Source organism: Lontra canadensis, unplaced genomic scaffold, assembly GCF_010015895.1.
Source record: "Lontra canadensis isolate GAN:19392208 unplaced genomic scaffold, GSC_riverotter_1.0 scaffold168, whole genome shotgun sequence".
NCBI lineage: Eukaryota > Metazoa > Chordata > Mammalia > Carnivora > Mustelidae > Lontra > Lontra canadensis.
In genome coordinates, this window is record NW_022631162.1 from 1,223,678 (window position 1) to 1,284,625 (window position 60,948).

Below are 60,948 nucleotides of genomic sequence, written 5' to 3' on the forward strand. Positions count from 1 at the left end.
TGAGTTCATCACTTGTCATCCTTTCAGTTTTAAAGACTGTATATAAAGGTTTTATAATATGAAGTTTAGGTTAGGATATGATGAAATGGGACTCATTAACAGCATATAAATTATGGTCGTAGGTTGGAGAATGACTTGGTAATATTGTCACAATATATGACAATATGTTGGGTCATAAATAGATGACCCAATAAAATCATTTCTGATTGCATACATGTATTTACATAAACATGAATGTATACATTACATGTATATGTACATGAATGTATACATTACATGTATATGTACATGAATTATACATGTACATGAATGTATAATTGCAAATATGCAGTGTGTCTCTAGAAAACACCCCTGTGATTCAAAAGTAAATATATGAACACTTTTTGACAGTTTTTGATCCTCATAAACACATAAAAAATATAAAAAAGAGTCAAAGTACTCAGAAGATTTGACTTGTGAAGTTACTTCTTTGAAAAGAACAGCTACTCTTTTCACCTCATACTTAATAAAAGACTTTTCCTCGAGATCTTGCCATTTCCTGGGGTCTGGGAATCTAGTGAGACTGGGTTGACTGACTGCTTTGGAGTGGTCTTGCCATCAGAATATGGCTGTGCCCTCAGGGGCCCGAGGGATAGGTCATACACTCTCCGAGATCATTATTAGCCATTCTTTTCTTTGCCTGAACCATCTACCTCTCTTCACCTGGAACATCTGCCCAGGCTGCCACCTCAGTCCATTTAGTGTTCAAGGCCCTTGTCCCATACTAAGCTCAATCTCCCAAAAGTGAAAAGGAGTTTGGCTCAGGATATATCAGTAACTGAGACCATCCCATGTGGCAGGAAGTCATGGTGATTTAAACCAAGAGTTTACACAGGATGGAGAACTCATGGTCAGGTGGAAATCGGGGCCAGGCTTCAAGCCATCTGACCTTCCATGGAACGACCTTACTTAGCGCAGGTGTATGAGAATCCAGGCTGTGGGCGAGGGGGTTGGAGTGTAGGACTTGCCAAGCAAGTTAAGCATCAGAGAATCTCACTCTCAGGAGGATGAAATGTCCATCAGAAAACAGAGGCAGCAGTCTGTGCTACAAACCCAAGCAATTCAGTGACAAGAGGTATAGGGAGGGAGCAGAAAATGTCCAGTTACATGTGTCTTACTGGCTCTGTGGCAGCAAGACAAATTTTAGGCTCCTCTGCAAGCTTGATTCTTCATGTCATAGGCCATGACGGGCTTAGAGATTCAGTGGGTTTTAGCATCTGAAGCAAATGACAATAACACAGGCTGGAATTTGCAAGTGAATGTCAGGCTTCCTTCGGTGATGGAGCTAAAAAATATTCTCTCCAACTTTGAAGTCCGGCTTTTATTACTGACACATCACTCAAGACATTCAATCATTGCCTGTTTCTGCAAGCTTCAAAGAGAGCTCATTTCTCCATCTTTTCTTTTTTCTTTTTTTTAATTCAACAAATATTTAACAAATACCATATCTATGATATTGTTTGGGGCACCGTGAATAAGTAAATAAGCAAAGGGACAAAAGAGAATCTCTGCTTACAGTCTCTTTGCTGGAAGAGTAACTGAAAATAAACACATGAACTAGGATATAAAAATACCTTGGGTGGAAATGTGCAAGTTAAAACACTCCTCTTGGAGGAAGCAAAATGGAAGAGGAGTAGGACTCTGAAATAGCATTAGGTCCCAGAAGTTCAGCTAGATAGTCATCAAACCATTCTGAACACCTACAAACTCAATAGGAGATAGAAGAGAAGAAGAGCAGCAATTCCAGGAACAGGAAATCAACCACTTTCTGGAAGGTAGGATGTGAGAAGTGAATGTGAAGTGAGGGGAAGATAGACTGCGGTGGGGGGTGGGGGAGGGGCTGTCTTCTGGCAAGTGGTGGAGCAGTGGAGCACAAAATCAGAACTTTTAGAAGTCTGCTCCACTGAGGGAGCTCAGCAGGGTGTGGAGCCCTCATGGGGACAGTGTGGGCTCAGGACCAGCGCGGTCACAGAAAGACCAGGGATGTCTGAGTGTGGCAGAACTGCCAGGTATCAGAGCAGGGAACCCAGTGGCAGAGATGGAGCCAAGGAGGAGCTGTCAGCTCAGGATTACCTTAAACCGTGATCCAAGGCACAGCCAGGTGACTGGTCTTCAAGCAGGGATTCCACAAGTGGCAGATCTGGGGAGACCTCCTTCTTCCACCAGGAATGCACTGCAGATATCTGCTGGGTTTGGAGACTCCAAATGGGACTGTGCACTAGAGATAGAAACACTAGGGTCACAGGCCGGGTGAGCTCGGAGCACAGCCAGAGACCAGGGAGACAGGAGGGATTAAATGCTTTTCTCTGAGGGTGCACTGAGAGTGGGGCCCTGAGTTCTCAGCTCTTACGGGCTGGAGACTGGAAGGCTGCCATCTTCATTTCTGTCCTCCAAAGCTGTATGGAAAGTGTTCAGGGAACAAAAGATACTGAGACCAAAACTGTGCAGATTACTTAGCCTGGAGCCTGGCAAGGGCGGTGCAATTCCTCTTCAGGCAAAGACATTTGAGAATCAGGACAACAGGGCCTGCCCCCAGAAGATCAGCAAGAACATCCAGCCAAGACCAAGTTCACTGATAGGCGGGAACTGTGGAACTCCAGAGCTAGGGGAAAGCAACACATAGAATTCTTGGTTTTTTTTCCATGATCCTATAGTCTTGCAAAGTTAATGTTTTTTTTAATTTTATTATTTTCTTATTCTATTTTTTAACTTTTCCTCTTTCCTCTTTTAATGTTATTTAAGTATTTTACCTTATCAATACCTTTTAAAAAAATCTTTTTAAATTTTCATTGTTATAGTCACATTTTATCCCTTCATTGTATTTAACCTTATTTTTTGTATACATATAGGGTTTTTTTCCCTTAAAATTTTGGGTTATAATACCTTCTAATAGATCAAAATACACCCTAAATCTAGCTCCAGCCTGATCACATTCTCTCCTCTTTATTTTTTCTTTTCCAACCAACTTACCGTATCAATTCCTTTTTTAGAATTTTTAAAAATTTTTATCTTTACAGTCATATCATCCCTTTATCATGTTTACCTTTATTTTTGTGAATATATATAAGTTTTTCTTTCTTTAAAATTTTTGTGAGGTAGTTCCTTCTAAGAGACCAGAATACACCCAAAATCAAGTGGGTAGCTCTGTTCTATTCACCAGTCTAATATATGTGTGTGTGTGTGTGTGTGTGTATACATATATATATAATTTTTTACTTTTTTCCCCCTTTCTTTTCCCCCCATTGTCGGTTCTCTTCTGATTCAGTTAGCATATAGTTTTCTGGGGTCTTTGCCAACCTTTTAGTATTTTACTCTCTCATTCATATATTCTTATCTGGATAAAATGACAAGGTGGAAAAACTCACACACAAAAAAAAAAAAGAACAAGAGGCAGTTCTGACTGCTAGGACCTAATCAATACAGACATCAATACAAACATTGGTAATATGTCAGAACGAGAGTTCAGAATGATGGTTATCAAGGTGCTAGCTGGGCTTGAAAAGGCATGGAAGATATTAGAGAATCCATTTCTGGATAAATAAAATTCTTTTCTGGAGAAATAAAAGAACTAAAATCTAACCAAGTTGGAATCAAAAAAGCTATTAATGAGGTACAATTAAAAATGGAGGCTATTACTGCTGGGATAATGAGGCAGAAAAGAGAATTAGTGATATAGAAGATCAAATGATGCAAGTTGGTGCAGCCTCTTTGGAGAGTGGGTGAGTGTGGTGATAACTCAAGTGTGGAGATAACTCAAGAAATTAAAAATAGAACTTCCCTATGACCCTACAATTGCACTACTGGGTATTTACCCCAAAGATATAGATGTAGTGAAAAGAAGGTCCATCTGTACCCCAATGTTTATAGCAGCAGCAATGGCCACAGTTGCCAAACTGTGGAAAGAACCAAGATGCCCTTCAACGGACGAATGGATAAGGAAGATGTGGTCCATATACACTACGGAGTATTATGCCTCCATCAGAAAGGATGAATCCCCAACTTTTGTAGCAACATGGACGGGACTGGAAGAGATTTTGCTGAATGAAATAAGTCAAGCAGAGAGAGTCAATTATCATATGGTTTCACTTATTTGTGGAGCATAGCAAATAGCATGGAGGACAAGGGGAGTTAGAGAGGAGAAGGGAGTTGGGGGAAATTGGAAGGGGAGTTGAACAATGAGAGACTAACTATGGACTCTGAAAAACAATCTGAAGGGTTTGAAGAGGCGCAGGGGTGGGAGGTTGGGGGAACCAGGTGGTGGGTATTAGAGAGGGCATGGATTGCATGGAGCACTGGGTGTGGTACAAAAACAATGAATACTGTTATGCTGAAAATAAATTTAAAAATGATTAATAAAAAAATTAAAAATGTAAAAAAAAAAAAAGAAGATCAAATGATGGAGAGTAAAGAAGCTGAGCGAAAGAGAGACAAACAACTACTGGACCACAAGGGGAGAATTTGAGAGATAAGTGATACCATCAGATGAAACAATATTAGAATAATTGGGATCCCAGAAGAAGAAGAAAGAAAGAGAAGGGCAGAAGTTACATTGGAGCAAATTATAATAGAGAATTGCTCTAATATGGCAAAGTGAACAAGCATCAAAATCCAGGAGGCACAGAGAACCCCCCTCAAAATCAATAAAAATAGGTCCACACTCCATCATCTAATAGTAAAACTTGCAAGTTTTAATGACAAAGAGAAAATCCTGAAAACAGCTTGGGACAAAAGGTCTATAACATACAATGGTAGAAATATTACATTGACAGCAGACTTATCTGCAGAGAAAGCTGGGGTGGCAATCCTTATATAAGATAAATTAGATTTTAAGCCAAAGAATATAATAAGAGATGAAGAAGGACTATATCATACTTAAGGGGTCTGTCCAACAGGAAGATCTAACAATTTCAAATATCTATGTCCCTAACATGGGAGCAGCCAATTATATAAACCAACTAATAACAAAATCAAACAAACCCATTGGCAATAATACAATAATAGTAGGGACACTATTTAACACCCCTCTCACTGAAATGGAATAAATCATCTAAGCAAAAGATTAACAAGGAAACAAATGCTTTAAATGACACCCTGGACCAGATGGACATCACAGATATATTTAGAACATTCCATCCCAAAGCAACAGAATACACATTCTTCTCTAGTGCACATAGAACATTCTCCAGATTAGATCACATCCTGGGTCACAAATCAGGTCTCAACCAGTACCAAAAGATTGGGATCATACCCTGCATATTTTCAGAACACAATGCTCTGAAGCTAGAACTCAGTCACAAGAGGAAATTTGGAAAGAACTCAAATACATGGAGGCTAAAGAGCATCCTACTAAAGAATGAATGGGCCAACCAGGAAGTTAAAGAAGAGTTGAAAAAATTCATGGAAATACATGAAAGTGAAAATACAACTGTTCAAAATCTTTGGGACACAGCAAAGGTGGTTCTGAGAGGAAAGTATATAGTGATACAAGCCTTTCTCAAGAAACAAGAAAGGTCTCAAGTACACAACCGAACCCTACACCTAAAGGAGCTGGAGAAAGAACAACAAAGAAAGCCTAACCCAGCAGGAGAAGAAAAATCATAAAGATCAGAACAGAAATCAATGAAATAGAAACCAAAAGAACAGTAGAACAAATCAATGAAACTAGGAGCTGGTTCTTTGAAAGCATTAAAAAGATTCATAAACCCCTGGCCAGACTTATCAAAAAGAAAAGAGCAAGGACCTAAATTAAAAAAAAAAAAATCATGAATGGAAGAGGAGAGATCACAATGAATACCAAAGAAATACAAACAATTATAAGAACATATTATGAGCAACTATACGCCAGCAAATTTGACAATATGGAAGGAATGAATGCATTCCTAGAGACATAGAAACTACCAAAACTGAACCAGGAAGAAACAGAAAACCTAAACAGACCCATAACCAGTAAAGAGATTGAAGCAGTCATCAAAAATCTCCCAAAAAACAAGAGCCTAGGGCCAGATGGCTTCCCAGGAGAATTCTACCAAACATTTAAAGAAGAATTAATACCTATTCTCCTGAAACTGTTCCAAAAAATAAAAATGGAAAGAAAACTTCCAAACTCATTTTGTGAGGCCAGCATTACCTTGATCCCAGACAAAGACCAGACAAAGACCCCATCAAAAAGGAGGATAACAGACCAATATCCTTGATGAACATGGATGCAAAAATTCTCATCAAAATACTAGCCAATAGGATCCAACAGTACATTAAAAGGATTATTCACCATGACCAAGTGGGATTTAGTCCTGGGCTGCAAGGACAGTTCAACATCCGCAAATCAATCAATGTGATACAACACATTAATAAAAGAAAGAATAAGAACCATATCATACTCTCAATAGATGCTGAAAAAGAACTTGACAAAGTACAGCATCCTTTTGATCAAAACTCTTCAAAGTGTAGGTATTTAAGGTATATACCTCAATACCATCAAAGCCATCTATGAAAAGCCCACAGCGAATATCATTCTCAATGCGGAAAAACTGAGAGCTTTTTGCCTAAGTTCAGGAACATGGCAGGGCTGTCCTCTATCACCACTGCTACTCAACATAGTACTAGAAGTCCTAGTCTCAGCAATCAGACAACAAAAAGAAATAAGACATCCAAATCAGCAAAGAAGTCAAACTCTCGCTCTTTGCAGTTGATATGATACTTTATGTGGAAAACCCAAAAGACTCTACTCCAAAACTGCTAGAACTCATACAGGAATTCAGTAAAGTGTCAGGATATAAAATCAATGCACAGAAATCAGTTGCATTCCTAATCACCAACAACAAGACAGAAGAAAGAGAAATTAAGGAGTCAATCCATTTACAATTGCCCCCAAAACCTAGGAATAAACCTAATCAAAGAGGCAAAGAATCTGTACTCAGAAAATTATAAAGTACTCATGAAAGATATTGAGGAAGACACAAAGAAATGGAAAAATGTTCCATGCTCATGGATTAGAGGAACAAATATTGCTAAAATGTCTATGCTACCTAGAGCAATCTACACATTTAATGCAATCCCTATTAAAATACCATCATTTTTTTCCAAAGAAATGGAACAAATAATCCTAAAATTCATATGGAACCAGAAAAGATCCTGAATAGCCAGAAGAATGTTGAAAAAGAAAGCCAAAGTTGGTGGCATCACAATTCCAGACTTCAAGCTCTATTACAAAGCTGTCATCATCAAGACAGTATGGTACTGGCACAAAAACAGATATGTAGATCAATGGAACAGAATAGAGAGCCTAGAAATAGACCCTCAACTCTATGGTCCACTAATCCTAGACAAAGCAGGAAAGAATGTCCAATGGAAAAGACAGTTTCTTCAACAACTGGTTTTGGGAAAATTGGACAGCCACATGCAGAAAAATGAAACTGGACTATTTCCTTACACCACACACAAAAATAGACTCAAAATGGATGAAATACCTCAATGTGAGACAGGAATCCATCAAAATCCTTGAGGAGAACACAGGCAGCAACCTCTTCAACGTCAGCCACTGCAACTTCTTCCTAGAAATATCTAGGAAGGGCAAAAGTGAACTGTTGGGACTTCATCAAGATCAAAAGCTTTTGCGAAGCAAAGGAAACACTCAACAAAACCAAAAGACAATTGACAGAATGGGAGAAGATATTCGCAAATGACATATCAGATAAAAGGCTAGTATCCAAAATCTATAAAAAACTTACCAAACTCAACACCTAAAGAACAAATAATCTAATCAAGAAATGGGCAGAAGACATGAACAGACATTTCTGCAAAGAAGACATCCAGACGGCCAACAGACACATGAAAAAGTGCTCCACATCACTCGGCATCAGGGAAATACAAATCAAAACCACAATAAGATACCACCTCACACGACTCAGAATGGATAAAATTAACAAGTCAGGAAATGTTGGAGAGGATGCGGAGAAAGGGAAACCCTCCTACACTGTTGGTGGGAATGCAAGCTGGTGCAACCACTCTGGAAAACAGCATGGAGGTTCCTCAAAAAGTTGAAAATAGAGCTACCCTATGACCCAGCAATTGCACTACTGGGTATTTACCCTAAAGAAGAAAATGTAGTGATCCAAAGGGACACATGCACCCGAATGTTTATAGCAGCAATGTACACAAAAGCCAAACTATGGACAGAACCTAGATGTCCATCAACAGATGAATGGATAAAGAAGAAGTGGTATATATAAGCAATGTAATGTTATGCAACCATCAAAAAATGAAATCTTGCCATTTGCCATGACATGGATGGAACTAGAGGGAATTATGTTGAGTAAAATAAGTCAATCAGAGAAAGACAATTATCATATGATCTCTCTGATATGAGGATTTTAAGAGGCAGGGCAGGGGGTTGTAGAGGGTAAGGAAGGATAAAATGAAATTAGATGGAATCGAGAGGGAGACAAACCATAAGAGACTCTTACGCTCATGAAACAAACTGAGGGTTGCTGGGGGTGAGGGGATAGGGAGAGGGTGGTTGGGTGATGGACACTGGGGAGGGTATGTGCTATGGTGATTGCTATGAAATGTGTCAGCCTGATGATTCACAGACCTGTACCCCTGGGGCAAATAATACATTATATGTTAATAAAAATAATTTTAAAAAATACCTTGGATGGTGCTAAGTCCATGGCGGGGTGGTGGAGTGAAAGGGGGTGGCAGAGGGTGCAGGAACAGGGTGCGGTTGATAACATTGGTACAGAGCTCATTAAAGGTGGGGACCAGAGAGTGAAACAGCAAAAGGTAAGCAGAGGACTGGGGAGAGGAGGGCAAGACGCAGCTTCCCAGGGACCAGGGCTCCGGAACAGAAACCAGAAAGTGCAGGGACCTGGGACAAGAGTGTCTCTAGAACATTCCGGGGATGTTCAATCAGCATGGGCAGGAGGGACAAGGGGAAGCACAGATGGAGATGAAGGCAGAGAGGTAGGTTAGACCAGATCATGTAAAGCTCTGTGAGCAACTTAGTCTCTGAGTGAAATTAGACGTTTCTGAGCAGAGAAGTGGAACATATGATATGCATCTTCTGTTCACCCGTCCCGCTGCCTGCCAGAGGATGTGCTGGGGGGCAGCAGGGATGGATGGGAGCAGCCAGTTCCAGGCTGTCGTGATGCTGGTGAGAGACGAAGGTGTGCTGGTCTAGGAGAGGGGCAGTGGAGATACAAGGAGCAATGGGTTTTATATGTTTTATATGTATTTGATTTGTTCCCCATGGGGTTTGCTGATAGGTTGGATATGGAGCATCAAAGAGGACTTAAGAAAAACATTCAGATTTCAGGACTGAGCACCAGAGGAATCAAGTCAGACTTGATGCTAAGAAGGATGTTAGAGGAGCAGGTCTGGAGTGCTCTGGGGGTTGTTCAGGAACTTGGAAAGGTGAAATGTGAGATGCCTACTCGAGCTTTGGGACTGTGTTGCAGGGATGGAGGCAGGGTTCCCAGAGAATGCTAGCCTGGAGATAGCAGTCTGGGAGTCAGGGGGAGCAGTCAGTAGAGCCCAGCCCTGGACCACTCTGGTGTTTAATGCATGAGGAGTGAAGGGTGACCTGCCCCAGGGACGGTAAGCGAGCAGCAGCTCAGGATGGAGAATGAACGTCAGCACCCAAGTGTTAAGATAGTTCTTTTTTTTTTTTTAAGATCTTATTTATTTATTTGACAGAGATCACAAGTACACAGAGAGGCAGGCAGAAAGAGAGAGAGAGAGAGAGAGAAGCAGACTCTCCACTGAGCAGAGAGCCCGATGCGGGGCTCGATCCCAGGACCCCGAGATCATGACCCGAGCCAAAGGCAGAGGCTTAACCCACTGAGCCACCCAGGTGCCCCCAGATAGTTCTTAAGAAGATAAAGGGATCAACTGGGTCATGTGTTTCTGATGCACCAGGCAAGATAATGGCTGCAGAAATGCCCCCTTGGCCGCCCGGCCTCCCTGGTGCCATTAGTGAGGGCAGATTTGAGGAGAGAGAAGGGAGACAAGAGAGACTTGTAAGCAAAGTCAGTCCTGTGGCTGCAAGGGGCTGGAGCCGGAGGGAGGTGCAGGCGCAGGAAGGTCCTCTGAGTGTCTGCTGGCTCTTCCAACCCAGGAGAAACACGACAGATTGCTTTCATGCTGATGGGAATGACCAGGCAGGGGAAAATCGGTGACGCATAGGAACAAATGAAAATTGCTTCAGAGGTGCTGCCTTAGAGGGATTTCTGTTGGAGACCCTCCCTGCCTGTGGAAGAAGGCCCACCCAGCGTTTCCATGTGGCACCCGCCATGGAGGATGAGCCCGCCTTCCTCCCACCTGGATTTCTGAATCCCTGAGAGTTTCAGGATGATGACCTGCTCCCAAAGGCAGACAGACACAGACCCAAACCCTGGCTCTGCCTTTTACATACATGTGTGACATCTGGAAAATCACAACCTCCCTAAAAGTGTCTATATCCTCAACCATGAAAGGGGGAAAATGTTATCAATCCGTACTGAAAGACACCGTTAGAACAAGGTGAGTCCACGCACGTAAGTCAAAAACGTATAATCCAGCCTTGCAAAGAACACCGGTCCAAGTTAGCGGTCAGTGCACAACGTGCCCGAGGTAGTATACAGTCACGATACTTTGTGGCAAGTAGCAGTTTACCTGGGATGGGAGGTAGTAACCCGGATCCAAAACGTAAAAGAGAATGTGCATGGACATCTGTTAAAAATGCTTTCCCGGAGGATGGAGACATGAGGAGTACAGGGAGGTGGGTGTGAAGGGTGGGAGTGGAGAGACGTTGCTGGCCGGAATGGCACATGGGTACTGAGTGACAAAGAAATGGTGCAGCCTGAAGTCACATGGGAGCAGCCGCAGGCCTGAGGTCGGGAAGCCCAGACCTGCACTCTGTGCCCACAGACGCTCTTTATCGAGAGGCCCTCAAGTGCTGCGGATGTGGGAACAGAAGGCAAGCTGAGGACAGAGCCCAAGCGGACACCCAGAGACCCGACCCCCAACTCCCAGGCAGGGCACCTGTGACATTCCTGTCACTCTCGGCTGCCCAAACGCTAAGGGAAGGAAAAACAAATGGTTCACTTACAGAGATCACAGTCCGGCAAGACAGGAGTCTCCCTCGGTTTACAAAATGTTTTCGTGATTTACAAAAAAAAAGCGTTTTTATCAATAACTTAATTTCCAGAAGGAAACTCCCCACTGTCTTCATGTTAATGCTCTCCTAGAGGGAAGAACAACCTTGATAGTTCAAGGCCTCCAATATCTTGTAGGTCCTCTTTAACATACAAAAATTCTTTTGAAAACCTCCCTTTTTCCTCACCCCCAACTCCCAAGAATATAATCAGTCACCCCTCACAATCCTGGGGCAGCAGCTCTTCCCGCCCACAGGTCCCGTCCCCCTGCTTTAATAAACCACCATTCTGCACGGAAGACGTCTCAAGAATCCTTTCTTGGCCATGGGCTGCAGACCTCACCCCACCGAACCTCAGCTATATTCCAAAACCACATCACTAGGTGGGGCTTGAGTCATGTAAACTGGGTCACTGCCCCGTAAGGCAGCATGGGGACCCCACCAGGGAAACTGTGGCATAAAGAACCGTGTCATAAATCCAGCGTAGCGAACCGCCAGGGAAGCTGAGGCTTACGGACAACATGGGCTCAGAGACACAGCTTAAAGTGACAGTAAAAATGGAATTAAATTGGCCCTTTCGAGCTTAGCTCAACTCTGCACCAGAGAGGAAGCAAAGATCTGGAACGGTGCAAGATTCTACTGCAAACCATGGATCTATTTCAAATTTTTATTTTATTTAAAAAAAATTTTGGGGGGCGCCTGGGTGGCTCAGTAGGTTAAAGCCTCTGCCTTCGGCTCAGGTCATGATCCCAGAGTCCTGGGATCAAGTCCCGCATCAGGCTCTCTGCTCAGCAGGGAGCCTGCTTCCCTCTCTCTCTCTCTGCCTACCTCTCTGTCTACTTGTGATCTCTGTCTGTCAAATAAATAAATAAAATCTTAAAAAAAAATTTTTTTTTGCCTGTTGTCATTTTTTTAAAAGGTGTATAATGTGATTTAATGTGCGTATAAGGGAATACCTGAAACACAGTCAAGTCCAAACTCAGAGAAACCCGCTGATGTAGGAAAGAATGCTAGGGTTCGAAGCCAAAGGCCAAGAAAGAATTCTTGAGAACTCTTTGCTGCATAAAGGTGGTTTTATTAAAGCACAGGGACAGGGCCCATGGGCAGAAAGAGCTGCACTGGGGTCGTGAGAAATGGCCCATTACACACTTTCAATTCAGGAGGGGGTTAGGGAGAGCGTAAATCTCCAAGGAATTTGGGAAGCAAGGTTTCCAGGGTCTTGAGGGGGCGAGCTGTTGTTGGGAAAGGGCGTTTACTACCGTCTAAAAAACCTGAGTCATGAGACCCTTCAGGTGTGTATTGGTGGGCCATATGCCTGGAGGAGGGTTGCTAACACGTATCTTAATGGGTAGGGAAAAAGGAAGTTTCCAAAGGAAATTTTATAAGTTAAAGTAGACTTACAGGATCCTGGGGGTTGGGGAGGGGGGTACGGTTCAGGCTAGGATTGTTTTTTGTGCTTAATGAAGTATTAACATTGAGGCAGTGGAGTCCCTGGAGGAAGGTCACCCTGCCTGTTTCAAGGACTTAGCAATGGACTATAGGTAGTAAGGAAATTTAATAATTTTTCTTCTGCCTTTGTTTCCCACCTCTCCTACAACTATGTCTCTATCATCTCACCTGCCCCCGACCTGCAAGGATGCTCCAAACCAGGCAGTGAAGCGGAATGAACAAGCCCCCTGCATCTCCTACTGCACACTCTACTCTTTAACCTGAAATTGTCCTAACGCCACCTCCAGAGCAGGGATCTGACTTTGCCGTCGCTGCTGTCCCCTAAAAGCCAGGCGCATCTCAAACCAGGCACATCAGCCAGCTGGAAACCCCACATGGAGCCTGGTTCTCACGGCAAAGACCTCCAGGTCCAGCCTCCCTCGAAAGGAAGGAAGGATCTGGCAAGCCCGTGAGTGTGAGCATGCTTCTGGCTGCCAGAGGAATGGAGAACTCGACTTCTGAAAGCAGAGGTGAACTTCTACATGGGAGTTCTTTAAAAGACGTTGGCCACCCACAAACATGACACACGTCTGCTATAAACACATTCCAAGAGATAAGGAGTCAAGAATCACTCTCAGCTTTCTGGCTCAGGAAAGTAGGTGAATGATGGGGTCAATTGCCAAGAAAGGGGGTGTGCAGGAGTCCCCGGGGATCGGGGAACAAGAGGCTCCCGTGCTGGCAGACTTGGGAGCCAGGTCCCGGGGAGGTGTGTAATGGAGATATTTCATGGCATCCAGGAGCCTGCAGCTGAGATGAAAGGGTGACACTCCAGGTAATGCCGTGGGTTCCATCAGAATACAGATGGTAGTCGATGGCGTAGAGCAGGGGAGCGCGCCAGGACAGGGCTCACCAGTAAGGAGGGGGCAGGCCTGGGAGCCACAGGCGCTGGGATAGTTTGCAGCTGGGCCGAGGACAAGGAGTCAGCAAGGGGGACTTCCAGAGAAAGGCCAGAGCGAATGGGAAAGGAGCAGGAACCGGGGGGAGTCCCGGAAGGCCAGACAGACTTTCAAGAAGGATGAGGTTCAGACCTAGAAATCCTTCCAGAAAAGAGTCACTAGAGAATTGTTCATTTTCTCGGAATGTCATCCTCCTGCCATGATTCCATCTGGTTTGCTCTGTGGCCGCTGCCTCCCACCTACCAATGCAGAGCTGGTGAAGGACGGCATAGGCCCTCGAGCCGATCCTCAAGCTTCCCAGCCCCTGGACCTCATACATGTTTGCGTGTGTTCTCGGTGCCTCTTCCTGGCTAGTGCAGGCCCTGGCTGGGGGGTGTGGTCGCCACCTTCTCTGAGTGCCGTGGTCAGGCCTTTCCCCGCCTCCCTCCACCCCCCGGGTGCTAAGCTCCAGGCCACTCTGCACCCCGGCACTTTGCCCTCCTGCATTGCACAAATTTCCACTCACTCTTCATAGTTCACTTTCTCCAAAAGTATTTTCAAATCCTGCCGGCCTGAGTCTGGGTTCTGGGCTCCCACGGTTCATTACCATCCCACCCAGGACTTCTCCAAGGCCGATCCTGTGCCAAGAAGGGCACGGGCTCTGACACCTGCCGCAGGGGTGCAAAGCCCCGCCCCACCCACCGTGTGACCTTAGGCCCAGCTCTTAACCCATCCAGGGCCTAGAGTGCCGACTCCACACGGTATTTCAAGAGTCGATGCACTTAAAGCACGAAGCGAAGGCTCGGAGACAGCCGGCACCCCACAGCCACCACGCACTCAGGGACATCTGCACTGTCACTGTCATGTACCCATTTATGAAGCCCTACGTTTTGTCCGCCGCATCCGCCAACATGGAAACTCTGTAGGGGCAGAAGCTGAATCTGTCATGTTGAAAAACACGAGTAAAAACTCAGCACAGCAACCGGAATGTAGTAAGACTGCCACGGGTTAGATACTCCATTCTCTCGTGCTGCGTGTAAAGAAGGATTCACCCAAATGACCAGATCCCCACCCCCCACCCCAGCTGGCCTGAAACTCCCGGCGTGCGTGCCCACCTCACCCTGCCCATTTCCCTCCAGCGGAGGACGAAAACCCAGCCTCGGTGCACCCTGAACCGGCATGGCCGAGCCTCTCCCAGGCTTCGCCTCCTGACCCTGCAGGTGGAGCCTCCCTTCCTGCAGGGAGCAAGTCTCCCTCCCCACAGCCTCGCCCCTCCTGGGCCCCCACTGCTGGCCAATGTCGGTCCTCAGACAACTAGCTGAGACCGGGGGAGGGCAGGAATGACAGACAGCAGCCAGGCGACGCTGTGATGAAAACTCAGGGTGACCACCATACCTGAAGCTAGGTTACCCTTCCAACACCCGCACTGGGAAGCCCCCTGAAGGAACCCACCCACACAAGGAGCGGCGGGAGCAGCCCTGACTTAAGAAGGGGGAAGGAGGAACCGGGACGGCGATGTAGGTATTTAAATCTCAACGTCTGTATTCATCGTGTGTTAATGGATTTTTAAGGATGATCGTCTGTCATACCATGTGTGTTATGAAAGGCCACCCCAGGCGGCTCCTTCCGTCTGCAGAGCTCAGTTTTTGAATTTCATCGTGACAAGTCACGCCGTCGGGGAGGTGCCTGCAGAGCCAAAGGGCTCTTGGCTCCCTCAGGCTTTCTGGATCATCAGAAACTTACCTGTTTCTCATTTACCAGCGGGAAGGCAGCCTGTGACCAGCTGGGAGAGCTGGACATTGGGGACACCAGGTGGGCATCAGAGGGACAGAACAGCACAGGGGATTTTGACATTATCGTCCTCAGCCCACCGACCGTCGGGGCTGATGGAATTGGCTGCACGGTGTCGCGCCCGTGTATGGCAGACTCGGAAGCTGTGTCTGGGACGCCTAGATCGTCCCTCTCCTGACCACAGGGCCAGGACCTTGCTTCCTGGGTGGAGGCGGGCAGACTCCAGGAGCCCCGGGAGTCACGCAGGCCTGGGTCTGGGCACGACTTACAGCTTCGGCCCTGCTTTCCCAGTGACATCCCAAAGCATACGCCCCCGAGGAGGCAACTGCTGGTCTTCGATGGAGCCCGGACGCCTGGACACTGTGGGCTCCACGTGTGCCCCGGCGCTTTTCCCTCCATGTGCACGGCTCAGAGTACCTGTTCTTGAGCTGCTGTCTCCATTCATCAGCTGGATTTCCATTGTCATCCAGGCCACTGAGACTCGCTCCCTCCTCTGTCTGTTAGGGAAAACACGGTGGCCTTGCTAAGAAAGGACGGTCCCGCGTGGGAGGTGGACACGTTTGCACAGCAGCTCCCCGCCTGGGTGACCGGCCACCTACCCTGGTGCTTCACGTATGTTTCCGCTGAGGCTGCTAACCCCGTGCCAGGGGAGCAGGAGCTGTACCCGCTCCTGTAGATGAGGAAGCAGAGGTTAGGGACCGCGTCAGGCAGATCAGCATTCTGGGAAGGGCGCTGCAAGCAGTGTCCTCTCCAGCCTGCGAACCCCGGCCCCTGCGGGTGGCACAACACTGCCGCCCGGTGGCAGAGCGCGCAACTACAGTCTAACCGGCAAGACGGCGGGAGGAGCCGGTGGGAGACACAGAAGCGCCTCTGGGTTCCGGAGGCTTCTATCTGGGGCTGTCTTCCTGCCCAGCTGCAGCCAGCTTCGAACTACTCAGTCCCTCTCTCTGGTTCTTCCTTCACAAAGACACCTCCTAGTTTCATTCCTTTGCTCTCGGGACAGCTGGAATGCCGCACAAAGCCCAGGGCCACTCAGCTTGGTTCTTCAGGGTCTGGAGCAGCCCAAAGGCATTTCCCCGAGCCTCTCAATCCCAAATCCCGACTGCGCCTGTCTGGAGGCTGCAGAGTGCCCCATGCATGCCGGAGGCCCCAGCCCCGGCGCTTGGAGCAGTGACTTTCCGGAGAGCTGAAGGGGGCTGCCAACTCGAGGGTGCACCCTCGCTGCACCCTAGCCAGGGGTCTAGCAGAGGCTCACAGACCCAGCCCGCTCACCTGGCTGGGACAACTGCAGGCCCCCCGACTCCAGGGACCCTGGGAGATGGGCTGAGGCCCACCTTTCCTTATGTCCACCTTCGCCCTTTGCCCGGTCTGCCCCGCCGCCAGCTCCTTTCAGGGACTCCCGAGTGCACCCTCCCAGAGCCACCCCACAGGCCAATCTCGTCTGTTTCTTGGGGAGCTAACCTGAGACAACACTCAGCCCCCACCTCAGGCGTGTGACAAACGCTGCCCCTTTACATGGAGCCCAGGGGCCCCGGGGAAGTTCTTTACCAGAAGAGCACCTGCCTGAGGTAGAAAGAACTCATGAACTGGACGTCAGGCAGGGAGCCCTGCCCCTGTCTCGCCCCACCTGAGGGGGCCCTGGCCTCACATTTCAGCACTTTGTCATGGCCCCTGTGCCCCTTGAACTCCCAGACCTCCAGGCGTCTCATCTCTAGACTAGTTAGATATTCTCTATGAGCACTCTAGGCTGAGTCCAAAACTTCATCTTAAATCTTCCTAATGAAACCTCTTTTTTCCTACAAGGTCGTATGAAGGTTACTTTTGTTTCGTTTTTGCCCTGAACTGAGTATCTGATGTTCTCAGGTGTGATGAGGGTCTGGGGTCTTTCTGCCAGGGTCAGCATCAGATGTGGGTAAGGCGTAGCGTGGCTCGAGGAAACCTCTGAGCCAGCGAGTTTTGATCCCCTTTTGGGGTAAAGCTCTCTTTTCAGGGGATGCTGAAGATGTTCACTAAGAAACGCTCTGCTCAACCGCGTTAGCGGGAAGGGTCTTGGCCTCAAAGACTCAAGCTCTTCTGGGGTAACTTCCCACCGACCTTCCTTCCCCTAGCTTCTTCTTCAAATGGAAACGTAGGCTAGAAGGGTGGGAAAGACGAATCAGCTGAGTGAGAAATTTCAGTCCAAAGCTTTATAGAACTCCACTCATGAGGTCCTCCTCTACCCCAGGAGAGCAGGAAAATAATCAGGAAAAGATAAATAATGTAAATAATAGAGTTGGAAAAATTTATGAGATAAATTTTCCACATTCAGTCTTTCGTGGCGTCACAAGCATGGAGGACAGGACTTCAATGGGATTATTACCATGTGTGCTTGGAGGACCCCTGAAAAGAGCGAGGCTGAGTCAGTGCACAGTGACACACTTGTCACACGGACCTGGGGGGAGCCTGTCTTTCCATTTTCATTTTATAGGTTGGGTTCCTTCCCATGTGCCCTCTGGGGAAAGAAAGGAGGAACTCCCGGGATCCCTGAAGACTCACAAATCACAAGACCACCCTGTATGTTTGAGGGCAGACAGCGTGTCACCAAGGACAATGAACAACACTGTACACATGGAAGATACCGGCGTCACATGCGTCCTCATTATCTCTGTCGTGGGAGCAGCCTGGAGGATAGCATGAATCAAGGCAATCAGCTCAAGGTTTTCCTCTCTGGGTACCTTTTTCACTGGGAAAGTAATTTGGGAGGGCCGCAGTGCCAATGAAGTGTTACCAAATGCCGTGTGTGTGTGTGTGTGTGTGTGTGTGTGTGTTTTCATCAAAATGCCTACAATTTCCAAACCAAAGGAAGTGTCTTTGTCCCTCTCCATTGGAAAACCCATCGTAAAGGGGTGGACATCTAAACCCATCTCATCTACAAAGACGTTCTGTCATGAAGGGGGCTTCAAGGGCACATGGGACACATAGAACAGGAGGCGAATGGTGTCCTTGAAGTTTTGCAAGGTAACGGGGGCAGAGGAGGCAAAGAGGGTGTTTTGTCCAAAGACATACACCCTGTGAAGAAAGCCTTGTTTCTGCTCACAAACAAAGGAAGGACACGACCGACGTGAAGTCCTTAGATTTGCCTGTGTCTTATGGTGAATTAAAGATTCTGAAAAAGACAGAGCAAGCAGTCATAACGCAGTGACGCCCTTGCCAGCACGTAACTTAGGAAGCATGTGAGTGAACGCAGGCTTAACGTAAGTGACTATTCATCCTAAACCAAGCTGAACAGTAAAAACTGAAAACACGACCTACAGAACTAAGAGTCCAACCACCAAACGGTCATTGAAGAGGAACATGACACAGGGACCCATGTACTGTGTGGCGTTATCTGAAAATAGGAAGTCACTACCTGTCATACACGAGATGACCTACGTTCCATATAAATGCTGCATATATATGGTGCAAGCATTGGACAGCACGTAGTAGTTTCCATCCTAACTAGGCAGAAATTAAACTCCACGAACATGCCCCCCCATTGCACAGATTAGCGACTCGCCAGCCCCACAGCGTCAGACGGGAGCAGGCGGAGGTTCTCTTCTGGGGGAGGGGAGCACATGGGGCCTGGGGACACAGACAGCCCATGTGGGGAAGCTGAGAGGGAGAAGGGGCATCCTCACGACTTTTTGGGGATTCTCCAGGCCCAACGACAGCCCTGTGGATGGGAACAATTCTGGTGTCCATCATTCAGCTAGAGAAACAAAGGGTGAAGAGGGTAGGTTACCTGCCCAAGGTCACAAGGACATAGTAGGCGAGTCAGAATTTGATTCCAGGAAGTTTTTCTCCAGATCCTAAAATCTTAACCAAATACCAATCTGTTTCTGCATAAATAAAAAATATTACAGAGATGCTCACACAAACACACATACACACCCCTCCGTGACATTTACAAATAGAAAAAGGATTGGTGGCAGCGCGCATAATTCCCAAGGCTTAGCGGCTTCCTTCAGCTCTCCTCCCGGGCTCTCCGAATATTCAACGGCATCTGAAGTTCCTGTGGGCTGGAGGAGGGATGTAGCCAGGCATGTGCGATGCAGCGGGGGAAACTGGATTTAATCTTTACAACAGATTACCTAGGGAAAAACAAAATATTGATACTGATGAGTGCCTCTGCAGGTGCTTTGAAATGTGCATATCTAGAATTCTGATTTGTAGATAGAATTCAGCCTAGAGAAACAATATGTGTGTGTGGTGGGGGGTACCAGGATTCTGTTGTGATCTAGCTGTTGATCATTCCCTCAGAGCCAGGGAGAACCCTGGGCAGGCGTCTTGAAAACCCAGAGACGGAAGTGGAAGCTTACAGATGTTGGTCGGCACCACAGAGATCTCAGACAACCTAAAAGCACCAGAAAATTCATACACCAAAAATTGGCAGAATTAATTTTCATCAAGTTAAGTTATGGAACAGAAAAAACACAAAATGTGTCCGTGCATATTTGACCAGGAAAAACTGTGTTAATTGAACGTTGCATATTTCCATATGAAATAAAAAGGAAACGATACCCGTAAGTCCATTTCAAGTCGATTGAAAACCGAAGTGAGAAAGACAAAAGCAAAAGTGAAAACATAAAATAACAGGTTCATGGCCGTGGAGGGATACAGGATCCAGGATGGAAACCAGAGGGAAAGACGTTGATAAATTATATTACATTACAATAGAGACCCTCCGTTAATTAAAACAAATCAGACAAAGTGTAAAGAACATGCGAGAAACGGGGAGAAGGTGTGTGCAGGCCCATAACTGAAGGACCATCCGTGTGCAGAATGCGCCCAGCGGTAAGTCTGTGAGACGGACAAAAGCCCCGCAGTAGACAAACGAGCAACGGTCGTGGGCGGCACTTGGCACAGACGAACACGGCAGAGGCCACTTACCCTCCTCACAGGGCATCCAGGAAATGAACGCAGCAACCGCGGTGAGACCGAGTTCACGATCCGCAGGGAAGCACGTACAGGTCTGACCAATCCAAACCCTGGCGGGCGTGAGGCCAAACAGGAAATCCTACCACTGCAGGCAGAAGCCTGGGGGGGACGCGGTGTTTGGAGCTTAATGTGGCGTTACGTGTTAACACCAACTTTTGAGATATGATTGACCTACGAGTATAACACCCACGACAATGATTCAACATCTGTATGTGTTGTGAAAGGATCACCATAGTAAACCCAGTTAACATTCACCAACATCCAGAGTCACAGTCCTTTCCCTAGTGATGAGAACGTTTAAGATCTCTCTTCGCTGTGATACGGTATTGTCACCTGCAGTCACTATGCGGGACATCACATCCTCAGAATGTTTTTTTCTTACATGTTAGTACCTTCTGACCCCCTTTGCCCGAGTCCCCCAGCCCGACTCCCCGCCTAGCAACCATAAACCTGACCTCTGTTGGTATGAGTTTGGCTTTTTCTTGATTCCACCTGGAAGTGAGGTCACATAGTATTTGTCTTTCTTTGACTTGGCATAATTCTTTCCAGGTACATCTCAGAGAGAATGCCCTCTCGTGTGGCTGGATGATACCATTGCAGATACACCACATCGCCGTTACCCATTCGTCTACCGATGGACACTTGCGTTGTTTTTTTCCTGTCTCAACTACTGTGAGCAAAGCCGCAGTGAACGCAGGGGTGCACGTATCTGCCCAGGACAGTGATTTTGTTTCCTTCAGAGTTATACCCAGAAGTAGAATCGCTGGTTCAGGTGTGGTTTTATTTTTAATTTTTTGAGGAACCTCCCTACTGTTTTCCACAGTGGCTGCACCAATTGCATTCCCGCCAACAGTGCACGAGGGTTCTCTTTCCTCCATGTCCCTGCCAACACCTGTTATTTCTTGTCTTCTTGAGGATGGTCATTCTAACAGGTATGAGGTGAATCTTACCATGGTTGTAATTTGCATTTTCCTAATAGTTAGTGATGTTGAGCATCTTTCCGTGTACCTGTTGGCTATCTGAGTATCTTCTTAGGAAAAGTCTCAATTCAGGTTCTTTGCCCATTTTGAAATTGGAGTATTTGTGGGGGGTTTTGCTATTGAGTTGTATATGAGCTTCTGATTTATTTTGGATATTAACCCTTATCAGATGTGCAGTTTACAAATATACACTACACACTGCTTACTAGTTTTGAAGACACACCTATCCATGGGGCACCTGGGTGGCTCAGTCGTTAAGCGTCTGCCTTCGGCTCAGGTCATGATCCCAGGGTCCCGGGATTGAGCCCCGACTCGGGCTCCCTGCTGGCTGGGAAGCCTGCTTCTCCCTCTTCCACTCTCCCTGCTGGTGTTCCCTCTCTCACTGTGTCTCTCTCTGACAAATAAATAACTAAAATCTTACAAAAGAAAAAAAAAGATACACCTATCCTATGACACAGCACTCCAAGTCCTAGAGGATTTTCAGAAGCAGTTTGTTAAAGAAAAAAAAAAAGTAACCAACTCCCAAGTGAACAGATAAATTGTGGATTACTCATAGATTTGTGTACTGGGGTATCACACAACTGAACTGTGGCAACAGTCCTGATAATAACACAAATCCGTCTTACCGAGCTGCAGAAGAATTGCACAATATGATTCCATTTATTTGACACGTAAAAGTGAACGTTATCAAATAATAAACTGTTTGTTGATACAAAACTTGAAAGAAAAGGAGAAAGATAAAGACCCACAAAGTTCAGGATCGTAGTTATTTCAGGGGAGCAAGAAGCGCCTGGGACTGGAGAGCGGCCGGGGAGTTTCAGAAATGACAGGAATACTGTATTTTATGAGTTGGGAGACTGGCGCGAAGGAATCCATTCTGCTGTGTCATACTATTTGCATCTGAAACAGGGGCTGTGTTTATCTACGCCGTATTTAATAATTTTGAAGAGTCAAATGTTCTCAATTTTTTTTTAAGTCTTGACAGCTAGGCACAGCACAAAACTCTTCTGCAACTGTTTATAAAGATTTTCATTTTTAAAACTATTTTTTCCAAAGTTCAGGATTTTGTTCCACCTTTTTGTTTCATATGTTCCACTTATTTTCATCCAGTTGTTCCTGTTCTAGGCGTCGATGCGAGAAAAAAGAAGTAAAACAATGAATATGAAAAAAATTATTTTACTTTTCCTTTCATTAAGCTCACGCTGTTTTCTTTTTGTTGTTGCTACAAAAGCAATTGAAATCATGACTGAAAAATCAAAAAATGTAGCCAAAAAAACACAGAAAAAAGCCAACACTCATAATCCACCATCCAGAGAGACGGGATCCCTGATCCTTCTGAGATGAGCCTTTCAGACCATTTTCCTCACTGGCTACGAGTCAGTGTAGTTAAAGGAAGAGAAGTGTTTGTTGTACATGTTTTATAATCTAACATAATACAGTCTGACATAATACAATCTGACATAATATAATCTAACATAATCTAATTTGAAGTGTAGACACGTCTGGATTGTCCTCTCTCTTTCTCCTCTGCATCCTAAGGGACTCGATCCTTTCCCCAGGGTGGGACATGCTAGAGTCGGGATGGAGAGTAGTTTGTGCCATTACTGTGGACGCCAGTCGGACGGCAGCGGTTGCCTGGGTCTGTTTTGACTCACTGGTTAGGGATGCAGCTGAGCCTCAGGCTCTGGGCTCCGTCCATGCCCAGGGCAGGAGAAGCAGGACAAGGGAGCTCAGCCAAGCCTGCAGCCCTCTGTTCACACCAGCGCTCCCTCTGCTGTCTGTCGTCCCCCAAGCTCAGTGCTCTAGAAGACTCTCCAGTCGCCTCCCCTTGTTTATTTCCTACGTCACAGCCTGTATTGAAAGGAGCCTAGGGATGCCCGGGTGGCTCAGTGGGTTAAGCCTCTGCCTTTGGCTCAAGTCTTGATCTCAGGGTCCTGGGATCGAGCCCCACATCGGGCTCTCTGCTTGGTGGGGAGCCTGCTGTCTCCTCTCTTTCTCTGCCTGCCTCTCTGCCTACTTGTGATCTCTGTCTGTCAAATAAATAAATAAAATCTGAAAGAAAGAAAGAAAGAAAGAAAGAAAGAAAGAAAGAAAGAAAGAAAGAAAGAAAGAAAAGAAAGAAAGGAGCCTAGTTTGTCTAATAGCCCAGTGTCTGTAACTTGAGCTCTCTATGTACCACTCTTGCCTTGAGGTGGAAAGACCCACTCTTGAAGCATCATCTTAGATGCCTGGAAGTCCGCAGTGGTCAGAAACATTTTAAATTTTAATAACCTAACTGGCAACACTGTACATTGTATACTAGCAAGAATTCCCCAAAGAGGAGGTAAGAACACTGAAAAGAAAACATCGTAGCCTGGATTTGTCCTTTGTACTGATGAGTATAGAAGTTTCTGTTCAAGTCAAGGCCACCCCGGTGATGGGAGGAGGCAAGCAGAGAAGGGACTGCGGACAGTATGGACTTGGACCAGGGTTTCACATATTAAATCTCAATGAAACTGGAACCATCACATCACACCCGTGCATTTTCATAAAATCTCTCCGGTACCATAAACCAAACTGTAACTCATCTCGGTAGAAAAGGTCTTGGCTCTAAGAAGGGTCTACCACCCAAAGAGAGGGTGCTGGTTCCTGGAACACCCTGTCTTTAGAATCCAGTGTGCCACCTCTGCTGTGCACCCACAGTGTCACTGCACACTGGGGACACCCCCTTTAGCTCGTCACCCAAGACGTCTCACTTGGGACTCAAGGCTGGCATGCCAGTGCAGGGACAGGAGCAGGATCCATACAACATCAACATACCTTCACATCCTCCAGGCACCAGCACTTGCCTTCGGGCATATGGCTGAGCCTCTCTGAGTCTTATCGGAAAAGAAAGATATCGCGTCCACCTTGCAGGAATGTTGTGAAGAGGAACAGGTCAATGTGCCACCGTCACCCGGCCCCCCAGGCTAGCTCAGTGGTTGCTGGCTGGGCCATGCATGTAAATCCAGAGAAGAATCACCTAGGATTTAACAAAACAATTTTGCCATTTATTTTCACTGCAAGTGTTTTATGGATTTTGATGCTGTTAATCCATCACTTCCTTTCCCAGCTTTCAGAGACATCTTTAAATTATTGCTTTGCTGGGCAGCCGTTCCACACTTTGCATCATGCCCGTGGCCTTCCGGCTCTTCTGTGAGGGGTGAGCACAACCAGAACAGCAGATGGTACTTTCAGGGAGACGCATGCAGGGCTCCTTGCTGAGGTCAGAGCTGGAGCCGGCCACCAGGAAGGCTGGGAGCCTCGGGGATGGACGCAGCCATGAGCGCACCGGCCATATACGTGGACTGTGGTTGACTCATCTCCTGGAAGGGGCTACCCTGGCCTTTACAGACATAAACAAAGGTCTCATCCTTTAACCTATTCTGTGGTTGTGATCTGGGTTACCTCCCAGATATTTGGTTCCTCTGATATTAAGGCGACTCTAAGACACAGAAAACCTGAAATTGCAATAAAGACCTCAGGCCTCTCTTTCACGTTAGAGGAAGGTGAATCCTTGAACTGCAGGGTATAGAAAGGTCATAATTCCCCCCAAATCTTCGGTAACCCCCTAAATCCTGTAATTGTGTAATCTCTGAGCTCTGGCACTGCTTACCGGCCGATGTGCCCACATTTTATGTTCTTCACTACGCATCCTACTTCGTGCTTTATAAAGTCCTTCTACCCACATGTTTTATGTAATTTTGAAAACCAAATGAAATAAGTAGTATTTCCTAAAACTTCATCAGTAAGAAACCAAAGGCTCTAATTCCAAGGTGAATTCTTTTCCCTCCAGACTGTGCGCCACCCCAAGCCTTAGTCATTCAGCCCTGCCCTGCCAGGCTGGGCACGAAGCTCCCCCCACAGGCACGCACACGATGCCACAGCCCACAGCACACCCACGGTAGGAAGGATGAGCACGGTGAGGGCAAACTACTGATTGTCAAGGCAACACAGCGAAAGCAGAGGCTCCGTGCGGGGGTTCAAACCCCGTTCCTGCATTTCACTGACTCAGCACAGTGACCACAAGCAAGGCACATGCCCCAGGTTTTAATTTCCTTATCTGTAAAGTGGAGAGAATGGTGGAACTCGAGGGTCATGTAAATCAATGTGTATAAGTCACTTGGATGGACGCTCGTCGTAGGGCTCAAACCCTGTTCGCTCACACCACTAAGAGGTAGTAGTCCATGCCTGAGGGGAGAGCCTTCGTTTTTCTTACTTTGTAGGCCTTCAGACAACTCATGAACGTGCATTTTAAAGAATGTGCCATACAGTTCAGAGCAGAGGCCGAAGCAGCATTTCTGTCAGGAACTCCCCTACCGGGAGCCTCGCACGTCTGCACGCCTTCTGCCCACATGGTAGAAACTTCAATCTCTTGAGCTCCTCAGCACAGACCCCCAAGCCCTGTGAAACAGAATTTCTTCACAGTTAGCCTCCATCTCAGCACTGTAGGGATCAGCCCATAAGAGTCGCACCGTCTACAGTTTTCCCGGGCACCTGTGCTGGGAACTGGGACAGAAGAGGGGCCACGGTCTTGCCTCACAGAGCCCGTGTGCCCTCCAACAGGCATGCCCCCACCACGTGGCTCTTTAAATTTAAAACTGAGTAAAACCAAATAAAAGCAAATATTCTATCGGTTACATTGGCCACACTGCAGGTGCTGGACAGATCTCTCCTCTCATCTGCCCTGTTGGCTGCAGAGGGGACAAGAACTTCCTCTCCGAGTGCCAGGTCAGAAGCAGGAAAGGGAATTCTAGGGGGAGCGAGTTTCCTCTCTTCAGTTTCTTACCAATCCTCTCCCTCTCCCGAGTTCACCCACACCAACTCAAGGGGGATGTGCAGGGCTTTCGGCGGAAATCAAAGGAGTGATTCCAGAGCCTCATTAAGCAAAGGCTCTGGCATGCAGTCTAATCTGGCTATTATCTCCACCCCAGATGGCTAAGAGATAATCCGATCTCCCCGGAATTCTCCTGTATGTTAAGCAGACCTAGTAAGGAAAACCCACATAGCTTTTTATTAGTTTTATGACGTTGTTTACATTTCTCCAAGCATGATGTGGGATCTGTGTAATTCAGGACATTTGACGTTAATGCTAAAGATGAAGACGGGAATTATGGGCTGAATGTCTGAAGATCCGGAAAGCTCAGGAGAAGAAGATCATAAGAACACTCAGGAATGGGGCAAATGGGGCCAAGCCAAAACGGCAGGGGCCGCTCCCAGAAACCAGAGCGGTCTGGCGCCATGGGCATGGACATGGGCTTCAGAGCCCCCTGCACAGCAGCCACCAACCACAGGGGGCTCTGGGCACTCAGAATGTACCAGAGAGGGACTGAATTTTACACTGTATTTAATTTTAATTTAAAAACTCATACTCGGGGGTGCCTGGGTGGCTCAGTTGTTAAGCATCTGCCTTCGGCTCAGATCATGATCCCAGGGTTCTGGGATCGAGTTCTGCATCGGGCTCCCTGCTGAGTGGGAAGTCTGCTTGTCCTCTCCCACTCTCCTGCTGTGTTCCCCCTCTCACCGTCTCTCTCTCTCTCTGTCAAATAAATAAAATCTTAAAAAAAAAAAACCTCATACAATTCAGTTACTGCAAAACTTTAGACATGATTGAAATAATTTGAATATGGAAATCTGCTTTTTCAACTATATGCATTTAATGAAATCTCAATATAGATTAAGTATTTCTGATTAAAATTCAGAATCCAAATTGAGAAGTGCTCAAAGAATAAAATGCACACCACACTTAGAAGACTTACCACCAAACTGTGAACTATTATATTAATAATTTTTATATGGTTGCATATTGAAGAATTCAAGTTTTGATATATTGGGTTAAAATTGAACACATCGTTAAAATTCACTTCATTTGTTCCTTTTTACGTTTGTTTCTTATTGAACTATAGCTGATGCCCAATGTTACATTTGTCTCGGGTTTACAACATAGTGATTGCACACCTCTGTACCTCTGTACCTTCTGCTCTTCTCACCACAAATGTAGCTGCCATCTGTCCCAAGACGATGGCATTACAGTACCATTGACTATGTTCCCTATGCTGTGCCTTTCATCCCTGGGAATTACTCATTCCATAACTAGAAGCCTGTACCTCCCACTCCCCTTCACCTATTTTGTCCCTCTTCCCACTCCCCACCCCTGGTGTAACCGCCAGTTTGCCCTTTGTATTGACGGGTTTGTTTCTGCCCTTGTTTTTGCTTTTTAGCTTCCACATATAAGTGAAATCATATTTGTCTTTTGTATTTGTCATATCATATTTGTCTTTCTCCATCTGACTTACTTCACATAGCATAATACCCTCTAGTTTACATGGATGTTTCTTTTCACTTTTTTTTAAGGATTTAATTTATTTATTTGACACAGAGAGAGATCACAAGTAGGCAGAGCAGCAGGCAGAGAGAGAGAGGGGGTAGCAGGCTTCCTGTTGAGCAGAGAGCCCGATTTGGGACTTGATCCCAGGACCCTGAGATAAGGACCTGAGCAGAAGGCAGACGCTTAACCCACTGAGCAACCCAGGCGCCCCATCTTTTCACTTTTTAATGTAACTACTGGAAGATTAAGAACCACATGGGGCTTATATTTCTATCAGACAGCACTTTTCTGGAGCACTTTTCTGGGCCACATGGATTCAAATTCCCTTTCTTCCAATCTCTAACTGTGAGACGGGCTCAAATGTGCTTTTAGGACCTTTGCGGAAATGGGCAAATAGTAATGTCTACTATGTAGAGCTGATGTGAGATGTAAGTGAATTACCACATGCACTTAGAATAGTTCATGACACGCAGTGTGCTTAGTACAGGGTAACCATTATCACTATTGTTATGTGTACAGTTGTCTTGGTTGTAAGTGTAGAGGGACACTGGGAGGGGACTGTGAAATATCATAAGAAAGAGATTTTTTTCTGTTTCTTATGAAAGCCTTTCATGAAGTGTCCATTTGGATCTGGATGGAAAATGTCCCTGGCCTTGCTCCTTTAGTGTCCATTCAGCTGTGTCTTAGGACAGGGATGGCATCCTGTCATGTGCTGTGGGTCAGGGCATTCTGTCTCCTGCATGCTTTCCCCGAAGACCCCAGAAGTCATGACTAATGAAAGGGTGTCCTGATGTAATTAGAAAGGGACATCAGACATAGTGAGGCACTAAACTAGGCATGGGAAGTCACTTTGCCACTTAAACACTCTGCTTAAACATAACTAGCCATATATCTTGCAGAAAGTCATTATTCTCTCTGGGTTATGGTTCCTCATAAACTGAAGAGGGATAATACAATGTGCTATTATAAGGATTAAATAAGACAGTGGGATTGGAGAGCTCCATAAACCACATAGCATGATGCCAACACTGATACTTTTCTACTTTTAGAACTATTTCTGCTGGTTTAGCCTATATTTTAGATGAAATAGAGGGATGCTTCTGTGGGATTATTTCTAGGGATCCTAAACACGTGCCTCTTTTCCAGGTTTCCCTTAAACTGGTCTGTGACAAAATGGTCAAGTCCAGTGCGGTAAAATGTTCCAGTACTCCTCTGGGAAATAAAAATGGAAAAGATATGTAGTTGAGGGAAACACTAGGAAGTCATCACCAGCTAGTAACCGCTCGGATCTTTACAGCTAGACAGTCATCTGGCAAGTCTTTGGGGAAAACAGAACTTGAGTTTTCATTCATTCTTTCATGCATTCATTCAACAAATGTGTACCGATGTTTACTGTGGGAGGCATTCGGGGGCTTTTCTGATACACGAGGGAACAGGAACAAGGCCTATGGTCACCCTATGTCTCACTGAGAAGGTAAAATTTAGCAAAGACTTGAAGGAATCGATTATGCAGATAAGCCATGGAAGAGTGTTCCAGAAATAGAAACAGCTCGTGTGAAGGCTCTGGGGGCAGGAGCACAGCCATGAACTCAAGGAACAGGGTGGGGCTGAGGATGGCTGCGGCAAGGAAGAAGGGGAAATAACAGGACAGAGAAATACATCGGGGGGGGTGGGGGGCAGGGGATGGAGGGCCTTAGAGGAGGAAGAGACATTTGCATTGTCCAAACTGGACCCACTTCAGAGTAAAAATGGGGCATTAATAATTACTCTGGGACAACAGCTACAAACCAGGCAAACCGGGACGATGGATGACCCTATGGAACAGGCCACCGGCTTTTACTTTAAAGCAAATGGGAAGTCACATGCAGAGCAATGTCTCCCTGTTCTCAGAAACCATTCCAGTGTCAGAAGGGTCCTTGGGGAGGGTACGCGCCGACCTTGTGCCAAGTTCCTGGAGGCGTGGGTGGGACAGCCTCTGGCTCCATAGAGTGGGAGCCCACAGGTCCACCAACGTCCCAGAAGAGAATCCTCTTCTATCCTTTGGAAAAGGAGCAGGATGGGTTGGACATGGGCGGACGCAGGGAGGCGTGGCCGATAGCTCGCTCAGTGAGCTCCACGCTGCTGCCCTGTGCTCCACTCAAACAGCTTCCTTAATGCGACAAATATTGCTTTTTTCATTATTGATTTATTTTGCTGTGCACTCACCAATGGCAATCCAGTTCAGAATATATTTTAGTGGGAGAAACAACAAAAAAAAATGCATCAAGTGGCAAGAAAATCAATGAAAAGAATAAATGAAATAAGATGACTGAACTCATAAATTAAACTCAGGTCATTGGAGCCACCGCTCCTCTCAGTTCTCTGTGCTCTTACCTCAAAGAGCTCTCCAAATAGTCAGACAACTGCTGGAGAGCCCCGAGGCCAAGGAGGAAGGGAAGTCCATCCCAGAAACTGTGAAGAAGAGAGAATTTCCAGACCCCGTGGTGGGTGTCATCGCAGGGTGGCCGTGACCTTGCTGAGTCATGGGACACAGCTGTGCAGTGACCGGCCCACAGAACAGAGGCCTCGGCGGTGACAGGACAAGACAGCGCTCCCTTCAGTCTCTTCCTGATGTCTGAGCAGGTGGCTGAGACCAAGCCCGTGGCCCTTCCTCCACCGGAAGGAGGCCTTCTCCTGAAGGCTTTGGGAACAAGAGTCTGAGCTGCCAAAAACATTCAGGCACCGTTTATTCGCAAAACGCCCCAACACTACAATCCTCCGGACCCTTCCATTGTGCCCTCGGTACCAGGGTCTATGGGCCTCGAAGCATCATTAAAAAACAAAAACAAAAACAAAAACCAACTATGCAGAGCTCCTGACACAGCTGTCCCCACTTTCCAGTGAAAGAGAAAGACACCAGCCACGACCCTTACACCACCAGCAGCCCTTGGCCAGGGTGTGGGAGCCTCCCTAAAACACTCGCTGACAGCAGTCCGAAGCCCCAGTGGACCCACCCACTCCTGTCACCTACAAGCACAACGTGTGGAAGACGTTTTGCCCCTCCCCCAATTAGTGCCCCGTCAGGTTCCAGAAGTGGGGTCTGCACCACATGGAACACTGAAGTCAGATCCTTCACTGAACGTGGGTCGATATTTAAGTGGCCAAGATGTCATCCATGTTCATCCTCCTCCTTTCCACATACGCTCCGGACTTCCTGTGTCTGGAAGGCAAGGCGAGACCGTGGGGCGAGGGTGAGGGCACCGGGCCCTGGCAGCTCCCATCCTGTGTGTGGGGACCACACACCTTCACCCTACTGCAAGCAGGTGGGGGGAGCCCCTCAGCCTCCAGCCACCACCCTCGCTGGGCGTTTTCCTGGGATCCAGCGTTGAGTGTCTGTAATAGACACACATCTGAAACCAGTGCAATGTTATATGTCAGTCCCAGCTCAGTCTTAAAAATTACAAAATAAGGCAGGGGCGCCTGGGTGGCTCAGTGGGTTAAGCGTCTACCTTTGTCTTGGGTCATGATTCCAGGGTCCTGGGATTGAGCCCCACATCAGGCTCTCTGCTCAGCAGAGAGTCTGCTTCTCCCTCTCTCTGTCTCTCTGTCTTTCTCTGTCCCTCTCATATAAATAAATAAAATCTTAAAAAAAAAAATAAAGTCAGTAGGACCAGACTCAGAAGAAGGTGTCCTTGATGACACTAGCTTAGAACGTGTCATATTTTGGAACTAGACAGAGGCGACAGCTGTACATTATGGATATACAATATGCTGTAGAATTACTCACTTTAAAATGGTTAATTTTATAGTCTGTGAATTTCACCCCGATTTACAAACGAGAAAGAACTTGTTGTTAGATATTCAGACCAAAAGGCTGCATCCGCAAACAACTTGCTTGGACTTTAAGAAAATGGTGTGTCGCCACAGACACAGCAAACAGGGTTCAAGGGAAATGGATGAATATTGGTCCTAGGAAAGGATTTTAATAAAAAGAAGGATGTGAACCTAGACTGGAAAGTATAATATGAAAACAAATAGTAACACCAAGTCCAGACATGTCAGTCACTCCCCTACACATAAATTGAACTCGCCAGCTGACAGAGGACGTCAGAGTGGATTGCGACGTAACACAGCTCTGAGGCCGTTTGCGAAAACACACACTCAGTGCACGAAAGCACCAAACCGTCGGGAGGCAAAGATGGGGAGGAGATACTTCAGGCCAGTGTCAACCGGAGGCAGCCGGTCTGGCCAAGCGTCAACCGGAGGCAGCCGGTCTGGCCATGCTAGTGTCAGCCGCAGAAGACGCTAAGGCAGACAGCGTCATTAAAGAGAGTTTCTGCGGATGATTCAAGTTACCAAAGCAGTGCAACCCTTCTCAACACGGACGCGCGTTAGGAAGTAGACTCTGGGTCCACGCGGCAAGTGATAAATCGCCATGAAAGTGGGAGCCCACAGCACACTGCTCACCGTAAATCAGACCCCAAGCAGCCACCAACATGCCACCGACAGAGGAGAGTCAAAGGACACAATTAAAACTTCCATCCGACGGCACGTTTAGAAATATTTATTATATTTTCCGTAAGGCTTTAAAGATGTCTCAGCAAATTTTAAAGGAAAGTAATCACATGACATGAATTTGTTCCCCAAAGTCTGGGAATGCAGCTGTGACTGTGTGAAAAAGGGGGTCCAATCTCAAATGGACTGAAGTAAAATTTCTGCCATCAAACAAACTACAAAAAATGGAAATGAAAAAGTGGAATAGAAAGCTTTTAAAAAGACATACTTCTCCGGGCTCCTGGCTCAGCAAGGAGTCTGCTTGTCCTGGGCCCCTCCCCTCCTGTTTGCGTTCTCTCTCTCTCTCTCTCTCTCTCAAATAAATAAAACCTTCAAAACAAGATAAAAACAAAAGGACATTCTTCTTGCCTATCTGACTTTGTGGAGTGAGGGTTCATCTGCGAGGCACTTTTTTCTTAATTGCAGGAATACTGTAGAACATAGTCTTGTGCTCTGATGTCAACCTAGTAAGTATTTTGTCACGCCGTTGTTCTTGTCTTTTCCCTGGGAACTGCTCCCCGGCTCTTAAGCTTCTCCCTCCTTCAGCCAGAAATCAAAAGCCTCTGAATACAAACTCGTGTCAATAAGACACCTGCTGACCAGCACCCCCAGAGAAATCAGAATTCCTTTTAGACTCCGTCTGGGTCAACCTCCTGCGCAACATATCCTAACTCCCACCTCAGCCAAATGCATTTCCGTTGTTAAGGTCTCCATTGTGGTAAAATAAAAGGTGACATCTACCTCCTCCCTGTCCCCTGAAGGCTTACATTCAGACAACCCACGGCCTTTCCTTTTCTGGAATAGAGTCAGTAGCTGCTCTTCCTCCCACGGCAGAAACCCGTAACTAATGTTCTGATCAGCGACTGGCTCCCCAGAGCTTCTTCCAGAAAACCCCACACGGGCCTTACCTGGCTTGGCCCTGGCTCCTCCGCAGACTAGTCCTTGAGCCAAAGGCTTCAGGGGGGCTGTTTGTCCTGGTGGAAAGACATGCACAACAAAGCTTTGTGTTTATTAGCAATGGGACGTGATACAAAGGTTTTGAAAGACAAGGACAAGGCACTGCCTGCTTGCTTCTACTTGCAAACTGGACGGGCTCCTCTAGGGTCACTGGGTGCTGAGCCCCAGAAGAAAGGGTCTGCTTACTGCAGAGCTGTAGGGCCCCTCCCTTCAAGTTCTTAGCCTTCTGTTCCCTTTTTCACTCAAGCCAGAACTGCTCTTCTCCTATTCCCTTGAGACCTCAGCCAAAGATGTTTCAGGTGCAGGGAAACGAAAGCAAAGAGCTCTTGCTTCATCTCCTCTCCCCGTTTTCAAGGGAGTTTGTGCTTTGAGTTAGTGGTTTTCAAAGTGTGGTCCCTGGGCCATCAATGTCAGCGTCACCTGGAAACTTAGTAGAAACGCAACACCCAGATCTAATAAATCTCAAGTTCTTGGTCCCCAGCAAGCTGTGGCCATGGGTAAAGTTCGAAAACCACAGCTCTGAACATGCCTCTTTGGTTAGATTTATTCCTAGGTGTCTTATGGTTTGGGTGCAATTGTAAATGGGATCGATGCCTTAATTTCTCTTTCTTCTGTCTTGTTGTTGGTGTAGAGAAATGCAACTGCTTTCTGAGAATCGATTTTATATCCTGACACTTCACTGAACTCCTGTATGAGTTCTAGCAGTTTTGGGGTGGAGTCTTTTGGGTTTTCCACATAAAGATCATATCATCTGCAAAGAGTAAGAGTTTGACTTCTTCCTTGTCGATTTAGATGCTTTTATCTTTTTTTTTTTTTTTTTTTTTTTTGGTCTGATCGCTGAGGCAAGGACTTCTAGTACTGTGTAGAATAGCCATGGTGATAGTGGACAGCCCTTGTAGCTCTTATATTTCTACTGGACATCAGCCTGGTCAGCTACTGACTTGAATTTACTATTTCTAATACTGTTGGTCTGATCATCTTGTACCTTGTGTTTGAGCTGACACCATGCTGGACATTACCATATGCAGAACCCACCTCTGGTGTGCGGGTGCTTCCAGGAGAATCTAAGCATGGCTTTATGTGCCCCTGCCTTGGGGCTGGGAGAGTATTTCGATTTCCTAGTGGACCTGCCCACGCCAGCTCGAAGACCTCGGCATTGGACCAGCGTGGTAACTAGTGTTACCAGCCGCCTCACTGCCCCGTTTCTCTGGTGGGGTTTGCCAGCTCACTCGCTGCTCTGCCTGGCTATGAGGGTAACCATGACTGCAGCCTGGGCCTCACTCGAAGCTCCAAGAATGTATCAGCACAGAGAGATCCGAACAGGATCGTCTGAGGCACACAAAGCCGTACTGAGATTGAAAATTCTTGTCTACACATCCCAGAAACAGGGATAACCCTGTTCTTCTGGTTGCAAGACTGAAACCCCAAGTGTCATGACAGGCGCAGTCCCATCTGAGAGCAGCTCCACATCCTGTTCTGAGACCCTCCCCCGGCCTGGCTGCACACTTAGTTGTCACCCAGAATCAGGAAGGATGAGTGGAGAGGCTGCCCGTGGCGTCAGGCAGGGCTGTGAGAATGGTAATTTAGAAGACAGCACATGAAGGTCAGGTGTGCTCATTGCTCCGGAACATAACTGCTTCCTTTCACTGCACAAAGCAAACGCCGGCATCTTCTCTCTCCGCCCCTTCTCCCCGCGTGCCCCATACATATGGATCTATAATATAGATTAACCCTTCACATGGATTAGGTCGTATACAACACGTGCTAGAGTTTATATGGATTATGTGCAATCACATGACACATGATTTTGAGCTTGTATTGATGTTGTTCACTCACAGTTTATATTATAGCCCCCCCCATTAAGCTTCTTTGCTTCTGTATTTTCTCTTTTCTCATATAATGAAAACCTTGAGCAATGCGCCTGATGGTCCGCAGATCTGTCTCTTGCTTCAACAGTGTTTGGATGGAACAGACCCAAGGACGCCCCTTACCAGCCTCCGACCATCTCTAACCTTTCTGCCAGTGCTAACCTTCAGCGCTCTCTCCTTGGCTACCGTCTGGCTCCAGGGCCGGCCTACACCCTCTTTTGAGCTTTGCTCCTTATTAACGATCAACCGTGAGCTCCCAGATGCGACGGAATTATTCCACCGACGTTGAGGCCTCTGTCCACTCCTGACCAACCTCCATCTGTGGGCCTCCTACACCTGCCTCTCCCTGAGCTTCTGTTTCCACCAGGAGGGTGTGGTTCTGGAGGGTGTTGGCCATTTCTGCAAGCCCACTGAGAAGTGTGAGGGTGCTGAGTGTCTCTCAAAGACGAAAAGCCCTCGCCGCGGCCACACCCCCTTGGCACGCTTGCACATAAGCCACCCTAAGAGGAGTGGGGTAAATCCTGGGACAGCACAGAAACTGCCCTGATCTAGAGGATAGGCCTGACCAGACCAGTATGGATCCATATGGCCCGGGTTCTGCCCACGCAGACCCCATCTCTGTGTCTTCTCTAGCCACTTCCTAGACGAGAAGTGAAATTCACCAAGATGGCGCACGACGTCCTGACTGGCCTCTGCCACCTGCCTGGCCCCTAGGCGGAGCTGGGCAAGCATCTCTGCAGAAGGCTCACCCCCAAGGGTGACTAGGAGCCTCTGGAGGCAAGCAGCCTCCGAGGGCCCCCCCCCCCAGCCTCCCTCTGGTGCCAAGGCTTGTGCCTGAGCCTCTCCCTATGGCCGTGAGGCAGCTTTTTAACTCCCCTGAGCCCTTTCCCAAGCTGTGGGCCACATGGAAGCAATAAAGCTTTTTGCAGAAAAAAAAAAAATGTGTGTATATATGAAATGAAAACCTTGGATTCTAATATCACCAACAGCTTTTACTTATTTGGTTTATTCTACAACACACATACAATAATCTCAAAATTATAACACCTATAATGAAACAACTCATTTCCCTGAGTCCTTTTTATACTTAGAAAACATGCCCCCAAAAGATGTTCAGAGTCCTGTGTGCAAAAGACACTTGAAATCACTCCTTTTCCGGGACAGTCACACGTTACCTACCATACAGGCCACCCAGCTAGCTTGCCGCAGCCTCTAGGAGCCTGGCTCACAGGAGCTCACAGGAGCCTGGAAGACCGGGCACGTGCAGTCTGTCTTGCACAAGGAGCGTTGGGCCGCTTGCTCAGGGGGCCAGTCCCCTTTCTAAGGGCCTGTGGTATTGTCACAGCTGTCGTTCTGTCATTTGCTCCTAGACTTAACTGTCAGCTGCCACAGAGCTGGCTGGGGAAAATGCGAGGTAGTCCGTAACCCTACACCAACTTCAAAATCTCCCCCACCGTTGTAACTCTTTAATAACTGAATATTTGTATACATTGAAAATGATAACCACAAGAAATCTAGTTGACATCCGTCACACAGTTACAAATATTTTTTTCTCGTGATGAAAACTAATCTCCGAGCACTTTCGCTTATGCTGGGGTCCGTACGTGGTGTGCCTTGTTCTTGAGCCAGACCTCCAGGCTTGGATGTGCGCGTGGGTAATGGCCAGCAGGGTGGGGCCAGGATTCCGGGGAAGATGGGGAGAATCTATGGAGAGAAGGGGCAGAACTGAATGCAAGAGAAAAGCCTTGCACCTGACTGTGCTGCTGAAAGGAAAAGCCTAGTTACGCCTGGCATGACGCACAGACTGGTCGAGTCACCATGTCGTATACCCAAAGCTGACGTAACACACCGTGTCAGCTGTGTTCACATGGAGGCAAGTGTCCAAGGGCACGATCAGCTGTGTTCCCTTCCAAAAAAAGCCCAAAGAGGAGGAAATGCATTTAACCCACAACATTAAAACAATAGTGATGGCCGATTGTGATTGAGCCATTATCGTTATAACGATTCACATCTATTAGTTCATTTAATCCCTAGGGCAACTCTCTGTGGTAGGTCATATGATTATCCCCATGACTGATGGGGAAACTGAGGTAATTGGCCCCAAGTCCCAGAGACAGTAAGTGGCAGCGTCAGGATTCCAACCAGAGTCCTGTCAGAATCCAGCTCGTCACGCTCTGTCCCCAGGAACCACGTGTTTGGCAACGGAAAAGTTAAAGACTGATTCAAGATGGATGGGACTCTCTAGCTCCTCTAGAAACGAGCAGTAGGAGCTGTGGAGGGAGCCCTCACACCCCATTCCCTGTTCTGTTTAAGCTGCTTAGTCACTCATGGGACTGGGGAGGGATTTCCTTGCTTAGAAACCAGGCTTACCAAACTCGGCTACTCAAGTGACAGACGCCCTGAGTACAAACTACTTGATACTGTGAGTGTACCCGTGAGCACAAGCCCCTAAGTAAGGAAAATTATGAGATCTCAGGGACAAGTCTGGTGTGCTTCTGTAAGAGCCCATTTTTGTTTGGTTTTCTTTCCTAGGTTTTTATTTATTAGCCGAGTATGGGTGATTTCAGCTTCCAGTTTCTCTTCTATCCAAGTATTTAAACCTGGGCTCTGTGCACCCAGCATGATTTTAGGTGGGAACAACTCTCTGGTCTTCCGGGGTCAACCTGATAAACCAGGTAACGACCATAGGGTGCTCTACCGACAAATCCTACATTTCAAGGGCGCACTGCCAAATGGAACATAAGAAAAGAAGAAGAAACAAACCCCCTAGGTGTAAAGTGGTGGCAAACACTTTTCCTCTCTGCTCTCAATATGGAGTCCCACCAAGGAAACTTATGGTCTTTCCTGCCACCCAGCACAGGAGCTTAGACCAAGTGCCCACCAACATCCGTCCCTGGGCCCCATCCAACTCCTGGGCTATGGCCATGCTGTCAAGTCACGTAGAGGGAAAGAAGTGAAGGGGTGAAGAAAAGAATTCATGAATGAAACAATCATTGTTGCTCTGTTCCCTCTGCTCTTTGTTTCTCTCATTATTCATCTGAGGACATGACAGCAGGGAGGGTAGAAAGAATCCGGAGAGAGGAAGGAGAGGACAAGCACAACAGAAAAGTCTAGTTGATCCCATATACGGAGAACAGAACAGTCTGGGAAGGTTTGAGAAGGTCAGAGACCATATTAATCCACGTGCCAATAGCTGCTGCCCCAGAAAACCCCAAATCCCACTGGAACATGGGCTTGTTGCTCACATTCCAGTCCCTTGAAAGTGTTCTCAACCGGGCAGCTCTCCTTCAAGTAGTGACCCAGATCCCCTGTATCCTTCCATCTGGGGACCATTTCATCTTCAAGACTTGGTGTCATTTTCTTTTTAAGAGAAAGCAGACAAAAGGGTTTTGAACCACCTCGGCTGTAAGGACACATCAATCCACTCACGTGCCTTGTCATCTAGACCCATCCAGACACAAGCTGTCACAAAAGGCGGCCCTTGGAAGGGGAGCATGAATTTTTGGTGGAAACTTATCAGTCTACGTCATCATAGCTTCAAGAGGGTTTGTCAGGATCCTGTTCTAAGAATATGTGTTTGGGGAAACACGGCCCCAGGAAGGAAGTCAAAGGAAGAAAGGTCACCAGCTGTCATCTCTCAAACACCCTACATCTGGGCAGAACAAATCAGCCTCCATCATAATTGTGAAGCCCCGTGCCCAAGACCTTTCCTCTCTTCTGAATGCCTTGCTCCCATCTGGTGTTCTCCTGACAGGCATTTGCTGCTTTCGTGGTGACCCCAAGCTCTCCAGACACCTTCAGGGCAACTCTGCTGTTTTCCCTGAAGACATGGCCAGGGGACAAGCTAATCAGGAGTGAGGATGCCCACGGGTGACTCAGGTCCCGTCCTTGGTACATTTGGTTTTAATGTTTCTTATTTTCATAACCTGAGGACTCTAGAGACTTCAGATCCCTGGAAATGATTTAATCATGTTGTCACAGTCCAATTCTGCAGAAATTTGACAGGCAGGTCTTCCCTGGGAAACCCGTCCATCCCAGGACACAGCAGGCGGTATACCAGGAAAGTCAGTCCACTACTGAAACACTAATAAGTAAGAATAAAATACTGAAACTAATAATATCTCTGCCATAATCATAGTTCTTAATACTCTACAAAGTGCTTTTGTGCCCATGTGCAAATCCAAACAGTGGAATGAAATAGAAAAAAACAAACAAACAACAACAACAACCCTATTATCTCCATCTCATCGATGAGGAAACAGACTCAGCTGAGCTAACTGGCTTGCAGCCTCGGCTGGGAAGGAGCCGGCTAAAGACCAAAGCCAAGATACTTCAGCTCTCGGTTCAGGGCTCTTCCAGAATTCTGGGGAAATGGGTCTTTCTTGGGATGGCCGCTATTTCTAGGGTATTTCAAAATCTGCCTTACAAATTATCTTCTAGCGAGGAGTAGCCTGTTGCCCTGTGTTCCCACCTGGCTTAGCACAGGAGCGTCCTTCCTCCTTTTCTCCTGGACATGTATTACCTCTCAGCTCCTGTTTGGATTTTCCCCTTCTCTGCCTTGAACCATTTCTGATGATCTGGGCATGAAAATGGTTTGTGTTTTGATGAGAGTTACATGACTGGTATTCCTGCATTTACTTCGCAACCCACAGAGGACTTCCCGCAGCTCCTGCTGTCTTCCTACCCACCGCTGCCTTCGGACGCCCCACAGCAATGATTCCCTCCCTCCCTCCCGCCCTCCCGCTCTCTCTTTGATCCTGAAGCTGATGGAAAGAGCATAAACCCGCCGGAGAGCGGCAGGAAGGTGATGAAGGACTGTGACGGGACATGGTTGAAAGAGGACGGCAGCTGCGACCACAGAAGGGAACAAATTCCCGCTCAAGTCCCCACGCAAATCCAGTCGCCACACAGCAGGGCGTGTCTGCGGGCTTAGGAGAGAGAGACTCTGCCTGGTTCCCTCCACTTCGCCGGAATCTCGCCTGTGCTCTGGACACTCTGTGCTTCCTCTCCCTTCCCTCGTTTTCTGTTCTCCAGAAACTACTTCCCGAGTCGTCATGCTGGATGCACTCTCTCTGCTCAAGGCTCCTCTCAGAACTGATGCATTCAGATCCCCACGGCGCCTCCTCTGATATCCCGTGGCTCTCAGGTGGAGGGTGTCCTCATAGGGCTGGGGTTGGCAAGCGACAGGCCCCGTCAGCCTCTGGCCCAGCTTTGTAGGGATCCCAAGCTAAGAACAGCGTCTGTAGTTTCTACAGGATTGTAAATCCACACAAAGGTTTATGTTCCACAGGACAGAAGGGCCCACAAAACCCGAAACATTTCCTACCTGACCCTCGGCCGAAAACGCTGGCCAGCCCCTGTTCTAGACCCCGCAAAGCCTCAGGAGTCTTGTCTATTGCCATTCTCAGAAAACTTTATTTTCTGAGATTCTCTCCCCAGTTTGAAAGCAGAGGATCCAGGTTCCAACAACCAGCTGCCAGAGGAACTGAAGCCAAAGGCCCCCGTACTTGCCTTCCCGGGCATGACTGTCATGAGAAGAGTTTAGGATTCTTTCCATTCCATCGTCCTGTCTGGGGGCTGCCCGTAGAGAACAACGCCTCAGATCATGTCCTGGAAATTCCTGACATCCATAGGGTCCACTGGAGAACCAGGTGAAGCGGCCCCAGCGTGGCAAGCAGCAGGGCGGTGTCCAGGGGGAAGGTCTGAGCCACTTCTCCTGGTTTACCCCACGTGGTGGCGACTGGACGTCCCGAGCCTACCAAGAAGGAGACAAATGTTCCTATTTTCCCTACATTTGAGTGATACGGCCTCGCTCTGCCCCCGCCCCCTGTCAGCAGGCTGAGATGTTCTCAGACAAGTGAAGGGCCTGGGAGGCGGTGACAGCAGCATCCCCAGGGACCGGGGGACACCGGCATGCTGGGTGGGCTGTCAAGCCTGACTGCTTCTCCGAAACAATCGTCAGAGCCAGGGGCGGGTGAGTTTGTGCGTTTGCACATCCCAGGAAAGCCTCCACTAAGAGCCCCGAGCATTAGGAGGGGAATATAATCTCGGCCAGCAAAACGGGACGCGAGCAAAATAACACACGACCCCCAAGACATCGAAGCCAGCCTGACAGCCAAGACCTACAAGACATAGGCACACGGGAGCGGCAGGCTAACCCCACAGGCAGTGCGCACCGACCTCGGAGACAGACACAAAGACAATGACCATAACAAGGTCAGGGAGAAGGACCCTGCGGGGTCCGGAACGCTGCTCTTACTAGCATGGACGGGGTCCTCATGGTGATTTTCACTGTTACACAAGTGGTTACAGGAACAGCTACTTTTTCGTCTAACGCCCTTGTTGAGGCCACAGGGTGACAAAGGACCGGACGACAAAAGAGCGGGGACAGATTCCACAGGTGAAATTAGACAATGGGGATGCACTGCTTTGGCCACCTCAAAACAAGTCCCCCCCCGAACCTCTGTTTTCTCATCCCCGAAGTTAGCACAGTCCCTACTCTTCACGAGTCTTGTGAAGATTAGACTCTTTTTCTAACATGACTGGCTCAGGGCTGAGCCTCCAGGGAAAGGGAGGTTGTGCAGGTGCCCGGCCCGGCGTTCCAGGAAGCACGGTGGCCCGAGCGTCAGGATGGCGTGACTTCCGTCAGTGATCCCACACTTCTGTGTCCATTCTGGATAAGAGACTCTCGCAGCAGCCCCACAAGGACTATGGAGGTCCCAGCGGCAGAATCCTTCCACTCTGGTCCAGGAATTATGGCCAAATGTGTGCCAGTCAACCTCCTCCCGTCCAGGGCTCGACAGGGCCTTCCAGACTCCCCAGCGCCCTCTGCCTTTTCTGCCTCTAACCTCTCACACCTCCTGCTTTCAGACATTCTCAGCCTCCAGGATGCCCCCCAAACACCTCCATGTGGTAAGAGATACTCCTGTCTGAGAACAGGAGTTAGTGAAAGAAGAAATGGAAGGAGGAAAATGTGCGGCCAGAGTCACTGCCCTGCAGTGTCCCCCATTTCCTGCAGTGCAGCGGTCTCCACGAGGTGACCAGGCAGGAGTTCTGCCTCCACATTTGCAAAGTCTCTGGGATTATCGGTAATGGAAATGCAATCCAAAATTGGGAGAATCACTGTAAAAGCAATGACACATACGCCAGTAATAGGAGTATAGCCCAAGATTCAGCAATCTCACTCCCGAGCGTATAATCTGCACAGTCTCGCACTGGAGATACAAGACTATCCCAGCAGCATTGCTTATAAACGAGAAAGCGTGGAAACAGACCACGTGTCCACCAAAGGCAGGGTATGTTAGTGAATTGGGGTGTCTTCCTGCCATGGAGCCGTGTACATCGATGAAAGCAAGTTAACTGTTTTGCCTCTAAAAGCCAGGATAAATCTCAGAAAACATAATCACTAGGGAACAGAGAGAACATATCTCCATGTATAAGAAGTTTAAAAATAAGCAGAAGCAGGTAACAGCATTTCGGGATAGCTATGTTTGAGGTCTAACCATGCAGAGAGCTAACAGGGTGGGTGAGGGTTGTGCACGGGGGCTGAGGACAAAAACCCAAGAGTTGTCCAGGGAACGGACAGTGGTCTCATTCCCAGCTGACTAGTTGGGACTTGAGTATTTTATGATTGAAATTACATGCTTTAAACTGTGTCTGTATTTTATAGACATCATTGGGTATAATTTATTTCACAATAAAGAGTTAATGGAGCCCAGGTGAGCACGGGCCCCTTGGGCAGTCCCCACTCTCATGCACGCTGTCCCGCGCCCAGCAAGGGCACCAGAGCAGCCTCCAGAGTCGTGGCGAGTGGACTAAGTCTGTGGAGGGTGGAAACGAGTGTCATTTTGTGTGGCACGTGGTAAAACTGGGCCTTTGCCTACACCCACCTCCATCCCTCTTCTTCTCTACGATGCTTACAGGTGATCCTTCTCCAACAGCCGTCTCCTCCGAACCTTCGAGAAGCCCCTCTGTCAGCCCCAGCGAGCTCTTCTCCCACTTCACAAGGCCCACCGCCCTGCCAGCTGTTGCCCACAAAGTACGATACACTGCCCCAGGCGCCGACACAGAATTTTAAATCTCATCAAAAAAATAAATAAATAAATAAATAAAGCAAAACCAAAAAACATAACAACAGCAACAAAAAACCCAAATAGAAACTACCACAACCAACAACTTCCAGAAAAGAAAAAGCAAAAAGCACGGGTGAATAGGAGTCCACTCGTGGCCAAAAGAAGCAGAAATCCAAGATGGTCTGACAGACGGGAGTTGATGGTCTCTAACCAGCGAGTTAGCGTCTGCGTCACGGGCAGAACAGACGCTCCCTCGGGGAAGGACGTCACCTCGTGGTTTGGGGAGAAAGTAGAACCGCTGGGTGCAGTCCCCCCTCCTACCTAAAACCCACCTCCGAAGCCTCTCTTCTCCCAGATCTCCCCAGATCAGTGCACGACCACCCATTACCTCAGAGACATGTCTGCCCCGTTTTGTCGTCTGCGCCCACAGATCTGATCACATACATCAGCAAATCCAAATCAACGTTTATCTTTAGAACACCTCAGACCTACAACCTGTGTCTTTCCTGCCATTTCTCCCTGGACGGTACAGTCCCCTCCACTCGTGATGCTCCTGCTGTGCCTCCCCTCCCCCGCAGTACACTCTGGACAGGGACCAGCCCAGGTCCCTGCACAACCCCGCGCGCCTCCCAGGGAGGGTAGAGGGTGGGGCCAGCCATTTCCTCTGTCCCAAGCCGCCGCTGGAGGATTCCCCAGTTCCTTTCCATGTCACCAACTGACCAAGACTTCGAGTTCCTCTTCACCAAAGTAAGGCTACCGTCCTCTCTTACTTATTCCCGTCATGACGAACTCATTACAAACAGCAGCCACTCTGTTTCCTGCTTCCGGCGGCTTCCCCTTCCATCTGGTCAGTCTCTGCTACTGGCACCCGTGCCTCTCGAGGGTGGGGACCCCGTGGGTCGTGTTTCTCATCACTCTCCCGGCTCCCGGCACCGTGACCTGCATCAAAAAGCTGCTCCATGTGGCCACAAGTAAGAGAAGGACAGATTCATCCCAAGCCCACAATAAAATAACATCAGTCTCGAAGAATTCACCCCATCTCCTGTGTTAGTCATCGCGTGGGGGGAACAGAAATAAAGGACAAGCAATTCCTCATGGAGAGCGCCATGGCAGGAGCACTTGCGATGTGACAGCAGCAGGGGCCCTGGTCCTCATGGCGCTGGTGTGGGTGGGGAGGGAAGTCAAGAAAGGCCACAGGGAGGAGCGCATTCCCTGAGGGCAAGTTCACTTCCTGAACCCGCAGGACGAGCTCACCCAAGAGGGCACCACTCCAGCACCACCTAAGCGCAGTGAAAGCAGAGCCTCTGCAACCAGAGCTGGGACCCGCCGTTCAGGAACCTTCCGGAACTGTGTGTTAATGAGAGGCTCCTAGAGCAGCAGTGCTGAAGGTGCACTTTTTTTTTTTTTAATTATTTATTTGTCAGAGAGAAAGGGAGAGAGAGAAAGAGCACAAGCAGGGGGAGAGGCAGGCAGAGGGAGAAGCAGGCTCCACACAGAGCAAGGAGCTCAGTGCGGAACTCGTTCCCAGGACCCTGGGACCATGACCTTAGCCAAAGGCAGACGCTTCACCAACTGAGCCACCCAGGCGCTCCAGTTGAAAGTGTTCTATCAAAAGCTTTATAACTGGGGGGGGGTTGGGGGGGCAGGTAAGGAGAGAGTGATAGTCAGACCCTGAGTGTAATCATCAATTTCTAAGATCTGCAGATTCACAGGTGCGGTTTCTGAATTATACTCCATTAAGAAGATGTTTCCACACCAAGAACTTGGAATTTTGCTTTAAAACACAAAAGTTATAAATAGAAGGACCTTGAGAGATAATCTTGTTCACCCTTCATTTTATAATTGAGGAGAGTAAGACCAATATATTAAGATGATACATGTAATCGAGGCAGTTGTGATGGTTAATTTTATGGGTCAACTTGACTGAGTCATGGGGGCCCCGACAGTTAGTCAAACACTATTCTGGTGTGTGAATGGGTGGGCTGAGTAAAGCAGACTGCCCTCCCCAGTGTGGCTGAGCCTCCGCCGGTCAGTCAAAGGTCTCAGTGGAATTAAAGACAGAATAAGGCAGAACTATTCTCTGCCCGGCTGTCTTTGAGCCGAGACATTAGTGTCCTGCCTTTTGAACGAGTACTTGGACTGGAACTTACATCACTGACTCCTGATTCCCAGACCTTCGGACTCAGACTAGAATTATACAACCAGCTCTCCCTGGTCTGAATTCAGCCTCCGTCGTGTGGAAGCCAATTCCTTAAAATAAATCTCCTTCCTCCCCTCTCCTTCCCCTCCCCTCTCCTCCTCCCCTCTTCTCTCTGTCTCTGTCTTTGTCTTTGTCTCTCTCTCTCTCTCTCTCTCTCACACACACACACACACACACCGTTGGCTCTGTCTTTCTGGACAATCTACAGTGATGAAAGGCACCCCAGGACAATCACCGTGCCCAGCCTCAGCACCTCCTCCAGCCGTCCCCGGTCCTGGAGCTGGCTCTCACACCACACCCTCAGCAGCCTCCTCCACGCGTGCTGGCCCTGCCACCGGCCTGTGGGCTCTGGTTCCACACGGGTGGCCTGTCCGGACTCCTGCCTTCTCCATCTTTGACTTTTCCATCTCTCTCAACCTTCTCTTTAATACTGCTGCAACCAGTTTCTTTTCTTCCTGTGAAACACTACAACCCAAACCCCATGCTCTGAGAATAAGCTTGTATGAAGACAGCCGGTTCACGGACTCCTCCCAGGGTCCCGTCTGCAGGGACCGTCCACTCACCCCGTCTGACTTCACTTCCGCGCACATCTGGCTTCAGGTCCACGGCTTCTCTAGAAAACCACGATCGCCAACATCCTAAACCCCGTCAGTCTCTGCCTTCCTTGGCACTCATCCCCCGCCCCAGACTAACTCAGCCATGTCAGTGGTCGGCCCAGGTGGCTCATTGCCACCAGAGGAGCTCACAGGACTCTAGGACATGACAGCAGACTGGTTCTGCACAAACACTCAGCTGGCTCCAGATGCCAGTAAGAATTGCTGCAGGGTCACTCTCCGTAGAAACTCGAGCCTTCCCCGTCTGAGTTCAGGCTCAGAAAATGACTCATGTTCCTCCTTCCCAGAAGATACGGCATCCCTTAGGCAGGGCTCCCTCAGTTTTCTAGTTGCAGCAGAACACACAGGCCGTGCCCAGATCTTCCAACCCGTGGACGTGACCTTATTTGGAAAAAGCATCTTTGCAGGTGGGATGAAGTTAAGGATCTCGAGATGAGACGGTCCTGGGTTTAGGGTGAGTCTTTGATCCTATGGCAGGTGTCGTCCCAGGAAAGGGGCAGAGAGGTTTGGGATGCAGAGAAGCCAGCCGCACGAAGACAGAGGCAGACAGTGGAGGTGTGCAGCCCCGTGTCAGAGAGCCCCTTCTCGAGATCTTGCTGGCCCATTAACTGTAGACTTCCAGCCTCCCAAACTGCGGGAGAATAAGTCCCTGTGGTTTGTAAGTCACCCTCATTGGGGTAACCTGTGACGGCATCTCTAGGAGACTAGTAACACCCACCACATTGACACCTGCACCCCCCCACCACCATTCAGTCACAGGGTGGGGCTGGACATCTCCTACTTCAGTCTCCAGCTGGGCTGTGGATCCCGTGACAAGATCTCGGGGTTAGTGTTGTGAGTCTCAAGACAGATGCCTGGGGATGAGTCCCAGCTCCACCACTTCCCTCGAGGCCTTGATTCCTCCCAGTATCCAACCGTGCCTCAGTTTCCCCAACTCAAAAACTGGGGTCCTAACAGCAGCACCTCGCTGAGAGAGTCTGTATAAAAGGGACAAAGCTCTTGGAACGGTTCCTGCATCCGGATGGGCACGACAACGGTTTGATTAACTCTGGCTGCCTCCTTAGGGACTCCACTCCCTACGGACGATCCCCGCTGGATCCCTTCCGTTCTGTATGTGATAACTTCCATGAATAGTGAGACACTCTCAGTCACCCCATTTCCAAAAACAGAACATCCCTCCCTCACCACCCCTATCCCTTGCCTCCCATTCCAAAGGGGGAGATGAGCTTAATAAACTCGCTGTCTCCACTTCTTCCCCTCCACTCACTGTGAACTCCCTGAAGCCCACGGTCACTCCACCAGGACACCACCTGACAAGGCCACCCACTACTAAATCCCAGAGAAAGCATCGGCCCCTCTCAGGAACATGTACGCTCTGTCGTCTGCACCCTTTCCAGAAGCTTCTCCCAATTGGCTCCACGCCGGCCCTCCTGGTTCTCTCCCCTTCTGACTGTCTGATTTGCTGGCTTCCTTTTCCTCTAACAATTCCTCAGACGGCGGGGCCTAGGGGCTCCTTCCTGGCCTCTCTTCCTTGCTCACTCTGCATTCTGGGAGCTGCTGATCACAGCCAAAACATCAATTCACTCCCTCCAGAACGGTGACTCCTAACTTGTATCTCTGGCCCAGATTTCTCTCCAGGGCACCGGGCTCCTTCCTCCAAACACTCCCTGACATATCTGCTTCCAGGTGTTGGATGTCTCAAACTTGGCATGTGCAAAGGAGAAACACTCATCCCCCTTGGCCATTTGGTGAATCTACTTCTCATTCTGTATTCCCTGTTGCGCTAAATGAAACCTCCATTCTTCCCTCTGCTCAAGACAGAAAGCTAAGTTCTTCTCCTTCCTGTACCTCCTACAACCAATTTACAACAAGTCGTACCCCTGCAACCTCTCTCGGATCCATTCACTTGTCTCCGGCTCCCCTCCCCTAGCAGAAGACGAGGCCCCATCGCACATACCTTTGTACCCATGTCCAGCCTGTTTTCCCCTCAGTCCGCTCCAAACTTCAGCTAGAATAACCTTTCTAACATATAATAACCTTTCTAACATATAGATCTGAGTGTGAGCACCACCCGCCTTACACATACACACCGAAAATCTACCTGGTATATGCTCCTAAAATAAAGTCTTGGAATAAAGTCCAGGGGTACTGGCCAGGGTGGGCGACATGGGTAAAGGTGGTCAAAAGGTGACAAATTTCCAGTTATAAAATAAATAAATCCTGGGGGTATAATACACAGTGTGCTGAGTATAGTCAATAATATTGCACCGTATATTTAAAAGTTGCTAAAAGAGTGGCAGTTTCAAAAAAGAAGTTTTTAGAAACTTCTTAAAAATTCTCATCACAAGAAAAAAAAGACTGGGGCACCTGGGTGGTTCAGGGGTTAAACCTCTGCCTTCAGCTCAGATCATGATCTCGGGGTCCTGGGATCGAGCCTCACGTCGGGCTCTCTGCTCAGCGGGGAGCCTGCTTCCCCCTCTCTGTCTGCCTGCCTCTCTGCCTTCTTGTGATCTCTGTCTGTCAAATAAATAAATAATCTTTTAAAAAATAAAAAATTATAACTATGTGTGGGGATGGATATTGACTAGACTTACTGTTTAAAAAAACAAAAAGTCCAAGCACCTTGTAAAGGCTTCTCAGCTTGTCCATGATCTGGCTCTCACCATTTGGCTTCTGCCCCACAGCCCTCCTGGCATCATTCTGTTCTCCCCTTCCGTCATGGTTAGCACCCCTTCTTCCAGGAAGCCCTCCATAACTCTAGCTCCCAGGTACTGCGCACCGTTCTCCGGACTTCCCCTGCCAGGGACCTCCCCGGGAGTCTCCTGGGATGAGCTCACCAGTGTTTCCCACACTGTATGGAAAGCCCCGCAAAGACGAGTGGAGACGGTCTCGCTCCCCTGACCCCCCCACGGGCTTCCCACCCCAACACAGAGTCTGCCCCGCAGGAGGACGCCCGGGGCAGTGAACGGAGACGCCGTCCTTGGGAATGACTCCGTCCTGCCGTCTGGCGCTTGTCCGAACTCCCTGTGAATCTCGACTGAATCTGTATATGTAAAATGACCGTAATTAAGAGTCAGTGACCGCACTGGAGAGGACGCACTCGGAGGGAGTCGCCGCCGCCCTCCCGTGGCGCGACGGACTCCGGAGGACGGGGACGGGGCTACTGGACGCAAACCTGGACACCGAGGGCAGTGTCGTGTGACCTGAGCATCTCGCAGAGCAAACTCCTTGACCGACACGGTGCTCTGGGCCCGTCCGACTATAGAAAGGTCACTCACGGCAGAGCATAAGGGTCCTAAAGTGTCGACTCGGAAACCCGGAGGGAACCGTTTTCTCGGGAAGGAACCGCGAGGAGGAGGATTTGGGACGGGAGGAGCCGGGGGCTGCATCGGATTTGAGGGCTGCCAAGACAGACAGCCCCGGCTGGACCAAGCCGGTTTCCATAGCAACCGCAGCTCCCATGCCTCCTGCGGCTCCAGGTAAGTCTGACGCGTTCTCGCCTCGTGCAGGGGCGCCGCGGGGCTCGCGGACGCGCGCCGACGGGGCGATGCGGTCTCCGGCCGAGACCGAGTCAGGACCGAGTCAGGGAAGAACGCAGGATCAGTGCCTGACCCGGGTCGCGCCGTCCCTGAGTCCCTGCTGCGCGCGCAGAACCCAGATCGCCTCCGCCTTGAGATCTGCGCCGCTGCTCACACGCCGGGGGCTGCGGGACCGTGTCCTCCGCAACACACGCACACGCACACGCGCGCACACATGCTCTCGCGCGCACACGCACACGCGCGCACACGCTCGCACACGCACACATGCTCTCGCACACGCACACTCGCACACACACGCACACATGCTCTCGCGCGCACACGCTCGCACACACGCGCACACACGCACACATGCTCGCGCGCACACGCACACTCGCACACATGCTCACACACACGCACACATGCTCTCGCACGCGCACACTCGCACACACGCACACTCGCACACACACGCACACATGCTCTCGCGCGCACACGCTCGCACACACGCGCACACACGCACACATGCTCTCGCGCACACGCACACTCGCACACATGCTCGCACACACGCACACACACGCACACATGCTCTCGCGCACACGCGCACACATGCTCTCGCGCACACGCGCACACATGCTCTCGCGCACACACGCTCGCACACACGCGCGCGCACACGCGCACACACACGCAGACGCTCCTCTGCCAGGAGAGCAAACACTGGAGCAGCCGCCGCGCACGCACGCCTGGGTGCCACCGGAGCCTCGGGCCAGTCCAGCTCCCGCAAACGGGCCTTGAGACGGTCCAGGAAGTGCTCCACAGGTCTCCGCACCGACTAATCCCGCGTCCCGCGCTCCCTTCAAACGTCCAGCGCCTCCTCCTTCCACCTGCTCAGAGCTTAACTGAAAGGGAGGAGGCGGCCTTGGAGGACGGGAGGAGCCGTCGTCTCTCCTCTCCTCTCCCGATGTCAGGCGTGCGAGCCCGCCCCGCGCACACCTGCACTGCACGCTGTCCACACCGCAGCGAGAAAGGAGGGCCCACCGGCTTCCCCCAAAGCCTCCGCAGGCCGGCAGTCTCCTTCCCTCCGCCTTCTCACACCCTCTCAGACCCTGGCTATCACCCGGCCTCCCTTCTCTCTCTCTCCCTCTCTCCGGAATGTTCTGACTCCCCTTCGCGATGACCTCCTTCCCTGGGGATTTCAAGGAGCGCCAGTCTCTGCCACTAGAACACAAACTCAGTGGGATGGCCATGAGCCAGTCACCGTCCAGACGGAGCGATGGCTCTGCGAGGGTTCACGACACCATCCCATCTGGTGTATTTATGTGTGAAAGTGTCCATAATTGGACATTTAATGGTAAGAAAACAAGAAAGGTCTTTCTTCTTGTTTGGTGGCCCCCGCCTTTGCCTTCGGGCTCACCAGCTTCTCAGCCAAACTTCCGAGAGTTGCTTCAACCTGCCGACCTCCCTCCAGGCTGCCTTCTGCTCCCCATCCGGTTTCTTGCCCTGATGCTCCACAGACGCCAAGACAGCTCCCACCACCAACTTCCATGCCACTTAACCTAACGGTAGCTCAGGTTATGACCATTCTGGACATGCCAGGAACGTGTGGCACCCACCATGGCCCCCCGTGGACACTCCCTAGGCTTTGGGAGTGGGGCGGTTCTGGTCCCCGTCCTACCCCTGTTGTGTGACTTCTCTCTCTCTCCTCCGTGTTGGAGTTGTCTGAGCTCCTCCCTGATCCCTCTCACTCCGCATTTTCCGCCAGGTAACCTCACGCAAACATCTGTCCCCACATGCAGAGGACTCCCAGATCAGATCACCACCCCAGGCCCAGCTCCCAACCTCACACACACCCTACATCTCTTGGAAGTCTCCAAAGCACCTCAAAATGGGAAGCCCAAAGCTGGGCTCACCGTTTTCTGCCCTACCCCTGCTCTTCTCACCGTGGTCCTTATCTTGGTCAGTGGGACGTGAGCTAGAAATTGTGGAACCATCCTGGGCAAGTCATTCCTCTTTCTATCATTTCCATTCTGTCACCAAATCCTGCATATTTCAGCTCCCACACATCCCTCGAACCCACTTCTCCACTTTGTCTCCACCACCATCCCCACGGCCACCACCGCCACCCTTCCCCGAGCCATGCCATGCCCCACTCATGGCCACTCCGCTCCAGCATCTACCAGGGCACCTTCTATGCTGTTCTCTGAGCTGCAGCGGGATCATCTTCCTAAAATGCAAATCTTACCAGGCAGTCTTTGGCTTAAAATCTCCGGTGACTTCCCTTTGTTTCTCAGAAAAGGACAAAACGCGCTACAGTTCCTACGCAGCCCTGTGGGGTCAGCCCCCTGCGTCCCTCTCTGACTCCACTCCCCTCCACCTTCTGCCTCCCTCTCCCTGGTGGGACCACCCTTGCCTCCCTTCCTCTGCCCTCTCTGCCACCGGGACACCTCGAGTTCCCTGTTCCTCGGTCTAGGAATATCCCTTCTTCGTTCTCAGCCTTGCCATTTCCCAGTGATCGTTCAGACTCTGCTCCAGAGCCGCTGTCTGGAAGAAGCTCCCCGCCTCCCTGAGCTCAGTGCGCCAGCCTCGGGTCTGCCTGCCCCATGGACCGCCCCTTCACTCGCAGCCCCAATTGTATTGTGATCATCTGTGTCATCTGCTCATCAGTGTGTCCCAGGACCTAGTTCAATGCTTGGCACATAGTAAGGACTAAATAAATGTTTGCTGAATGAGTAATGAATTCATGTGCATTCCCGGCCAGGTTTCCAGCCCCTTACCCTGTCTCCAGAGTATCTACCCCTTCAACTTGGAGTGGGTGCTCAGGGGTCTCAGGCTTATTTTTAATAGGAATGTATTTCTTTTCTTTTGTCACTAGGCTAAGCCAGGCACCCGTATGTGCAGCATGCCAGGTACCAGTCTTATCATCAGATTTAAGGCCAGCTAATTATTTCTGTACTTAAAAAGTGCAGCTATAAGGAAATAGAACCCCAAATTTGTACTAGAATGTAGCATAAAGGAATGTAAGCCTTCAAGAAAATGCTGTGCTTGGCAAAAATCTTTGCCTTTGCTCCTGACATCTGGGGGTCAGCAATCCCTCTCCTCTGCTGTTAGGAGCAGGCTTAAGTATACAAATTTTGAAAACACTGTTAGAAGTTTGTGCATCATTGAAAAAGGAAAAAAGTTTGGGATTCCTTCAAAATAAATATAATCGGTACTAAATTGTCTGCTATTCTGAATGCTGCCATTTCTCTCCCCCAAAGTGTTCTGTAGATGTAGCAGAAGAAAGAAGAGATTATGAGGGGCTGTTAGTGATTCCCAGGTGACACTCATCCCAGACTTGGGATGGAGGAGGGTCTGTGGCAGGAAATGCTCCCAGGAAGGGCCCTGGGCAGGAGCCAGGAGCCAGGAGCCACTCTCTGGGCTCTTCTCCCCACACCATGGGGATGGACTGGCCTCATCCCCCGCTTTAAAGCCCTGTGCTGCTCACCAAAGAGGCTTCCCAGGGGCCTCTCCACAGGCCTGCCGAGGTTTGTTCCCCAACCCTACACAGTCTCCAAGGTCAGCCCCAGAGAGAAAGGTGGGGCCCTCGCAGTGACCGCAGGGAGAGGATGTGCCCTGGAAGGGTAACTCCGTGCCTGTCTACTCCCCCTGGCACTGCATGACAACCAGGCATTTCTAAGGGACAATGACATGTGGCCCATGGCCAAGTCCCCCACATCTTCACCACGGTCTCCAGGAAACCAGCCTGATGGCTAGAACACTGTCCACAAACAAAGGAAGCTGGTTTGTGTTCTTTCCCCCTACTGGGTATCTTACAATCCAGACAGTTTAACATTTTACCTTATTTAATTCTGGGTATTATTTGGCTCATCTCTAGTTGAGGAAACCAGGCTCAAGTGGCCTAGTGAACCTCTGGGTCATACAGCCAGCAAACAGCAAGACCTCGGACTGAGTCCCGGGTCCTCTGTCCCCCAGCCACCACTTCCTCCCCTGAGCGCCTGCTCCCAGGGTCTTCTATCATATGCATGTCCCACCACTGCTCTATCAAGGACCCCTCCTCAGGGTGCTCGGGGGAACAGCGTCACCATCCCAGAAGCAGACAGATCCAGCTCCCAGGGAGGACACAGCGAAGTTTACAGACATCCGATTCCATTATAATTTATAGAAATTACTGAGGACGTAAACACTGAAATCCTGTTTGGGGGAGTCAGTTCCATTTGCTATGGCTTTTAAACACAGACAAAATGCACATTTTTGCTCATAGGTGACAACCATTGTAATGGCAATAAATAAAAGTAATTAGTTCGCAGACAAAACGTAAGTGATCCATGCCAGCTCCACTCTACCGAGATGATAAATCACTTTTCTAGGCGGGTATTGTAACAAAAGCCTCCGAGGCCGGTGGTAACATCACCACCACTTGAGAAACGCATCTTGCTGCTTCCACCTGCGACACGCCCCGTCCCCGGCCACACTCTTCTTCACCCACAGCCCAAATCAGTCTCGGACCACATGAATGAGATGCCATCGCTCCTCCACTCAGACCTGCCGATGGTTTCCATGAGCATGAAGGAACGCCTGACCCACAAGCCTTAAGTCAGAGCTGGCCAGCGGGTCTTGAATTGCCCCGGGGAAGCGTTTTGAAAATCTGGTGTAATTTCTGATTTGGTGAAGACTGGGCACCGCAACTAGCTGTACAGAGGAAGGGTCCCTAGGCCTGGCGCGTCCCCTCCCACAAGGGGCAGGTGCATCTCACATGATTCAGGTTTGCCTCCTGCCGTGTACTTCCTTTGAATGACCTATTGAAAAGCGAGCTGTTGGTATCTGGGCCTCGAATCTCACTTGTTTTTACATATAAATACAGAGAGCTTTCTGCATGATTGAAAACGTCCTAAAATATCCATGAATGCAAAATGCTGCGATCTTTGCCAGAAGATTGAATTTGTTTGGATCACGAATTTATTGACAGCGAGCACCAGTCTGGAAAGTCACAACAGCATCCCGTGGGGTCTTTAAGTGGGGCAGGAGGCATGCCTGCTCTGTCCTGCCCTAACACAGCCCCAGCCCAGCACTGAAGGGGACTCTTCAGGTCCACGACTGCTAGTATGGCATACAGGTCAATTATTACAAACTTATTTCCTTTTACTTTTGTCTTATATTACAATGAGGATATTATGTTGATTTAATTTTGTGCACAGGAAGCTTACATGACCCAGGAATGTCACTGATGGAAAGGAAAGGAGAAGCAAGCAAATCCGGCCTGACTTTACAAGGCCAAGTTGCATGTGACAGGCCAACAGTGTCACCTCTGTGACACGCCCCAGATTAATGTCTGACCTGGTCTCGCCATGCCTTCCTCTGCCCTGACCATGCGGACCTTGTTGCTGTCCTCCCAAGCCAGCTAGTTGGTGCCCACCTGAGGGTCTCATTGATCCCTCTGGTTTCACTCATTCTTCACCCAAATATCTCCTCCTGTGACAGTCCTCTGTGATCGCCAGGCCTATCGGCCTACCTTTTCTCTTCAGTTAAGTTCCTCCCGCAGGTACCTCTAGGATGCTATCATAACGGTAGCTGCCCATCTGTCCTTCATCTCTGCCACAGGAACACGCACCCCCTGCAGGAAGTAGGCAATGGTGTTGTGGACCCTGATACGGAGGACATGGTGGGTGGCAGGAAGCAGGAGCCTGAGGAATATTTGTAAACTGAATGAATTCCTGCGTGAAGATACTGTCTGTGTTCCTGGTTCCTAGAAGCTACATTTCTTTCTATCCCTTCGACATAATTTATAGCCAATCTAAGTCAGCATTAATTCTCTAAATATATCCATCAAATGCCTACCATATTTCAGACACTGAGAAAACAATAATAAATAAGGCACATCTTGCCCGCATACCTGGTAATTAATGACCAGCTCTAGCACGCTGAAGCATTTGAGTCCTCCACTGAAGTGACTTTATAGAAAAAAAACACCGATTTCTATTCTGCATTCTGAGTAACGAGACAATACAGAAATTATGATCTTCATAAATCAGAAGTTATTGCTCATGTATTAAGAAGGAAGCTATTATCTCATATAAAGAAATTTTTACCAGTGTGAGAAATCTTGCCCCCAGGGCTTATGATATCCTTCTTCAAGTCCCCAGGACACCACTTTCCCCAGAAACTGGCTGGTGTGTGAATACGTGGAAACTTCTAGTTACCTTGAGTGACAGAACTAACGACCTCGACCTGCCTGGCTGAGACCCAGCTCCCAGCTAAGACACGGAGGGAGCATCTCCTCTCTGAAGGACTCCACCAGCTGGAAAGATCAGTCCACCCTCTCTCCTGGGGCAGGATAGGGCAGTATCAGCCCCAGCTGATGGCCCACAGCCTCCCTGGGTGTGATGCAGAGGGGCTGACTGCTGGGACCCTATCCTTTCCGCACTTCGAAGCCAGGTCTCCTTCCCACCCATGGAGGAGCTGGAAGGCATTGCTGACACACCCTGTGCCTCTGTGCAGAGCCGCACCACGGACTTTCTCATCATTCTCCCATCTGCAGGACACACAAAACAACCTTGTCGCTATAAGTAAGCCGCTCAAGTTCAGAGAGGTTTTCTTAACCCAAGGTCTTCGAATTCCAAGGTCTCCAGTCGAAATGACCGGCTGAAAGCAGGTTTAGGGTGGTCTGTGGGCTTCAGTCCTCACTGGCGGCGAGCCACTCCTAGGAGCTGGCCATACTGTACCCTCATCAGACTTGTCACCAAATCCGAGTTCAGTGCCCGCAGGGACACACAGCCCCTCCCTTCTTCACCCCCACCCTCCCACCCCCACAATGTCATGTGGAGCCTTTATTCCTAGGAAGCTTCTAGAATCGAGCAAACCTTGGAACAAGCCACAGTGAAATCGTACCCTTGTCCTGACCTTGAACGACCTCCCTACCTCTCACTGAGCAGCCCTGTTCCCACAGAATGACAAAGGGGAACCAGAAGGAGGTAGTACGCTGGCCATGGCTGAGGAAGGTGACCGGTTGCTTTGCCAAATTCTGTCCTCACCCCAGCCCACCCCACAAACACCGATTTTTCCTCTCAGGCCAGAGCTTAGAACAAAAAACACCTAGCATAGGCAGAGCTAACAATAAAAGAAAGACTCTGGAAGGGTCTGCCTGGAAATTTCCGGCCCACACTGGTATCCTCCAAAGGGCACATCCACGGGGCTGGTGGGAGAGAGTTAATATCTGAATTGATATTCTGCCCAAAGAACTCAGAAAGGGAAATCTTTACGGGCTCTTAACGGCAAGAATTTTAGGTCCCTTTAAAGCACCAGAGTACTTCGAGAGAAGCTCAGGTGTTTCAGTTTGGTACAAAGGTCAGGTGTCCTAAAGGCAGAAAACATCCCTCTCCCACCCAAGTGCTCCTATCTTCCCTGTCAGTTCCCACCTCTTGGCAGGGTTTTGTGGAACCCTGTGTGGATTGGCCCCCTCACCCCACACCAGCTTCCTAGAGCCTGAGGGCAAGTCTGTGTCCGCTGGATGCCCGTGCAGAGCCTCACCTGGGAGAGATGTTGACTCCCCAGCAGAGGGAGGAGAGGTGTGTGTCTTAGGTTTCCTGGGTTCACCTGGGGTGGAGGTCACTTCCTGGCATGGGCAGCTCCCTCTAGCTAATAGGCTGGAGGCCACGATATGCAAGGGAGAGTGAGAGCCAGCCCAGCCCAGAATAGAAACCCAAGCTCCCGATCTTGCTGAATGTGGCCATTCGATGAGGCAAGGAGGGGGAGCAGGAGTGAATGCAGAATGAGAGAGGGGTGAGATGTCTTGACGGAAACGGAGAATTATGGAAATAACACCCCCACCACCACTGTCCAAGCTTGCCCTGCAAACAGGAAAAGCTACCAACTTTTTGCAAGAGCATGAGACCTTTGGTTTCCTGGGACGAGTTTATCTGCACTCATCATTCCTGTACTGCTGGGCAGCTTATCCCACTGAGACAAAGAGCAATGAGTACCTCTCACCTTGTAGATGAGAAATGGAGTGATGAGCTTTCGCACAAAAAGCCGCAGAAATGACAAAGATGGTGAATAAATTGTCCTCTGCATGACCCCATCCATCTCCTGACCAACCCCGGTCAAGGCGGTCCTTACCTTAGAGGACAGCTGAACATTTCCTCATGGGCATGTGGGTCCGTCTGCCTTTTTGTGTTCTCAGAGGAGAATGAGGGAACCACTGTGGTCCCAGAACCCGTGGTCTGGCACCTCGGTCCCTGTGTGCCAGTGATCCTTCTAGGAAGCACTGGAATCAAAGGCTGTGTCAGTCCGGCCGCTGACATCTGAGCCTCCTAGACAATGAAAGTCCATAAAGGAGGAACAGAGAAAGAATGAAGGGGGAGGGAAGGTTAAAGGAGAGGAGGTCCAGGATTTCTGGGGAAAAGGGTTTCCTTTCTCTTCCCCAGAACCTCCAGGGACGGATAAATACAATTATCAACCTAGCATGACAGCACACAAAATAAAAGAGGCACCTGCCAGGTGACCATCTCTGCCGGGACTCGAACCCGGAACCTCTGGATTAGAAGTCCAGCGCGCTCGTCCATTGCGCCACAGAGACCTCACCACACACACAGCATCAGCACCAGAACTGAAAAAGCACATACCTTCTGCATCACCAGCCATCTCGGCATCCTGCTCCGAGCGGTGGGGGGGCAGGGACGGCTGGAAAATCTGGAGTGGAGATCCACCCGCCGGCTCCGTCAAAGCTTTTCTCAACACTGTGGGTTCTGGGTCCTCGGGGATCGGAGGAGTGGGGCGGTAGTCATTTTCAGTCCCAGGAGCTCTGATGGGGTAGGATGGAGCTAGAGCCTCTGCTCCTTCCTCTCCATCCCTGAGGGAGGATGCAGGAAAGTCTCTCTATTCTCATGCTAATCAAGCAGAGCCTACCCAGCCCAGGGAGAGACGGAGCTGCTCTACCTCCCCACCCCTCTCCCTCGCTGTGGTTTCATCCCAATCCTGATACACTCAGATAGGGGCTGGGCAAAGCTGGGGGATTCAGGAAAGCCGTCCTTCCCTGAGACAAAGGAGCTGCTCCCGTAAAGAAGCCATGTGAACGGCAGTGGCGGCACAGCCCGGCACGGAAGCCGGGCTCCCGGAGGCAGGTCCGGCTCTCAGCTCTAAGAGCTGCATCTGTCAAGCCCAGGAAGAGAGACCCAGAGTCCGATGTGATGTGCCTTCAGCATCTTCACTGGAATTACGGATGGGGAGGAGACAGAAGAGTGGTGAGTGTTTGTGGTGTGTGAGTATGTGTGTGTGTGTGTGTGTGTGTGTGAGTGAGAGAGAGAGAGAGAGCGCGTGCGAGAGAACACACAGGGAGGAGGGAAGAGCGGCACTCCCTAATGAAATACAGGTGGTCCACACACAGCCCTCCGGGAACACCTACCTGCTCCCCTTCCCCCACTGTCCCTAGTTCCAAGGCTGCCATCCTTTCTTCCCGGGACTGCCTAATCTAAAAAGCAGGGTTTCTCAGCTGCTGGGTTTCACAGAGGCATCCCAGGAGAATCAAATGGGCCAGCCCTCCGTAACCATATATAAAGACCTCCACACCCAGCCCAGGTCCAAGAAGACAGCTCCTCTTTTTAAAAGCCTCCTTGAGAAGATGCAATCCCTAATCCCTGCTGGTTGCGGTGCTGTCCTGCTTGTCCTGCTTCTCCCTAATCCCAGTCCTTCCTGCCCCACCTTCAGCCCTCTCTCTCCTGTTTGATTGCCAGACACACCAGGGGACAACTGTCCTTTATGCTCCCAATGACAGTGCATTGATTTAAAGACAGATTCAGTGTTCCTCAGCTCACTCCCACTCAACAAGGTTACAATAAAAGCAGAGAACTGACTTGGGCTCCCCCCACTCCCCTCCCAGTAAAAGCTTCCCTGGCCCACCACCCGGGACACTGCCAGCTGACCCCAATCTCAATTCAAGACCGACCCTTCTAACCTGTGAGGCCGGCTGATGGCCAAGGGAAGAAGAACGTGGCAACACAACATGCTTAGACTGGAAGGTCTTGAAGGCCCTTAGAACTCTGAGACTCACGCTTCTCTGCCCATTCTGAATGAGATCTGGGCAAGAACAGGACCAAGATGCTTCAATCAGGCCAGGGGTCAAGGAGATGACCAACACCCAAGGGAAAGCAGCCACCAAAACCAAGCATGTCTTCCCCCTGGGACCCAGGGCCAGGAGCTCAGAATAGGGAAACTGATGTTGTATCTATACTAAACATCGAGCAAAAGAGCCCAGATCAGGCATTCTTAATCCCCAGACCACTCCAAGAGCCTGATGCACAGAGACTTACACTGACCAGATATTGCATTACTAGGGGGCGACTAGGAACAAGATGTCAGTCGAGGGACCAGTCAGGAGGTCCATGTGCCTATAAACCCCACATACCAGCCAGGATCCACATGGATGCCAAACGGGTTCTCAAGACATGTCCCACCAGGCTCAGTCAAAGTGCCCTTACATGTAGACACACACCCCCTGCTCTTCATAAAGATGTTGTCCTACATGCAAGACATCCATCTGTCCGGAGCTTTGCCCAAAACTCTGTTGTGTCTGAGGAGCTCACATGCCCCCCACACCCTGAATGAAGAGGCCAGGTCCCCAGTGCGTTCCAAGAGCTTCACTCATGGCTTGCAATGTTCCATCTTGGCGCTGGGGATAGAAAGATAAGGACACAGTCCCAACCTCCAGGACACTGTGAGCAGATCCCAATGTAGGAACTACTCTGAAAGACGTATGGGAGAGAAGAAAACCAATCTTACTGCCCACCAAATAAGGTATCAAGTTTCCAAGTGCCCACAAAGACCCCAACTCTCAAAGCAGAAAGATCCAGCCGAAATAGCCAGATGTAGCCCACTGGCTTCAAACCCTGTGAAAATTACCTTCTCAGCCCACCACTTCCCCATTACAAAGTAGGACCAATACTCAACACTATGGGCACAGACGAGCCAAGCCTTCATGGTGCAGGTGTCATCATCCTCTTCCTGCCTCTGCCCCACGAGTTAAAAGTGTTGGCTCTGCTGCCTGAGTCACCTCCTTCCTGAATAACCTTCCTTTCTCTTTCCCTCACCCCCACAGCAATCTTCCCATTCTAGCAAAAAACCCCTTTCAGGACCCCTTAGACTCATCATCTATATCAACAAAAATTCTCCAGACTGCCCGAGGGCAGAGATGTCTCTGATGCACCCCGTTTCACTTCATCATCCGTGAATCAGCGACAGCTTCTTGATAAGTGTGAATAATGTCTCTAAACTTGGTTGTTAATTTAAAAATAAAGAGGGAAATAATCAAAGAAAGTGGCAGCTTTAATGAGGCAGGCTGGAGGGTAAGCCATTCCAAATGATTGAAGACAACACATCTTTTTCTTCTTTGAAACTAGGTGTGCCATTTAGGCTTATGCAAACCGAGTCGATTCCCCTTCCAAAAATTTTTTGTGCTGATTTAATTCTCTGAAGATCTGTGACTCAAACATTACTCATGCTCTCACTGAATACCACTCTTTGACCCCACAGACAAACTGGTGATGCTCATACATTATTTCATTCATAAAGTGTTGCTGGGATACATATGATAAATGC

At 49.0% G+C, this 60,948-nt stretch overlaps 1 long non-coding RNA gene and 1 other non-coding gene across 2 annotated transcripts; both read right to left on the reverse strand.

The window, feature by feature from the left end:
- Positions 1–40,677: 40,677 nt before the first annotated feature.
- Positions 40,678–59,953, reverse strand: LOC116859906. The gene is made up of 4 exons (XR_004381229.1): positions 59,759–59,953; positions 57,981–58,564; positions 57,475–57,612; positions 40,678–40,719 (listed from the first exon to the last, which is right to left on the reverse strand). It is a non-coding gene; the product is annotated as an uncharacterized LOC116859906 (long non-coding RNA).
- Positions 57,861–57,934, reverse strand: TRNAR-UCU. The gene has a single exon. It is a non-coding gene; the product is annotated as a tRNA-Arg (tRNA).
- Positions 59,954–60,948: the final 995 nt, after the last annotated feature.